Raw genomic sequence first — 68,053 nt, forward strand, 5'->3', positions numbered from 1 at the left:
GAGGTCACCAGCTCCCTTGTGCCCTCTACTCTGAAATGAGCTATTTTCTATTCCTGTGTGCCTCTGAGCATGTGTCCAGTGCTCCTGTGGGTGGGGGTGCACACATGTGTGCATGCATCGGTTGTGTATGCACCTGGGTGCCTTTGCATGTGAGGCTGGGGCATGGCTCAGTGGTGGAACACCTGCCTAGAAACCTCCAGGGAGGGCTGGAGCACGGCTCAGAGGATAGAGCTCTGGCCTAGTATGCACAAATCCCTGGGTTCCTTCCACACACGTAGGAGAGATTTAGAGAGAAAAGGGAGAGCCGAGATTTAGAGAGAGATTGACAGTTTGAAAGGGGGAGGAAGGGGAGGAGAGGAGGAAGGGAGGGGAGGGAGACAGACAGACAAGGGAGAAACTAAAGTACCGAAGAAGATCCTTCCGTTAAATACTCGCGCACAATCTGTGCGGAGACTGAAAAACTCAGTCTTCTGAGTCTCACAGAGACAGCACCTGCCCCTGGGAAGCTGCTTGGGTGGCCTGAAGGGCAAAGGTCCTTTGGTAGATCAAGGCTGTCTTCACCCTGCCGGCTTTTGAATAAAGCAAATTCTGCTAGGAATCAGGAATGGCTCGGGGGTCTCCTCCTCCAGGGAGTTTCGTAATTGCGTCTCTGTTAGGGATTTTTACTCGGTTCCCAGGGCTCAGGGTTTTCTGGCTCCTCTCTGCCTGCATCCCCTTCGAAGACAGATCCTGACTGAAGATGTTGCCCGGGAATGCGGAACCAGAACGGGGGAGCTCCACTAAGCCTGACCTCAGTGAGACGCACTGGACAGCCTCCCCGGCCTCCTACCCTGCATCCTGGCAGCTGCCCTTACAACCTCCTGGGACCCGCCTGGCGCCGCGGGGATCAGACCAGTTGAGGGTTCCGGGCATGGGTGGAGGGTGCTACCCTGGGCAGGGAGCAGCTAAACGTGATGTGGGGATGGAGACCAGTAAAACGCAGGAGGAAGTGAGCCCCACACCCTGCGGGCAGTTTTCCCATCCCAGGCACTTGGAAGGGCTCCTAGGCACGCAGCAGGCAGGGGAGACGGCAAGAGATAAGCACCCTGGGCAAGGGAGAGGGCACGGGCTGGCATGTGGTGGCGTGCGTGCGTGTGAACTTCAACCCTACTAGTTAATGGTACCCAGGGGATCCTCAGCTCAGCCTCGGTCCTCCTAAGAACCCAGGGAAGCTAGGTTTATGGTGTCTAGGTCCTGAGCAGAGTAAATGCTCCCCCAGACACTTTTGCCCAGTGCCTTTATAGGACATTGAAACAGAGCTTCGGTATCTATTTCAGACCGGACTCGAACTCATGATCCTTCTGTTTCCATCCCTCAGAAACTGGGATAAAAGTCATGCACCATCGCTATCGCTTCAGCTGCCACAGTCTTTGACTGACTCCAAGTCTGTTTCCTTCCTTGCACAGCAGGGTAAATGCCCTTTATCCGAGGGTGAGTGGGTGTCGGTCCTGAATCCCTCCCTACCCTCTTGGCTCATTTTCAAGCAGCACTCCAGGTAGAAGCCAAAAGCCTGAGCCAACACCTTTCTTATAAATTAAGAACAACTATCAGAGGCTGGAGAGAGAACTCAGTGGCTAAGGGCCCTGGTTGCTCTTGCAAAGAACCCAGGTTTCCAGCACCCAGCACTCCCAGGCTAGGGATAGAGATCTGAAGTCTGGGGCCAGCCTGAGTTACATAGCAAGACTCCGTTTCAAAATAACAAAATGTCAGGGAGTTGGACGTGTTGGTGCGTACCTGTGATTCCAGCACGTCAGGGGCTGAGGCAGGAGGATATCAACTTGGAGGCCAGCCTGAACTGCACTGTGAGACTCAGTATCAAAATAAAGGGCAGCAGGGGGTAGTAGAAGGGTTGAGCGTGTGAGGTGTTTGCACCCATATAAGAACGCCAGGCAAGGCGGCGTGTGTTTTACTTTGTCTCTCAGAGCTGGCGATGTGGTGACAAAAGGATGCCTAGGTCTTGTTAGCCAGCCAACTTAGCCCAATTCATGAGCTCCGGGCTTGGTGATTAAGATGCTGATGTCTGGCTTCCACATGCATAGCCTACATGTGCACACACACTTACAGGTACATATGTGCACATACAAACACATAACACACACAACATAACATAAGCGCGCGCGCACACACACACACACACACACACACACACACACACACACACACACGAGCATCCCAAAGGGACATCAAGAACTAAAGTCACATGTCCTGGGGCTAAAATCATTCCATTCTCTTAGGAGTGTCCCCAGAGGTAATGCAGACTTAAGCGACCTAACTTCATCAAGACTCCGGTGCAGGCTTAGTCTCAACGGAAGCATACAGGCTCCAAAAGCACAAGAGAGGTCAGAAGACTTGGGTGTGGACCAGTTGGTAGAGAGTTTGCTTAGCATGCACAACACCCTGGTTTCTATCTCCAGAACGGGGTGTGGCGGTGCACACCTGGGAGACCAGCACTCGGGAGGCGGAGGCGGGAGGAACAGACGCTCAAGGTCATCCGCCACTACTTAGCAAGTTCTATACCAGCCTGGGCTACATGAGACTCTGTCTCAAAATAAATAGACACGGGACAAGGCGGGAGCTGACAAGGCAGGAGATCATTGTCCTCAGGGGATGCCTAGATTTGGGGCTCGGGTAGAGGGTGGGAGAGTAACTGTAATGGAATTTGTTGTGAGCCTCTCTCCACATGACAGGGGCTTAAAGTTAAATAGATCTAAGGAGCTGGGGAACTGAGCTTTCTCTCTGTGGGTGTGTAGACAAGCCTCCTAACCCCTCTGTTTATAAACTGGGATAATAATATCCCCGATCAAAACTAGAGATGTGTTCTCTGTAAACTGTTAAGTGTCAAACACATGAAAGACGTGTTCTGGACTCCTCCGTGCTGTGTCCCTTGGGGAGGGGGTGCACAGAGCCCAGCTTGGTATGTTCTGCTCCCCCAGACAGCAGCAGACAGACAGCTCGTGAGACGATATGAAAACAGCCAGTCCAGGACACCCACCCCCTGGGCTCAGGGCTCACACCAGCCAGCGACCCAGACTGACAAATGATTCAGACACACAAACAGCCGGGTCTGAGAAAGTGCTGGGATGCTAGGTCAGAAACAGGGCCGTGCAGGAGTCAGGGCATCCCAGGGCAGCAGTGGAGGGGAGGGGGGAGGACAAACATGTTTGTGGAAAGGGATTCCTTTCCACACCTGCCCTTCAGCAGCTGCCATCCTCTACCTCAGTTTGCCAAACGGTGTCATATCCCATAGATATGACACTGTGTTTGATTCTTGATGTTTTCCTTTTGTTTTCAGTGACACCAGGGATAGGACCCAGGGACCGGCATATACTACTAGCCAAGATGCTCTACTACTATAGCATATAACCAGCCCCTCAGCAAGCATTCTGTCCCTTAGCACCTCACTGGGAAATTCTAGGCAAGGGCTCTACCATTGAACTGTACTCACTAGGGGAGTCTAGGCAAAGATCTACCACTGAGCCACGCCCCCAGCCCCTCACTGGGGGATTCTAGGCAGGTGCTCTACCACTGAGCCACGCCCCCAGCCCCTTACTGGGGGAATCAAGCCTGGGCTTTACCACTGAGCCACGCCCTCAGCCCCTCATTGGGGGATTCTAGGCAGGGGCTCTACCACTGAGCCACACCCCCAGCCCCTCACTGGGGAATTCTAGGCAGGGGCTCTACCAGTGAGCTAGACTCCCAGGCCTCTATTATTAAACTTTTAAGTCAGGATCTCACTATGTAGCTCAGGCTGGCCTGGAGCTCATAGTCCTCCATGCTGGGGCTAAAGCTGCCTCAGCTTCATGTTGCCATAAGTCCTCACAGAGTGGAATCTGCATTCATACCTTTGCGTGTTTCCACCCCATCTGTCATAGTTTGTCCCATCCTCACTGGTCCCATCTTAGTCTAAACCGTTGCTTTCTTCTGCCAGAGCCACTGGCCACCGAGGGTTATTGAACCATTAAACGTAGCCAATCCAAAAGAAGATAAATTCTAAATGTGAAATCACAGAGGCTTCAAGAGTTAGGACAAAAAAGGCAGAATGTAAAATGTCTTATGACTTTGTATGAATCACCTGCAAAATGATGTTTCAGTGTATTGGTTCGATTATTAAAAATTAATGTTTACTTTAGCTTTCTTTTTATTATGTTAATTTATTTATTCTGTGTTTGTGTGTGCACACCACATCCTGCACTTGAAGGACAGGGGACAACTTCTGGGAGTGAATCTCACTTTCCCTCTTATGAATTACAGGAATCGAACTCAGATCCTCAGGTTTAACAGCAAACCCCTTTACCCACTAAGCCATATTACCTGGCTCTGGGTTGGTTGGTTGGTTGGTTTGTTTGTTTGTTCTTAATTTTATTGCGCTACTAGGATACTTAAAAATCGGAGAGAAGAGCTGGACTAAGTGGCACACACACCTATATTCCCTGTACTCAAAGAGGCTGGGAGAAGAGAATGTCGCATTCAAGGCCAGTCCAGGCTATGTAGTTTAAATGGGTGTCAGGGAATTGAGGACATAGCTCACCTTGGTAGTATTTGCATGATGCATCTCATCCCTATCACCACAAAAAATTTTTAAAAAATAATTATTCACTAGTAATTAAAACCAAAGGGAACTAAGTTTCTTGTGTGACTTCCGGTCATGGGGAAAAACATGTTCTGTCCTTAGATCTCTGTTCCAACTCCTTCTTATTTCCTTTCCAAACCTCGGTATGAAAATTCGTGTTCTTCTACTAACGTAACCCATTAAGTCCGTTTCCTCTGGGATTAGCTAAGGTGAGGCTCTTGCTCATACTAAAGTATGCATGACTGCCAGCAGGAATTCAGTTTCCAGAAGACAGAACAGAACCAGCGTCCTTACTGATCTCATTCAGCGCTGCCTAGGCTAGTCTCAAAACTGGGTCTGTTCCTCTCACCAGACCAGGATCCCACAGAGCAGCGTCGTCCTAACAATGCACTCTATGGACAAGAAAGAAAACCCAAGGCATAACCCCCGGATTCCGAAGGTCCGGTTCCGCGATCCCGACACTGTCATACAGACAGACACGCTAAACAGCAAGGCTCATAAAACAAAGATAAGTTTGGTTGTTGTTTGTTTGTTTTTAAGAAATTGTGGAAAAGAGGCTGGAGTATAGCTCTCCACAGTCGGTGGCTTCTGGCAGTGATACTGTGGCATTCTCCACCTGCATTTCCTGAGTTCTCATTGGTACTCTGTTCAACACAGCGAAACTGGTGGGTCCTTCCATCTGCCAGCCATGGTAGCGACTCACTATGGAGGAAATAAGAGGAAATATCCGAACTGAGCCCAAAGGAATCTGTTCTATGGCTCAAAGAACGAGGTGAACAACATGCCTGGAGCTGGAGACTCAACAACAAATGCTCAGTATCCCAACCTCCGTAGCAGCCTAGGGGCTGGGGAGCCCGGGCCAGTCAGGGAAGGAAGGTTAGAGAGTGGGTTGAGCCGGTCATACAGGGATTGAGGAACAGAGAGTGGTAGTGCATGCCTATCATCCTAACCACTCAAGAGACTGAGGTGGGAGAATCAGGTCTCAAGGCCAAACCTAGTAAGCAAGTTCAAACTGTCTTGGGCCACTTTAGCAAGACTCTGTCTTGAAATAAAATGTTTTTAAAAAGGCTAAGGATGTAGGTCAATCGTGAAGGATCAGCCTAGAATCATCCAGTGAGGGGCTGCCTAGAATCCCCCAGTGAGGGGCTGGGGGCGTGGCTCAGTGGTAGAGCCCCTGCCTAGAATCCCCCAGTGAGGGGCTGGGGGCGTGGCTCAGTGGTAGAGCCCCTGCCTAGAATCTCCCAGTGAGGGGCTGGGGGCGTGGCTCAGTGGTAGAGCCCCTGTCCAGAATCCCCCAGTGAGGGGCTGGGGGCGTGGCTCAGTGGTAGAGCCCCTGCCTAGAATCCCCAGTGAGGGGCTGGGGGCGTGGCTCAGTGGTAGAGCCCCTGCCTAGAATCCCCCAGTAAGGGGCTGGAGGCATGGCTCAGTGATACAATGTCTGCCTCACCAATGTTATGCCCAGTAGAAGAAAAAAACAAAACAAAACGGCTAAAAGTTACCTGAAAGGCTACTGAGGGTCTCTGCACCAGTCACTGATGTTCTTTGAGCCACATAGAACCTGTACGCTCTGTCCCTCCAGCTAGAGCATCAGAGAAGCAGGAGCCCATCATAGACTTTGCCCAAATGACTCTCCTGGGTGCCTTTCCGCCTACAGCGAGCTGGGTACCCAGCGGGCATCAGAGTTTGTCAGTGATCTTGGTCATGAGCACCCAGGCATGCTGGGAGAATAGTTTTTGTAAATGACCTCATTTCCTCATTCACTATCCAGAGAGGTGGCACCAAGCTGAGGATGGCTGAATTTTTGGAATGTTCAAGCAACTGGCTAATGGATGGATGTCAGCCGTGAGTGGCATTCCTCACCTTTGCCTTCTCAGTGCAGGTGCTGCGTTAACGTGCATGGGTGAGCAGTGCAGAGAATCTGGAGCCATGCACCCTTCGCAGGTCCACGGAGCCTCTGTAGCACATGTGGGGCAAGTTAACGCACTGCATTCAAGACACCAAAAACTGGGGCACGGAGCAGGGCCCTGCCCAGCAGCCTGAAGCAAGTCCTCTCTCTATACCTCTCCTGGATCCCCACAGTAAACCTCTCCTGCTGGCTCCAGCTTCTTTCCCAGTCCTGGAATTAATAAAGCTCCAAGCAGACTGTGGTTTGCAAGTCTGCGAGCCAGTTCCTGCCCGCGTCACTACTCCAAGAGGAGTGGGGCCCAGTTCCCCAACAGCACCCCTGCTCTCCTCCACCCAGGACCTGGAGCTCCAACATGGCATAGTCTCTGTCCCCATCAAGGGCTGGGCTGGGGACTTGAGGATCTTGTAATCTGCACACCCAGGGCATCTCCCAAATTAATACACTACGTAAAAGCTATGCACATGCTGTGTATCTAGATGGTTTGTGTTCTCTCTCTCTCTCTCTCTCTCTCTCTCTCTCTCTCTCTCTCTCTCTCTCTCTCTCACACACACACACACACACACACACACACACACACACACACATTTTAGTTTCTCATGTTTTGGTTGTTTTTTATTTTTAGGGTTTTTTTAAGGGTCTCATGTAGCCCAGACTGGCCTTAGATTCACTATGTAACATGGATGACTTTGGACTTCTGGTCCTCCTGCCTCTGCCTCTCAAGCGCTGAGATTTCAAGAATGAACCACTATACCCATCTCTTTTGCTTTTTAAGATCAGGTATTGCAAGGGAGCCCAGGCTAACCTGGAGCTTGCTATATCTCTCAGGCTAGTACCAAACACTCTATCCTCCAGCCATTAAGATGGCTCAGGATGGAAAGGAAGCTTCCTGAATAGCCTGACATTCTGAGTTCAAGTCCCAAGACCTGCTTGGGACCTGCAAGTTGTCCTCTGGTCCCCGCATGTATGCCATGGCACGTGCACACACAATGAGACTAAACACTGTGCCCTCCTGCTCCAGTTGCGCGCGTGATGTGGCCAGCTTTGAGATGATCCTCCTATGGTGTCTCCCTTTTCCAAAATTCTGGTGATGTCTTGGGTGGTAGATCATGGGATGGGGAGAGATTGCCTAAGATCTCAGACTGACACAGTAGAGACTCAGTTGAGCCAGCTACACCACAAACAGGAGCAGAGATTGTAGAACCAGCTTCAGCCATGGTACTGTTGGTACCAAGTGGATACAGAGCACTGCTGGGCCTGGGGCAGAAATGTGTGCCCAAGCTTTCTTTGTCTTTGTGCTCATCTTTCTGGTTAAGGTATGGTTGGCATCAGCTGACGGATGAGACAAGCCTATCCTACAGAGAAGTTGTCCCAGACAACAGAAAGTGCTGGAACTAGCTAGGCGCAGAGGTACACGATCATCCCAATATTCAGGAGGCTGAAGCAGGAGAATCTGGAGTCCAAGGCAAGCCTGGGTTATATGGTAAGACTGTGACCATGTTGGAAGAAAGGGAGGAGGGAAGAAGGGACAGGAGGGGAGGGAAGAAGAAAGAAAGAGAGGAAAGGAGGGGAAAGGAGACAGAAGGGGAAAGGAAGGAAGAAAAGGGGGAAGGAATGAAGAGAAAGACAGGAAGGGGAGAAAGGAAAGAATAGAAGGAATTATGAGGGAAGAAATAAATGGAAGGAGAGAGGAAATGAAAGAGGATGGGAAGGAGAGAGAAGGGGGAGAAGGAGGATAACAAGGAGGAGGAGGAAGAGGAAGAGGAGAAGGAAGAAGAGGAGGAGGAAGAGGGGGAGGAGGAGGAGGAAGAGGATGAGAAGAGGATGAGGAGGAGGAGGAAGAAGAGGAGGAGGAAAAGACACAGGGTATCCAAAAATTAGCCAGGCTCTACCTAAGCCACCAGCCTTTGCTCTCCCACCCCATCCCCAACCCGGCCAACACTGTCAACTTTATAGACTCCTCTACGCCCTGTACTGGACAAGACATCTTTAACTCACCCCTCTGTATCACCTCCTGCAGGAGAAAGGCTCCAGGACCTATGGCCTCGACTTTTTCCTCTAACCAACTATGACCTGTATACAGCAAACAACCATCTCCCTCTCCTGTCCTCCAGTACCCCACATTTCTTGCATACATGCAGGAGTCTGAGAATGACATAATCTTCCCACCCTATCACATTCCCTAGAGCCTCCCAGGGTCCCCATATGCTCAGGGACAGGGTGGCCAGGGCACTGATTGCAAGCTTTCCTGGAGGGCTGTCTCTGCTGGTTCAGCAAAGGCTGCCCCCTGCTGGCCAGCAGAGGAATAGCATCCTCAAGCCTTCCCAGAGCCGCCGGGAAAATCGGTTTCCAGATGTGAGAGCATTGGACAGGTGGTGAACTAGAATACTGAGTTAATAGACAGGGATCCCACCTCCGTGTTCCCTACCAGGCACCTAGGACCCAGTATGACCTCCGTTGGACACCGTGGTTTGCTCAGGGGTGGTGCAAAGCTGTGCCCGTTGGCCCGTACAGAATCAACCAACACCTTATGCAAGGATCATCTTTGAGCCCTAGGGAGACACTAAATACATGGCTTTCACTCCCAAGCCACTCGCTTGACCTCAGCCCCTTGGTCTCTGCAACCATAGACCCTAGACTTATCCAACACCCTTTCCCTGGCTTCAAACAGATGGCTAAGACCTGGTCTCAACCGCAATGAACTAGATCGTATGTCAAGGTCCTTAGTCTGTCCCTAAAATGCCCCATGATGCTATGCCCATCCGATTTTTTTCTCCCAGACAATTTTGCCTGCAGATCTTGAACTCTATAGGCAGGCTCCCTTAGCTCCATCAACCTACCCAACCCAGTTTTGGTTAGTCTGTCTCTAGCCAGGCTTGGGGGTGTCGGGGTGTCTGCAGGCCAGGGTGGGAGCTGAGGCGCGGGACAGCTGGCCTGTGTCCCCACACTGGGCCTGGGGCCCAGGCTGAGGGGCGGGGACCTGGCTACTCCAGCCTTGGCTAGGGCTGGGATTTTTTGGCTGGACTGCCTGGGCCCTCCCTCCTGCTTCCTCTCCAGAGGGCTGTCCTGGCAAAGGCCCCCTCGCACTTTCTGGCGGGAACAGGGCCAGGAGCAAGCAAACAGCTACAGAGGGAAAGCGGGAAAGCAATGGGGGGGAAAGCAGTGCACGCGCGCCCGTCAGTGTGTGTGTGTGTGGGGGGGGTGTGCAGGAAAATAGACCCATGGTCCAGGCAGATTCAGGCTAGGAGGCTTGCGAGCCTGGCCTTTCGTAATTGCCCCCTCCCTCGCGGCCCCCTCCCCCAGCTCCCCCTCCTCCCGCCCTCCTCCCACCCGCCCTCTCTCCCTCCCTCCTTCCCTCACAGCAGCCTACCAGGCAGCAATTACGCTTTGGGGATAAAACGAGGCGCAGAGAGCAGGCTGGGGCAGTCCTCCCCGAGATGGCGGGTCTGACAGCGGCAGTCCCGCAGCCTGGCGTCTTGCTGATCCTCTTGCTCAACCTCCTCCATCCCGCGCAGCCTGGAGGTAAGGGGCCCCTCGCCGGTCCCATGCTGCCCCTCGCTGGTCCCACGCTATCCACAACCTTCGGGACCCTGCCGACCAGGTGGCAAGACTGATGGGGAATCCCAGAGATCGATGAGCCCTTCGCCTCCAGATTCCCCCCACCCGCCGCCCTCTTCAAGGCAGGGAGGGTCCTGGGAACTGTCTCCTCTTGGGAGCCAGCTCCGTGTTAGGGGTCCTGTCAAAGCTACACTCCGCCAGTCAGGCTGGTCGTCTGAGTCACCTGAGTGCTTTCCCAGTGGTGGTGGCAGTTTGCACACCTGTGCACACCTGTGTACCTACCAGCCTGTGGAGAGACAATCTTGGTTTGTCTTTGCTTGGAGATGGTGGGATTCCGTGTGTGTGTGTGTGTGTGTGTGTGTGTGTGTGTGTGTGTGTGTGTGTGTGTTTCAGATCATGTTGCAAGGTGTCAATGTGAGCTTCTGGCCAAGGATGTTCCTGAAAGAAGAGTGTCTGGAAAGGTTTGAAGGTCTGTTCACAAGTCCATTCCTAGACAGATGGTGGTGGAGGGAGGCAACTGTGAAGTTGTCTGATGGGATCACACCTGTGAGCCCCAGCATGTAAGTTTAAAGCCAACCAGACCCCATCTCAAGAACAACTAAGAGAGTTGAGGGAGGATGTCTCCGTTGATGGAGGGCATGCTAAACATTCTCGAGCCTCTGAGCAAACTAGGTGGGCGTGGTGACGCATACCTGTGTAATGGTCATCGGATGATCAGGAATTCAAGGCATCGTTGGCTGCGTAGTGAGTTCGAGGCCATTTGGGCTACATCAGGCTATCTCAAAAAAAAAAAAAAAATCCTGAAGAAATCTGGGGCCCAGGTGTAGGATGTCACTGTGTGTGTTGGTGCCCAGGTGTGTGTGAGCATGTGCGAGTCCATGCCTGTACGAGGGATTGCCAAGGTGGAATACAGGCCAGGGAGTGAGCTGGGGAAAGTGCCCATCTCCTGACAAACAGGGTATGGCGGGTATCAGAGGCTACACTGAGCCTCAAGTTATCGTTTTGGCCATCTGATATGTGTCCTGACCAGGCACATTAGGTTATGGGGGAGGAAGGAGACTGCTCCCAGACGGAAGGTGCATCCGGCTGTGGGGAAAGATGTGTGAGCCTGTGAACCATCTGCTGGGGTCTGGTTTCCGTAAGAGACCTCATTGTCGTGGGAACCTGAACTTGAACTGGGGACTGGAGCTGCAGGGCGGGCGGCGGGACAGGGCTGTGGTCCGAGGCTGAATGGGAGGGAAGAGCCTCTGCTGGGGCTCGAAGCCCACTGTAGGACAGGAGTTCCTGGGCTCAGACAAGACTGAGGGTTGTGGGTAGCAGCAGAAGGACCCTGCAGTGGCCGCAAGCCAGTAGTTAAGAGCAGTGTCACCTGACCCTCCCGCCCCAGATGTGTCTCCTGACATCTGTGCACCCTCCTCCCCAGATGGTTACACTCCTTCAACATAAAGAAACTGTTCGTCTTTACAAATAGGCTGAAGCCAGGCATGAAAAGCCACACCTGACGGACCATGCTATCAAGTTGGAGGGGCAGCCTAAGCTATAGAGTGAGATCTACAAGAAGATTTGGCTTGGCTAATACAGTACTCCTCTAGCGTGCTCGGAGTTCCGTATTCCATCCCTAGCACCACATAAACCAGAGGCAGTGGCTCACACCTGTGGTCCCGGCTCTCAGGAGATGGGAGCAAAGAAGTCAGGAATTTGAGGTCATGCTTAGCTGTATAGGGAGTTCCGAGGCTAGCCTGGGCTTCACGAGCCCCTTTCTTAAAAGGTACAGAAATAGAGCCTGAGATAGGCTAAGGCCATCCGTGGAGGTTGATATCAGCTGGCTTTCTACCCTGGGTCCAAAAAAAAAAAAAAAATGGAGTAGGGGAGATGCCAGGGAATATTGGGGAGAGACAGCCCTGGGGCGGAGTCTTTCTTAAAAGATGGAACAAACCCTCCCCGTGTAGCCTGGGTGATATCACTCCATATTCAACTGCCATCATTCCCTGTGAAGAGAAATCTCAGCTCTGTCCCAGGTGGCCAGAGTCACCGGGTTCAAGTAGGAGGCAAGCGAATTGATGTCTTTCAAGATCTGTTCAGAGTCTGCTGAAGTCAAAGAGGTCAGAGTTTTGGGAGGAGTTGGCCACTGGTCATGTATACCTAGTCCCCCACCTGTCTGGTCCTAGGGGAGCCTAGTCTTCCCCAAGAGGAACATGTCACAGGTAACCGTTTCTTGACTCTGATGAGGGTAATAATAGCATTTCCTTTGAATTCGGGCTTGCTTCAGCCCCTATGTTAAAAGGGTTATATGAGCTAGGTAGGCATGACGGCTCAGGAATTATGCTACAGAGTGAGTTCCAAGGCAGCCTCTGCTATGTAATGGGACTCTATGCCCACCCACCCACCCACCCTCAAACCAAAATAAAGTAAAAGGTCACCAGAAGAAAAAAAAATCAGGCATGACAGCATGCCTGTCTTTTGCCTATCTTAGCATTTTGGAGGTGTAGAGACAGGAGGATCAGGAGTTTAAGGTATCATCTATGTAGTGAATTATAGGCTAGCCTGGGCTACATGAACCCCCTTCTTCGAAAATAGCGTTAAGGGAGGGGCACATTAGACATAAAAGTTCAGTGCTCTCCCTGACACCAGAAATGTTTTCAATATCCCTCCCCTGGTTCATTCCCTGAAGGTTTATCTCAGGAGATTTCCACCCTGATGGGCATGACGGTTGCCCGGGTCAGTGTGTGACCCACGAGGTTTTCCTTTATTTGATCTGTGGAGGATCTCGATTGAGGGAGTTGGGCTCTAACAGCTCCCCAGGTGCCTCTGATGCACAGCCAAGGATTTAGTCCCTTGATCCTGCTCTGTGTGTCTTGCTGGAGCAAGGGACAGTTCACCCACACACAGGAGCGCGGTGGCTTTTGAAAAGCGCCTGGCGGTCTGCTCTGTGCACGCAACAAACAGCTCGGTGAGGTTTTATCTGCTCAATCCAGGCTGCCCCTCTGAGCTCTGGCTTGGCAGAGCCCCCTGCCAGGGCCCGTTGGCCCCGCTCCCTGTGGTCTTTGAACCTCCTGGCAGCAAATCCAAGGTCAAATGTAGATACCAGGCTAAGGCGCCTCATCCGGCTGACTCTGGTTTCCCTGGCTGAAAAAAAAAAAGAAGAAATATTCCTACATTTTAGGGCCCAGCCCCTAAGAATCAGCGGGCTTTGGGGGCAAGGGGAACAGTAGCCACTTGATAGCTGCTGCTGAGATGATAATATGATAATATAATATAAAAATATATCCACTGAGATGACCAGGAGATGGGGAAATTGTAAATTTTCTCTTACAGTGTGGTAAGGGGCTGATAGTCTTTGTAATTTGTTCCTGTCTTTGATTTGTCTGAGGTTTTTTTCATTATTTATTATTGTTTATTTGTGGTGCTGGGGACTGAACCCATGGCCTTGGTGCTCTAGGCAACCCTTCTACCTCTGAGCTGTATGCCCAATCCCTAAGGTAGATTTTTTTTCTTTTTCTTTCTTTTTGTATTTTGTTTGTGTGTTTGTTTTGTCTTGTTGACACAGGGTTTCATATAGCCCTAGATGGTCTCGAAATCACTAAGTAGCTGAGAGAGACCTTGAACTTCCTGAATGCTGGGATCACAGCTGTGAGCCACTGAACATGGCTCTAATTTTCTAAGGTTAAAACACACCTTTGTTTTAGGGTCTCAAATATATAGCTCTGGCTGGCCTAGAACATGATATGTAGGACATATTGGCCTCTCATACTTGCAGCAATCCCCCTGCCTCTGCCTCCCAAGTGCTGGGATTATCAGTGCTCATCGCCACTTCTGACCTCTCAGCCCAGTTTCTAAGGCTTGATTCGCTCTGTCAGAGGCGGATGGTGCATAAACAGGTGACAGAAGGGGAGAGGTCTCAGGGAGGGTACCCCAGAGAATCTGAACATATCTGAGGTTCCCCCTAAGAGAGAAGTTAAGTTCAACTGGACATGGGGATACAGGCCTGTAATTAGCAGGACAAATCCAGCCTGAGCTACATAGAGAGTTCAAGGGGCTAGCCTGGGCTACAAAGAAAGACCCTGTGTTGGAAAGGAAAAAGAAGACAAGAGGAGGGGAGGGTAGGAGTTAGGAGAGGGGAGGAGAGTTAGAGGAGAAGAGGGGAAAGGAGGGGAGAGGAGAGACAGGGAGGAGAGTTGGGGGAGAGGAAAGGAGGGGAGGGGAAGGGAAGGGAAAGGAAGTGAGGAAGGCAAAACAGAGAAAACAATCCAAGAGACTGAGAAGAAATAGGCTGCCAACCAGGAGGAAGCAAGCCCTGTGGAGACCACACAGACGAAATGAGGGCTGATGAGTCTCCCATTCCAGAGGGCTTACAGGCAGGGAATTAAAGGATGTTTTCAGGGGTTCTAGCCCCAGCCAGAGGACTGTTCTGATCCCTACAAGTCTAAGGTCATGATCCTCACATGTGAGAGACAAGATCCGCCCCAGGCTAGCCAGAGGAATGAGCCAGACCCACATAAAACAAGACACAAGTGTGTTCCAAGCCAGCTGCTTGTGGCCGGCTGAGCACTGACGGCAGGAGGAGCCGTGGCGGGTGGGGAGAAGGCAGGACGGAAGTCTGCAGCACAGCCTTGGAGAAAGGAAGGATTTGGAGGGAGGTGAGGGTGTTCTCGGTAGGAGACCCTGCTGGTACCCAGAGAGAGGGTGGGAAGGGGGACCCTGGGGAGGAGGCCTCCATGAGCAGTGTATGGTTTTGAGACAAGGGGCTTGCTGTATTACACAGGCTAGCCTGAGCCTCCCTATGTAGCCCAGGAAAGCCTTGAACTCCCTATATGTAGCCCAGGCTGGCCTTGAACTGCCTATGAAGTGCAGCATAATCTCAAACTCACAATCCCCCTGTCTCACCTCTGAGCACTGGGATTACAGTCATGTGTCATCACGTCCTAGCCATAGAGTCTGCTCTTCTTTGTACATCCGTTGTGTATGTAGCACGGTGGGGCGGGGTCAGAGGACAGCTATGGGGAGTGAGCTCTTCCGCTCCACCATGTGGGTTCTGGGGGATTGAACTCAAGAGGTCAGGCTTGGCGTCCAAGATAATGGCAGGTACTCAGCCTTCCCCAGTTCTCAGTGGAAAGCAGGAATCAAAAACTCAAGCTGGCACCCATGCCGTGCCAGCACCCTTAGTGGCTGAGACTAAAGAATCTCATGTTCAAAACCAGCTTGGGCTACACAGTGAGATTTTGTCTCAAAACAACATTCCAGTATCTGTCGCATCCTGGGTTGGGTGTGGAGGTGGACCACTGTTACTAGGCTAGGAAGCATGGCCGCCGACAGCAGTGGGGAGGTAACAGCTTCCTCAGGACTGAGCCTAGTTACTGGAAGCTTCCTCAGGAAGGAGCCTAGCCACGTGGTATATTGAAGAGCAGGACTCCAAGAGAGAGGAAGTGGGGTTCAGCAAGCTGTCCCCTGAGGCCTTGAGAGGGACACGATCCCTCTGTCTCCCTCACTCATCATTTATTAAGTACCTATTGTATACATGGCCCTAGCCAAGCACTGAGAGAAAACAGGACCCAAGTCACCAGCACTTTCTTTTGACAATTACTCTCTGTGCCAGGTGTGACTAGATCTGTCCTCTTCTGTTTGAATGCGTGCGGCCCATACAAGAGGCAGTGAGCATCACCCCTACATTGTGAAGCGGGGGAAAGGTGGGGCTTGGCTGGGGTTGCGACTCCTTTGGCAGGGTGCGTGCCTAGCAAGCACAAAGCCCTGGGTTTTATTCCCAGCACAGGAATAAACCTGGTGGGGTGGCGGAGGCCTGTAATCCCGGCACTGAGGAGGAGATTGAGTTTCTTGCCTGAGATCACGTAGCTGGTGAGGAGCAAGGACAGAAGCCAGAGGGCTCTGTCCTGGGTGCCCTCACTCTTCAGAGCCACCATGTCACTCCCAGCAGACAGCTCTTGGGCTGGAGGACAGAGAGAGCAGGAAAGGATGTGGAGAAAGGGCGGAAGGGAGAAAGCACGGGTTCTCTGTGTAAGCATGAAGCTCAGAGCTGGAGGCCAGAGCCAGGCAGAGCATCAAAGGCGTGGGGGACCATGTGTGTTTAGCAGCTCAGGATAACACTAGAAGGCTTATTTCCTGCAGACTCACCCCTCCCTGAGTCCCCCAATCCCTGAACAGATTGCTCAGACCATGCAGGCCTGACACGCAATCTCTAGAAGGTCAGGCCGGGATGGGGCACAGACCCCAGGAGGTGGTGGCGCCGGGACTTTAGTACAATCTGCCCATGGCAGCCAGACGTTCCCAACCCTGCTGGGCTGACGAGGCCCAGTGACCAGGCAGGCCCAGCTGTGTATTGTCACTGAGTCTCTGAGGCCAGACACACAGACATCTGGCTAAGAGGTCTCCTCGGTATCACTGCAAAGCTACGTGACTGCCTCACGCCCACCTTATGTCCCTCCACCATGTGACTCTCAGGCTTCCTTCAGCAAGGCAGAGCTGGGCCATGGCGACAAGGTGACTTGTAGAGGTTAGAGGTCACGATTCAATATAGGATTCTCTATTCGTTGCCATGACAACAGCTTGGGGCCAGCATCTGTAATATTCTCCAATGAGAGCTTTGACTGATCCCTAGGGACTGAACTCGTGACCTTGGCTTGGAGTGAACCGTTACTTAGGGAAACTATTTGATTTTTTTCATTCCTGGTGTTCCCACCCCCTCCAGTCCCTGGCACCTCCCAAAACAGCCCTAAGTCAGATGAGCGGAACCCCACCCAAAGAAAACTGCCCAGGGGCCTAGGACACAAATCTCCTCACACTACCCTATCACAGTGAGAATGGCTGACGCCAGGGAGAAGCTGTATCTGCTAACTGTGTCACTGATGACCCAGCCTGCCCTCTTAGAACTGGCTCCAGCCAGGCTGCCCAGCTCTGAGAGAAATCAGTGGGCAAAACAGGTAAGTAGAGGCCCTTGGCCAGAGACCAGCCACAGCCACAAGCAGGGGCCCCTCTCTGCAACAGTGTTAAACCTCCTGCCCAGAGAAGTAGCCTGGGTTCATTCCAGGCTTCCTGTTTATCCAGCTGTGTGGCCCCAGCCACTTCCCTTAACCTCTCTGGGCCTGATTTCAAGCGTGCTGGGCCTGCATTCAGAATTTGTGCCCTTCTGACTTCATTGAGACGCTTTGAGAAGAGCAAAAAAATGCAAAGACAGGTTCATGCCCATGATCCCAGCTACTCGGGAGTCTGGTGTGTGCAGTGGGGAGTGGGGGATGTTCACAAGGTCATGACCAGTCTGAACTACATAGTGAGACCTTGTTTCAGTAAACCAAGAACTGGGGCATGATTCACTGATAGAAAGTCTTTCTAGAATCCCCCAGAGGTAGGGCACCTGCCTAGAATCCCCCAGTGAGGGGCTGGGGGCATGGCTCAGTAGTAGAGCCCCTTGCTTAGAATCCCCCAGTGAGGGTCCAGGGGCATGGCTCAGTGGTAGAGCCCCTGCCTAGAATCCCCCAGTGAGGGGCTGGGGGTGTAGCTCAGTGGTAGAGCCCCTGCCTAGAATCCCCCAGTGAGGGGCTGGGGGCGTGGCTCAGTGGTAGAGACCTGCCTAGAATCCCCCAGTGAGGGTCCAGGGGCATGGCTCCGTAGTAGAGCCCCTTGCTTAGAATCCCCCAGTGAGGGTCCAGGGGCATGGCTCAGTGGTAGAGCCCCTGCCTAGAATCCCCCAGTGAGGGGCTGGGGGCATGGCTCAGTGGTAGAGCACCTGCCTAGAATCCCCCAGTGAGGGGCTGGGGGCATGGCTCAGTGGTAGAGCACCTGCCTAGAATCCCCCAGTGAGGGGCTGGGGGCATGGCTCAGTGGTGGAGTGCTTGCTAACACAGAAGGAACAAAAAAATGTAAATGACAGTTGTTTGGCCAAAGACATTATAGACAAATAATACCACAATCATTATCAATACCTTCATTAAAGCATGTTTGGTAAGCCTGACTAACCAAAGAATCTACTTTCCTCCTTTTAGGGGTTCCAGGAGCTGTGCCTGGTGGAGTTCCTGGCGGACTTCCTGGTGGAGTTCCCAGTGGAGTCTATTATCCAGGTAATATACATAAACTTTCCATGCACCTATATATAACAGATGGACCGTTCATGAGATAGACTATTTTTAAACATTCCTATTACATGTATTTTTAAGGCTTGTATGTGGAGGTCAGAGGACAACATTTTTATTTGGTTCTTTCTTTTTTTTTTTTTTTTTTTTTTTTTTTGGTTCTTTTTTTTCTGGAGCTGGGGACCGAACCCAGGGCCTTGCGCTTCCTAGGCAAGCGCTCTGCCACTGAGCTAAATCCCCAGCCCCTGGTTCTTTCTTTTTAATTCGTTTTGTTTGCTGAGACAGTCTTACTATATATCTATCCCTGGCTGGCTAGGAACTCATAGAGATCCACCTGCCTCTGCCTCTGCCTCTAGAATGCTGGAATTAAAACATGCACCATCGTGCCCAGCTCCAGAGGACAAGCTCTGGGAATCAGATCCTTCCTTCCGCCATGTGGGTCCTGGAAAGGACCTCAAACTGTCAGACTTGGCAGCAAGTGTCTTTGCCCACTGAGCTATTTCATGGGCCAGAGAAGTTATAACACTTAAATTTCTGCCAGCAAAGACCTGCAAGTCAGGCCCACTCTCTGAAGCAGTTAACCAGTCTGAGAATATGGCTCAATTACTAAAGTGTTTGCCTAGCATGTGTGAAACCCTGGGTCCCATCCCCAACACTGCATAAATCAGGTACAGTGGTGCAGGCTTGCAATCCCAGCACACAGGAGGTATGGGCAAAGGGAGAGATATTCAAGGTCCATCCTTGGCTATAGAGAGAGCTCAGGCCAGCCTGGGCTGTGTGAGACCCTGCCTGAAAAACAAGCAAACACAAAAAAAATTATGCAAATTACAGAGCTAGATGTGAAGGCAGGCATAGAAAGTCAAGAGTTCAAAGCCAGCTTGAGCTGCATAGCAAGACCCAGTCTCCATTCTAAGGAGAGCTGTTGATAGAACAGCTCTTAAAAGCATAAATATCATACAAGATGGAGCATAGTCTCTGCTGTCAGGAGCCTGGCGCCTTCACACATTCCTGTCACCAGAAGGTTCACAGTCCTCGGAGCATTAATCCCACTCCTGGCAATCCACTAGAGGCAAATAACTGAGAAAAGAGAAACGGAGCAACTAGGTTCAGCTGGGGGAGTGTTTGCATAGCATGTATGAAGCCCTGAGTTCCATCCCCAGCATCACATAAACTGGGCACTGTGGTGAATGCCTATCACACTGAGCGAGCTAGCCAGCAAGACTAGCCACATCAGTGAGCTCTGGGTTTGATTGAGACATCCTCTCTCAATGAATAAGGTGGAAGAACGATGGGGGATGATTCTAGACATCAGCTTTGGGCCTCCACGTGCACATGTATGTGTATATGTGTGGGTGCGCACGCACACATGCACTTATACGCGCATGCATACCAGACACACACACATGAAAAATGGGGAGAAAAATAAGTAACGTGAAGTCTGAAGATTCTCAAGCTCCACCCTAGGACAAACAGACACAAGACTGTTGAGCCAGTAAGACAGAAAAGGAGACTGAGGGTCACAGACGTTGACTTGGCCAAAGTCAACTAGAATTTGGCAATGGGGAGAGGGGTGTGGCTTGTATGGAAGGATGCTGATCTTTGATCTCTCTCTCTCTCTCTCTCTCTCTCTCTCTCTCTCTCTCTCTCCCCCTCTCTCTCTCCCCCCTTCCTTCCTTCCTTTCCCTCTCCCTCTCTCCCTCCCTCCTTCCCTTTCAACACATACAACAGGAGCTGGTATCGGAGGAGGCCTGGGAGGAGGAGGTAAGCTAAAAAACTAACCTTAGATTCCTCAACGGAAGGATCTGGGTACCACCATGACCTCTCCCCCAACACATCATTAAACATGTTGAGATCTCAGCAACCAAAGGGTTCTTCTTTATACGGGTTTCTCCCCTGGTAAAGAGACACTGGAAGCCCTTTTAGGACCCTCTACCCTTGTTGGTTTTCCTCCTGGCCCCTTCCTACTTTTATATTTCTACAATCTCCTCCCCAACATTCCTTCTGGATGGAGATTAACTCCTTCTGGAGGGGAAAAAAAAAAAAAAACCTTGAGAAATAGCTGGAGACGTTGGTGTATATCTATATCCCAGCATGTAGACAGTAGAAGCTTGGAGACCAAGAGTTCAAAGTTATCCTTGACTACGTAGCAAGTTCAAGACCAGCCTGAGCTACGTGAGACATAGGCTTAGAACAAAACAAACAGAGAGGGTTGGGGATTTAGCTCAGTGGTAGAGTGCTTGCCTAGCAAGCGCAAGGCCCTGGGTTTGGTCCCTAGCTCCAAAAAAAAGAAGAAAAAAAAAAAAAAAACAAAAAACAAAGAAACAGAGAACTGCCATTCCACCAAAAATCCAGTGGGAGAGCTGGGCTCCCAGAGGCTCCATGCCTAAGCAGGAGGACAACTGGACAAATTTAGCCCTTAGGAAAGAGGCTCACGTGCAGCCCTCGCCTTCTACTGGGGGAGGGGGCAGGGTTAAGAGATGGATAAGTACTAAGAGATAGAATTGGGTATGTGCCTATGATACTGAAACTTGGGAGGTCAAAGCAAGAAGCTTAGGAGTTCAAAGTCATTCTTAGCAATATCGTGAATTGGAGGCCAGCCTGAACTATGCTGAGACCCTGATACCAAAGAAAAACAGGGCTGCAGTGGGGAGAAATGTGGCTCACCTCCTCCCTGCCCTTCACCATCTCTTCCCTCTGCAGCTCTGGGACCTGGAGGAAAACCGCCTAAGCCAGGTAAGATCCATCGAGTGAAGGCTCTGAGATGGGGAGGGCAAGAATTCCAGAGCCACGCCTGGCAAGGGAGCCAAAAGAAGGGAGCTAATGGCGGCAAAAGCCCCTGGGTATCACAAGCTAGAGTCGAGTCCCCGAGGTGTCCAACAACAGGAGATTGATGGTAATGCAATAGCCTGTGTCTGTGCCTGTGCCAGCTTCCTGCTCACTGCCCTCGGTTCACAGCCCCAGGAACACTCCTGATGCTTCAGGCATAGCAAAGCCTGAGTCCTCAGGGCTCCTGAAAAGCAGCACTTAGAATGGAAGGCCCCAACCGGTATATCTAGACGTTTGACTTCTGACTCAGATGTGAACTTGACTCTAAGATAGACCTAACAGTGGCCCCAGATGCTCTCCCTGCCTGTTCCCAGAATTCTTCCAATTGGGTCCAGACCATGCCATGGAGTTTTCTAGTTTAAAAAAAAAAAAAAAAAAAAATCATGGCTCTGTTTTACCAATAGTACTGGAATCTGCCAGCAGGAGTCACTCTCAGCTTTGAGTGGTAGCAAGGGCGTCTGTCAAGGGAATGCTATTGGTTAAGAAGCAGGTAGAGGCCATGGGCTGGTGGTGCGTACCTGTAATCTTAGCCACTGAAAAGGCTGAGACAGGAGGGTTCTGAGTGAGAAAGGTCAGCCTCAGATGGTTAGGAAGACCCTGTCACAGAATAAAAAGTAGAAAGAATACTGAGGGTACAGTTCAAGGGTAGAACTCCTACCTAGAATACCCCAGTGAAGAGTTAGGGCGTGGCTCCGTGGTAGAGCTCCCCACCCCTGCAATGAGGGGTTGGAGCATGGCTCAGTGGTCCAGCCCCTGCCTCAAATCCCCCAGTGAGGGGCTGGGGTGTGGCTCAGTGGTAGAGCACCTGCCTAGACTCCCCCAGTGAGGGGCTGGGGGCGTGGCTCAGTGGGAGAGCCCCTACAATCCCTTAGTGAGTGGCCAGGAGCATGCATAGCTCAGTAGTAGAGCATTTGAGTAGCATGTTGGAAACCCTGTGTTCTATCATCCCTAACACACACACACACACACACACACCTTCATTATAGTTCTATTGATGCCCCTCCCTGATGTGTGATGCTCTCTATGTGGCACATGCATCCCCACCCAGTGCCTGCCACCCTGGCTGCAAAGTCACATGCTCCTGGACAGTTTAGATGTCTAACTGCTCTTACAAAATCCTGATGACAGATGATCCAACTACTAATGAATGTGTGAGGAGCAGATTCCCCTTCATTGAAGCCTATGAGAGTTGTGAAACTTCAGAACCAGGGCCAGCAAGGGAGGAAGAGGACAGGGCATGTGGGCAAGCTAGGTCCTAGGGGTTGGGAGTTTTGTAAAGCCTGGAGACTCCATGGCTTGCTGTTAATTCTCCTTGTGGTGCCAAGGATGGAACTCAGGCTTCTGTATTAGGCAAGCACTCTATCACTGAACCATTGTTTATACATTTATTTGTTATGGGTCTGGTATGCATGCACCACAGTGTGCCTGTAGAGGTCAGAGGACAACTTTTGAGCATTGATTCTCTATAATTAACATTTTCTTTTTTTTTTTTTTCGGAGCTGGGGACCGAACCCAGGGCCTTGTGCTTGCTAGGCAAGCACTCTACCACTGAGCTAAATCCCCAACCCCCTGAGCATTGATTCTCTTCCTTCACCATATAGGTCCCAACAACCGGACTCATGTTGCTGGGCTTAGTGGCAAGTGCCTTCGCCCACTGAGCCATCCTATTTCGTACTTTGAATGAGGGTCTCACTAACTTTCCCAGGCTGACCTTGAACTACACAGCCCAGACAAGCCTTGACATTTTGATCCTCCTGCCTCAACTTGAGTAGTTAAAATGATAGGCATATTCTACTAGGTACAGCTCCTAAGGTTATCTTTTAGCCTCGGGATAGACTGAAGGGTCTAACAGGCTTGGCTAGGCCACCATGAATAACCCAATGAAGGTCCCCACATCCTGACTAGTGGGACATCCGGGCCTGCCCAGGCAGGATGGGATGGGGTGCAGGCAGTATACAGATCGTGTTTGGGAACAATTAATCCCCAGGGGGAGGGGGTGGGTGGCTTGGCAGCTATTCCTCCATGTGGGTGCTGCAGGCTGGCTGGCCCCTCCCTGCCTGAGCTCTCAGTGGGGGACCAGGCAGCTGGGAGCCAGCACTGCCCACACCCAGAGCACCAGCTGGAGGCCAGCAGGCCAGCCAGCCACTGCAGACAAGGAGTATGGGCAAGCACAGGAAGGAGCTGGGATGAGTAGTCATGGGATACCCTGGCAGGTTGCACACAGTAGGTGCTACCTGCTCGCAAGCTCAGTGGCCCCAGGAAGGTAGGGATCATGGAAGCTATAAATAAATGGGTGTATTAGCCAAGCACAGTGGCACAAGCCTGTTACCCTAGCATTCAAGAGACCAGCAGATAAGTTTAAAATTAACCTGGGCTAGAAAGTGAATTAAATATTGTGGAAACTGAGGCAGGAAAACCACCAGTCTGTTCAAGGCCAGCCTGGTCTGCTTAGCGAGTTACAGTCCAGCCAGGGTTACATAATTAGACCTTTTCTCAAAAATTAAAAAAAAAAAAAAGAAGAAGTAAAATTTAAAGGCTGGGTTTGTGGCTTGGTTGGTAGAACATGTTCCTAGCACGTACAAATTCCATCCCCAGAACCACATAAGACGGCATGGAGGCACGTGCCTGTGATCTTAGCAATCAGGAGAGAAAGACCAGAGGACCAGGAGTTCAAGGCCATACCGAGCTTCACACTGAATTTAAAGCCAGTGAGAGCTACATGAAACCCTGTCTCAAAAAGCAATGTAGGGGGCAGGAGAGATGGCTCAGCAATTAAGAACACTTGATCTTGGGGTTGGGGATTTAGCTCAGTGGCAGAGCGCTTGCCTAGCAAGCGCAAGGCCCTGGGTTCGGTCCCCAGCTCCGAAAAAAAGAAAAAAGAAAAAGAAAAAAGAAAAAGAAAAAAGAAAAAGAAAAAAAAAGTAGAAATAGCCATGCATGATGACACATGCCTTTAATCTCATCACTTGGAAGGCGAAGGCAGGTGGATATCTGAGTTCAAGTCTAGCCTGGTCTACAGAGCAAGTTCCAGGCTGGCCAGGGCTACACAGAGAAACCCTATCTCAAAAAGTGAGAGAGAGAGAGAGAGAAAGAGAGAGAGAGAGAGAGAGAGAGAGAGAGAGAGAGAGAGAGAGAGAGTTTTTAAAGGATGATCTTTTTTAAAGAATAATAAAAATGGGGAAACTGAGGCTCAAAGAAAGGAAGATGACCAAGGGAACAAAACCTGACTCTAGAACTTTCTGACTCCAAAAGGAAGCAGATAGACTAGTAAGGGCCTGGGGCTCCCAGCTGTGATCCAACTCTTAATCCCCTCTCCCTCCTCCAGGTGCCGGACTTCTGGGAGCGTTTGGAGCAGGTGAGTCCAAAAGACTTCATAAAAAGCAAACAACAGCAGAGACCAGGCTGGCCCTCAAACTCTACCCCATCTCTTTACTTCCTGTCCAGTCTGGGTCTCTCAGCCTCTCCATTGGACGGGGAAGAGCTGAGCTTGTCCCTTGTCCTCTATAAGCACAGGAAACAGGACTGGCTCTAAAGGAGCTATTGACAGAACTGGGGAGGGACAGGGAGGTGAGACCAGGAACTTATTAATTCAAGCAGCCTCAGTCCCCTCAGTCTTGAATACATATACACTACGGTACTGGGGATTGAACCCAAGACTTTGGTGCACTCTTGGCGACTGATGTCCCGGGCTATATGCTCTGCCCTCACACAGAGGATGAGTCGGGAAAGTTGGTCAGAAGGAAGATGATATCCAGGGAGAGCCAGGGAGAACCCCTCCTCAGGGTCTATGCTTGGGGGATCCCTGAGAGGACTTTGCCCTACAACTCTAGACCCCACAGCCAGCGCTGGTGCTGGCAAGATACTTTTCCCATAATTGGAAACAAGCCTGCCAAGGCAAACCTCCAAAACTCCAACCTAACTGGGCCCATCGGTCAAGGCCGAGGACATGGAATGTCTCCTGGAGGAGGAGAAGGGATGATCCGCCCCAGATGTGGAAAGAAGAGAGCCAGAGGGACCCATTTGGCTCCCCATGGGTCTTAGCAAGGATTCCCGACAGAAGGGAAGGTAGACGTTGTACAGAAAGGAGGTTCAGGGCGGTAGAGGTGGCGCAGTTCATAGATCCCTTACCAGCCCCAGTCCCATGTAAACGAGACTTTCTGGTAATGTTGGAATCCCAGCATTTGGGAAGCAGAGGCTGGAGGATCAGAAGGTCAAGATCACCCTCATACACACAGTGGGTTTGAGTCAAGCCTGGGCTACATGAGACGCTGTCTCAGAAAACAAAAAGCAGGACCAGTGGAGCAGGGGTGGACACTTACAAAGGGAGGGGGAGGGGAGGGGTTTGCATCAGGACAGAGAAGATGCCTAGGGTGATAGCTACTGATGAGCAAGGCTGGCCTGGGAGGAATGAGGGTTCCCTGCAGATAACGTCTGCCATTACAGAAAGCCAACTGGGTGCTGGCAGCTGCCAGGCCTCCTGGGAGACACAGGCTAAGCGTTCTTGTTAGAGGCAACTATGTCAGCTCTGCCTAGAGTATTTATCTGGTGGCTGCAGATTTACCAGGGTCATATGCTCTCCACCGCAGTACCGAAGACATAGTGGGGCAGCCTAGGCTCCCACTTCGGATGACACCCTTCTCAGAAGGAGCCCAGACAGGAAACCCACACACCTCTTTCTCTTTGTCTCTCTCTCTCTTTCACAGGTCCTGGAGGACTTGGAGGTGCTGGCCCCGGGGCAGGTTAGTGTGAACCCCTGAGCACGGTGTCAGCTGCTAAGCCCAGCCTAGGGTATCTGCCTGGGTAAACAGCAGGCAGGGCCCAGCGTTTAAGCCAAGTATTGGTGACAACATGAGTGAAGGATGACACCACTGTCAGCTGTCCCTAAGAAGCTACCCAGGGGACAGTTGTAAAAGAGAGATGAGTCGAGATAAAACCATCTCTCGGGGGCACCCAGGAGTGGATCTGACCACCAGAAAAAGGCACAGGTGCCATTTGGGAACCATAAGTGGTGGTGGTCCGTGCCTGGAATACCAGTGTCTGGGTGTAAGGCATAAAAATATGAGGTTCGAGGCCAACCTGGGCTACATAGGAAGTTCCAGACCAACCTGGCCATATAGACTTTGTCTCAAAAGACAAAATGTTGAAGCTGGGCATGGGAGCAGATACCATTATCTTAGCACTCAGGAGACAGAGGCAGAGAGAGCTCTGTGAGTTCAAGGTCCACCTGGTCTGCATAGCAAGTTTCAGTTCAGCTAAAGTTTTATAGTGAGAGGGTGTCTCAAATGCATGCATGCATATATACATACATACGCAGATATAGATATAGGTATAGATGGTATAGATATAGGTATAGGTGTAGGTGTAGGTATAGATACAGATATAAAAACCTGCCTCTTCTGGCTTCCATCCCCAGCACTGAAGTGCCTGGGAACCCACTACTCGGGAGGTAGAAGAACAAGGGGTTCAAGGTTAGCCTCAGCTCCATAGTGATTTCCAGCCCAGCCTGTATAGATCCAGACTTTGTCTCAAAAACTAAAAGATTCAGGTAGTTCTGTCAGGCTGAATAGTTTTGTTAGGCATACATAAACGCAGTGGTTCTCAACCTTCCTTTTTTTTTTTTTTTTTTTTTTTTGGTTCTTTTTTTCCGGAGCTGGGGACCGAACCCAGGGCCTTGCGCTTCCTAGGCAAGCGCTCTACCACTGAGCTAAATCCCCAACCTGGTTCTCAACCTTCCTAATGCTGTGAGCCTTTAATACAGTTCCTCATGGTGTGGTGACCCGCCCCCCCAACCATAAGATCATTTCCATCGCTACTTCAGAACTGTAATTTTGCTGCTGTTGTGAATCGTAAAGTAACGATCCAGGTTTTCCGATGTCTTTGGTAACCCCTATTGAAAGGGTTGTTCAACCCCCTTCCCCCTCCCCCGGAAAGGGGCCGAGACCCACAAGTTGAGAGCCACTGCTCTAACCCATACTCCCATCCTGGTGAGCAGGGACCAGCATGTGACAATAAACACCTTCAGAGGACACAGAATCTCGACTGCCCTTCCTGAGTGAAGGGGTCCAGGCTGGGCTAAGGCTCAGCAAATCCCACCGAGCATGGCAGCTCAGCACTACACATACACTCTCCTCCTCAGGTCTCTCCTATGCTTCAAGGCCAGGTGGTGTTCTGGTGCCTGGGGGAGGAGCAGGGGCTGCAGCAGCTTATAAAGCCGCGGCCAAAGCTGGTGAGTGGCCCTCTGGCTTTCCAAGACATCCAGACCCCGGAGATAAAGTAGGAGGTGGGGTAGAGAATCCTCCTCCCTGGGGAGATAATGAGGGAGGCTAATTATGCCCAATCTTGAAGTGAGTTAGTGACTGGACCAGACCAGACCGTAACACCTACCTGTCCCTCAATACACAGTTCTTGTCTGACCCTGAACCTTCCTGCTTCTGGCTATGCAGGGGCTGGGCTTGGAGGCATTGGCGGAGTTCCAGGGGGTGTTGGAGTTGGTGGAGTTCCTGGGGCTGTTGGAGTTGGCGGAGTTCCTGGGGCTGTCGGTGGTATTGGTGGCATCGGTGGCTTAGGAGTCTCAACAGGTATGGTGGCTGGCCATGAGTGAGTGAAGGTGGTGCCAGGGGGGCTGGGTAAGCTCAACTCTAGGATCCCGTCTATTCAGGTGCTGTGGTGCCTCAACTTGGAGCTGGAGTCGGAGCCGGAGGAAAGCCTGGGAAAGTTCCTGGTCAGTGCAGAATCTGGGGAGGGTTAGAGGTTAGAAGTCAGGGAGAGGTCAGAAGTCAAGGAGTCAGTGGAGGTCAGAACCCTCCCCTTTCCAACACACTGGAGGATGAAAGGACTGCATGCCGGGTCTGAAGCAACAGACCTGTGATTGGGCAAGGGGCTAAGTGACTTGACCTGACATCTAGAAATTTCTATGCTCTTGGAGCAAAAAAGAGAGACCTCACAGACAGGCTCTGGATCACAGATGGGGAAACTGAGGTTTTTAAATGTTGAGTCAGAACAGGACGGCCCACAGCTGTTCCCGGTAGAGCTGGAGGTGAGCCCAACATCCTGAGGCTCCCCCATCTGGTGCTCATTTGGCCCCGCACTCTTTAGGAAGTGACCTCAGGTTAAAGAAAAGACAAGCATCTGGAACCCTTTAGACTTGAGGTGGGCTGACTAGGCTGTGTAAACAGGCTCTGGGCTCCAGAAGACAGTTAAACCAGTGCTCTGAAGGAGCTGCAGGCTCTCTAACACAGAACAGAGAGTGCTGCGGGCATGCTCTGTCTTTCCCTAGCCATCCCAGTGGGGACAGTGGCTTCCAGGCCTAGGATAGCTGTTGCCGAGGTCTGGTGCCGTGACAGAACCTCTGCTAAGGTTGCTTGTTCTTTTGCCTGCAGGTGTCGGTCTTCCAGGTGTATACCCAGGTGGAGTGCTCCCAGGAACAGGTGAGGACAAGAAGGACCGGCTGGGACATAACTCAGTTGGTAGAGTGCCTGCCTAGCGTGGGTTCCATCTCCAACATCACATAAACCCGATATGGTGGTACATGCCTTTAACCCCAGCACTTTGAAGACTGAGGCATAAAGAGCTTAAGCTCGAGGCCAGCCTGAGATACAAAATGAGCCCTTATTTCAAAAAACAAGAACGAAAACACAGAGTGGGGCTAAAAAGATGGCTCAGTGGTTAAGAGCACAGACTGTTCTTCCAGAGGACCTGGGTTCAATTCCTAGTACCCACATGGAGGCTCACAACCATCTAGAATTCGTCTATCCTCCAAGAGCACCGGGCGTACATGCAGTGGACAGACAGACAGACATGCAAGCGAAACACCCATACACACAAAATTAAAATAATTTTTTAAAGAGTAGGTTGGGGGTGTATTTCAGTTGACAGAGCACTTATTTAACATACGTGAAGCCCTGGGCTCCATCCCCAGCACCTCATAAGCCAGACTTAGGGATACACTTGTGTAACCTAGCACTTGGGAGGTAAAGACAGAAGGATCCGGAGTTCAGGGTCATCCTTGGCTATCTAACAAGTTTTAGGCCAGCCTGAACTACATGAGAGCTCTGTCTTAGAAAGAAAGAGTGAGAAAGAAAGACAGAAAGAAAGAAACAAAGAAAGAAACAAAGGAGAATGAAAGAGAGAGAGGGAGTGAATGAGGACAGAGACAGAGACAGAGAGAGACACAGAGAGAGACAGAGACAGACAGAGGACAGAGAGAGAGAGAGAGAGAGAGAGAGAGAGAGAGAGAGAGAGAGAGAGAGGAGTTGGGGATATACCCTCTCACTGGTACCCTCTCCTCTCCCTCCTCCTAAAGCTGAGGCCAGCTGAGGCCAGTGGCTGTTTCCCTAAGTGTCCAAGTTCAACTTAATGGACATTGGGTCCTTGGCAACAAAGGTCAGCTTTCCCCAGCCTCGCCCAGTCCCTCACCCCAGGCCAGCACTCTCCTCATAGCCTAAAGCCAATCCTCCGAGGACAGATGGAGTCCCTAGTGTAGCCAGCTTTTTCCCAAAAGCCCTGAGTCACCAGGAGTAGGCACGCCCAGAAAGTCTGCCCTACAGAAGACCCCCTAAGAACTGACCCTTACTTCTTTCCCTGCCAGAACCTTCCTCCCCACCCAACAAGGTTCCTGAAATCCCCCAAAAGCCCAGATTCGGGGATTTGCTGACAGAGCACCCCCTTCCTTCCTGGTTGAGGCAGCCAAGCCCCAGGGGAGGCAAGAGAGGAGGGAGAGTCTGCAGAGAGTCATAGGGTAGCCACTATGAAACACATCACACTGAGCTGTGCCTCTCTATGCTTCCTCCCATCCAAGTATTAACTAGACCTGATCCTGCTTCTGCAATCAGACACATCCAAGGTGCCTTTTCTCCTAAGTGTGGCCACAATGGATCTATAACTTAACTTACAGTTAAGGTCCACCAAGGCTAAGCTCATACTCAGTTGAGTTAGGATTAAAGCTCAGATTTTCCAGCCAGGCCTAATGGCACAAGCACTTGGAAGGCTGAGATAGATGAATCAAGGGTTCAAGTCTAGCCTGGGTAGCTTAGTCAGATTCTGTCTCAAAAATAAGAAAAGCATTGTGGGCATGGGTCAGTGGTAGAGCCCCTGCCTAGAATCCCCCAGTGAGGGGCTGTGGGCGTGGCTCAGTGGTAGAGCCCCTGCCTAGAATCCCCCAGTGAGGGGTTGGGGGTGTGGCTCAGTGAGGGGCTGGGGATGTGGCTCAGTGGTAGAGCCCCTGCCTAGAATCCCCCAGTGAGGGGCTGGGGGTGTGGCTCAGTGAGGGGCTGGGGGCGTGGCTCAGTGGTAGAGTCCCTGCCTAGAATCCCCCAGTGAGGGGCTAGGGGTGTGGCTCAGTGGTAGAGCCCCTGCCTAGAATCCCCCAATGGTGAGTTGATGCATATTTGGGACTCTAGAGTCAATTCACAGCAGCACCATTAATTAATTAATAATTCAAATTCTCTGAGCTTGAGTCACATAAAAAAAGAAAATCCCACAAACTGGTCCTTATTTTACTTGCCCTGTGAGTCATGCCTGTGATTGGCCATCAGCACTGAAATAGATTGGTCAATAGGCCTGATGTTGGTAGCGGGTGCCAAGTAGAGTTTCCCTTCCCTTACTTGTCACCCATGTCTTTGCCACTCAGGAGCTCGGTTCCCTGGTGTGGGAGTGCTCCCTGGAGTTCCCACTGGCACAGGAGTCAAGGCCAAGGTTCCGGGTATGTATAACCAACTGTGCTGGGGGTCAGGGTAGGATCCTCTGCCTGCCTGCAGGACCCTCTGACCTGGAGTGTAAGGGATACCATAGGATTCTAAGCTCTTTAGGGAACCTCTGTAGGTTTAGGAAGGTACTTCTTATGTCCCAGCCCTGCTTCTGCTGGCTAGGAAAGTCAGCACCGTATTCAAAAAGCCCATAGAGTAACCCTGACCTAGTGACATAGGCCTATAATCCCAAGCTATTCAGAAGACTGAGGCAGGAGGCTTGAAAGTTCAAGGTCAACCTGGGCAATTTATCGGGCTACTGTTTCAAATTAAAAGTAAATAAAAAACTGAGGGGCGTGGGTCAGTAGTAGAGTGCTTGCTTAGAAGCCCTTAAGTGAATGAATGGGGGCAGGGTGAGCCTTAGTGGTAGAGCCCCTGCCTAGAATCCCCCAGTGAGGGGTTGGGGGTGTGGCTCAGTGAGGGGCTGGGGGCGTGGCTCAGTGGTAGAGCACCTGCCTAGAATCCCCCAGTGAGGGGCTGGGGGCGTGGCTCAGTGGTAGAGCACCTGCCTAGAATCCTCCAGTGAGGGGCTGGGGGCGTGGCACTATGGTAGATCTCTTAAACATCATAAACAACGGAAGCCTGGAGCCTGTGATCTGTGACCCTCCACTCAGTGCTGGGCTACAGCAATAGCTCTTTGTATTTGCAGGTGGAGGAGGTGGTGCTTTTTCTGGAATCCCAGGTAAGTTAAAGCTGCTCTCCCAAAGTTGAGAGGACACTCTGGGGCTAGATACTCAAAAACCTGTCCATACCTGCCCAATCTCCCTCATGTCTCTCCTTGCAAGGCTTGTTAAAGAGTTTAATCACGCAAGCATGAGGACCTAAGATCAATCCCCAGAACTCACATTCCAAAAATTAAAAAACAAACAAACAAAACCCAGGCCTCTACCCAAAGACCACGACCATGAACGCTGTGGTTCTCAACCTGTGGGTCGCGACCTCTTTGGTAGTCAAGTGATTCTATATCTGTTATTCTGTATATCAGCTATTTATATTATAATTCATAACCGTGGCATGATTACAGCTATAAAGTAACAACAAAATAATTTTATGGTAAGGGTGTTACACAACATGAGGAACTCTTATTAAAGGGTCACAGCACTTGAAAGGTTAAGAACCACTGTTCTAACCCAAACTCCATCATTGTGAATCCAAAATGAACCCAGATATACCCAGTGGTGCACTAAGGTCTGCACAGATGAGTGTAGGAGTATGTCCCTTACCTCCTATGTTGACTATCACTGGGGAGTATGTACTGACCCATGACAAAGAGATATGGAGGTTCCCCAAGGCTGGCAGGGAGTTGAGAAGATGCTGCCACCCCAAAGCCTGGGACTTTGATTTACTGTCTTTGTTCTTGCAGGGGTCGGGCCCTTTGGGGGTCAGCAGCCTGGTGTCCCACTGGGTTATCCCATCAAAGCGCCAAAGCTGCCAGGTAAGCTAGAGATAGGGTTCAAGATGCTTGACCGGGGTGGAGGGAGATGGTTCAGGGGGTAAAGCACTTGCTGCACAAGTTCAAATCCCCAGAACTCACATAAAGCTGAGTGCAGTAGCGTGTACCTGTGATCCTAGTACTCCTATGCTGAGATGGGGCGGGGGGACAGAGACAGGAGAGTCTCTGAGAGCTCATGGGCCAGGTAGCCTGGTGCACACAGCAACAAATAACAAAGAGAGTCTTCCTCAGGTGAGTGGAAAATGCAGACTGACCTGAGGTTGTCTTCTGAATTCCACCTGTACACAGCGGTATCCATACGTACGCACACGCATTAAAACATGTACACATTTACGTACATACACACATATGCACAAACATACACACATGTGCACACACACTGGTATCCATGCAAACACACACATACACACACACACACACACACACACACACGAGTGCTCCATCCATCTGTCCATCACCCATTCATCCAACCATCCATTCATCACTCCTTCCTTCTATCCACTTTCCACCTATCCATCTGCCTGTCCATCCATCTGTCCATCACTCCTTCCTTCTATTCACTTTCCACCTATCCATCTGCCTGCCCATCCATCTGTCCATCTGTCTATCACTCCTTCCTTCTATTCACTTTCCACCTATCCATCTGCCTGCCCACCCATCTGTCCATCCATCCATCCATCCATCACTCCTTCTCTCCACCCATTCCTCTGTATCCATCACTTCTCCCTTGTACCCACTTATCTCTCCTCTATCCTGACTTCCTCCAACCTATTCTTTTCCATTCATCTATCATTTCCCTTCTACTAATCCATCTGTCCATCCATCCCCTTCTCTCCCTCCATTACACGATTCATCCCTCCGTGATCCATATACCCTGCATACCTCGTCCTCTCACCCATCTCTCCCCTAACTATCCATCCATGCTCTAACCCTTCATCCATCCATCCTTTATCCTCTCCATAGGTGGCTATGGACTGCCCTATACCAATGGGAAACTGCCCTATGGTAAGTGATGCCCTCATGGGTTTGTAGGGCTCGGATCCTTTCTAGGTAGGGCTGGTAAGGGTGCTGAGGTCCCAGTCATGGGCTAACAAAGCACCTAGCAAGGCACTAGAATAAAAAATCCCCCAAAGACAAAGACTAACTCAGGGAATTTGACCTAGCATTCAGTTGTGGCCCTCTTTCTTATCACAACACCTTGAGCAAGCCATTGTTTCCTTCTCTAAGCCTCAGTTTCTTCATCTGTAAATTGGGATGGCGTCCCCTATGCATGCTTGTACCTGTGTACAGTTTTGTTGGAGGTGACAGGGGAGACTTGGGACAAGTGGGACAGGGGCAGCAAAGTGGCAAGATCTATGTGAGTGACAACCAAAGTGTCTTTACAGGAGTGGCTGGTGCAGGGGGCAAAGCTGGCTACCCAACAGGGACAGGTAAGGGGAAAGAAAATCTCACCTGCTCTCAGCCTAAGGGACACCAGTGTCCCCCATCCCCAGGGACTGTCCAAACCCCCAGCTAACCACCCTGCATGAAGATCTTGGTCCAAGCCTAAACTCTGAGCTGGGTTGGGGCAGCTCTTTGGCCTTTACTAGCCATGAAGCCCCCAGCTACATCTGAGTGTCTGTGAGGCTGGGAGCACAGCACTCTGGGGATACCTGAACACCAGCACCATCTTTAGTGTCCCCTCATCTCCCCTCTTCCAGGGGTCGGGTCCCAGGCAGCAGTGGCAGCAGCTAAAGCAGCGAAGTATGGTGAGTGCCCTGAAAACCCTTGCTGTCCTGTGATGGTTAGAAAAACAAGCCAGGTAGTTCCGGCGTCCCCTTATCCCCTTTTCAACAGGACCCATAAATGTAGCTCTCCCTCCCCCTTTCCTCTATCCACCTACCTATCCCTCCATATCTCCCTTCCTCACTCTATCTATCTATAGCCTACCCAGCCATCAACCCCTCTGTCCCTCCATCTTCTCTATCCAGTCACCTCTCCTCCTCTCTATCTGTCCCTCTACACTTCCCTCCTTCCCCCATCCCACCCTCCATTGATCCACGCATCCGTTCCTCCACCTCTCCCTTCCAGCATCCATCCCTTATCCATACGTCCATCACACACACTTCTCTGTATCCGTCCCTTCACATGTTCCTCCCTCCCTCCTTCCTTCCCTCCCTCCCCTATTCTTCCCTCACTACCTCTGTCAACCTCCTTCCTTTAATCCATCCATCCACTCGTCTTTCTATCCCTTCCTTCTTCCCCACATCCATCTCCTATCCATCCACCCGCCCTACCCCCTTCCTCCCACACATATTCCTCCCTGATCTGCACATAAACACATGTGCCCATCTCTCCATTCAGACCTCTCCCCCAGCCAGTTTCCATCTTGCCTCCTTCTATCCCGATCTATGCCTCCTTCTATCCCTCCCCCATCCTTCCTCTCTCACATCCCTACATCCTTCCTCCCCTCCATCCAGCGCCCCTTTCTCCACCCACTTATCTCAGGGGATGTGGACAAGGGAGAGTCATTACCTCTCCGAGGGGAAAACTAGAAAAGCTAACTGGAGAGTGTGACCTGTCATTCAAGACCTTAGCATACAAGAGGGTTGTCGTCCTGTGGGCCAGGCACAAAGAGCACTGGCTGTGAGGACGCAGCATTTAGGAAGTGGTGACAGGCAGGTTGGAATTTTTGAAGACTCCCTCTGCTACATAGCAGATGTGAGGCTACCCTGGGCTACATGAGACCCTGTCTCAAAACAAAAACAAAACAGGAAGGAGGCATCCATTCATAAAGGGTACTGTAGCCATTAGAGAAAGAAATATAGACAACACCTATATAAGCATTTTAAGTGTGCATCCATTTCACATATAACTACAAAAAATGTAACCCCTCCCCAAGCCCACGGTGCCTTGGAGAGCATAGCTGTGGCTGTAGTGTGCTGGAGGTCAGCTTGCTAGGCTAAAGTTTCTCCACCCAGAAGGCCTTCCTATTTCCAAGTCAGGAGGGGACAGAAGACCCTACTAGCTAAGGGGCAGAAGTTAGAGGAGAAGCTGACCCTGCCCTGTGGAGGCCCCCGGGCTTTTCTCCAGGCCCAGAGGCCCCTTGGCAGACCGGGATTGGTGGGAATAGCTGGGATATGGGAGAGCCTGAAGACAGGGCTGCCAGAACCGGGCAGCCAGACACTTGGATTATGAACTTGGCTGAGCCTTCGGAACACAGGGAAAGGAAGCCTTCAGCATTCCTTTGGGGGCCCCTCTGGCCCAAGGAATGGAGCTTGTGGTTTGTCAGTATGTAGCGGTGATTAGAAAGGGATTTGTCTGCGAACATCGGACTCCCTTAATGAGCAAGTTGAAATGGACACTTTGGGGACAAACCCAAGACTTCGGGGGCAGGAACCATCCCCAAACAAGCCCAGCTGGAGAGACTGAGGCTTGTTCCTGGGTAAGAGGATAGTGGGTAAAAAGCCAGCATCCCACCAGGAAGCTGAGGTAGCAGGATTGATAGATGGTTCAAGGCCAGCCTGAACCACCTAACTGAGACCCTGTCTCACAAAACAGCAGATGGTAAGGGGCCTAGGGAGACAACTCAGTATGGTGCTTGCTACACAGGCAGGAGAACCTGAGTCCCAAGCCCCATAATCCACATTAAAAAGGGAAGCAAGTTAACACATTGATAATCACAGGGCTTGGTTGGTAGAGACAGGTAGATACCCACGACTCACTGGCCAGCCAGGCTAGCTGGCACACACCGTCCAAGTAAAAGTGAGAGATCTAGTCTCAGAAATCAAGATTGAGGGCTGGAGAGATGGCTCAGTGGTTAAGAGCACTGACTGCTCTTCCTGAGGTCCTGAGTTCAATTCCCAGTAACCACATGGTGGCTCACAGCCATCTGTAATGGCATCAGATGCCCTCTTCTGTCTGAAGACAGCTACAGTGTACTCATATACATAAAATAAATAAATCTTAAAAGAAATCAAGATTGAGTCTGGGGAGTGGCTCAGTGGATAAAGTGCTTGCTTAGCGACCAGGAGGATCAGAGTTCGGGTTCCCCTTGGAAGGCAGAGACGGAGGGAATTCCTCAGATTCAAGCTGGCTAGAAAGAGAAGCCGTATTGATTGAGAGACCCTGCCTCAGTAAATAAAGTAAGAGTGCATCAAGGACAGCTCCACGACATCAACCTTGGCCCTCCGCATGCATGTCCATACAGATGCACAAACACATACATGTGCTCCCACTTGCATGGGAAAGCATGCATGCACACATACATGTACACGCTTGTAAGAAGGGGAAAGGGGGAAAAAGTTCCTGAGGAAAGATTAACATCTGGCCTTAGCACACATATACATGCACAAGTATACTCACACACAGACACACAGACACACACACAGACACACACACACACAGACACACAGACACACACAGACACACACAGACACACACACACACAGACACACACACACAGACACACACACAGACACACACACGTATGCACACACACACAGACACACACACACACACACAGACACACACACACGTATGCACACACACACACACACACACACACACACACACACACACACACACACACACAGAGCGTACTGGCCCCTCTGCAGCTTTTCTGTCTAGTCTCAGAAGCCGCTCTGAAGAGTCACATGGTGCCTTGTCTCAGCAGGTGCTGGAGGAGCTGGAGTCCTCCCTGGTGTTGGAGGGGGTGGCATTCCTGGTGGTGCTGGCGCAATTCCTGGGATTGGAGGCATTACAGGTAATGTTTCTCCCAGCTGGAGGGTGGAGGTGTCCTTGAGGGGCCACAGCGGCAGCACCTCACCCTCTGCGCCTGTCTTTCCAGGCGCTGGAACTCCCGCAGCAGCTGCTGCTGCAAAGGCTGCCGCTAAGGCTGCTAAGTATGGTGAGTGCCCCCCCTCCCACCAAGAAACGGAAGGCTTGGGGCTCTGCATGAACACTGGAGATCCACCCACAAGGACGGTCTCTGCTCCTCTAGGGGCATCTCTGACCTCCCCCAGAAGGAGGCTTTTGTCCATACTGGTCACCCTATCTCAAAGGCATCTCCCACTCTGCATGGAGTTTGCAGGGGAAGGGATGCTGGGGGCGTGGCTCAGTGGTAGAGCACCTGCCTAGAATCCCCCAATGAGAGACTGGGGGAGTGGCTCAGTGGTAGAGCCCCTGCCTAGAATCCCCCAGTGAGGGGCTGGGGGCGTGGCTCAGTGGTAGAGCCCCTGCCTAGAATCCCCCAGTGAGGGGCTGGGGGCGTGGCTCAGTGGTAGAGCCCCTGCCTAGAATCCCCCAGTGAGGGGCTGGGGGCGTGGCTCAGTGGTAGAGCCTCTGCCTAGAATCCCCCAGTGAGGGGCTGGTGACATGGCTCAGGGAAGAGCACCTGCCTAGAATCCCCCAGTGAGGGGCTGGGGGCATGGCTCAGGGAAGAGCACCTGCCTAGAATCCCCTAGTTGGGGACTAGGGTATGACTCAGGGGTAGAGTGGTAGTGTATGCAAAGTCCTGGTTTCAATTCCCAGTACTCAAAGTTAAAATATGATAACAAAAGAACAAAACAAAAACAAACAACCCCCCACACACACACACACAGATACAACCTAGGATCCTATAGCAGACATTTTGATTTTGCTTTAGAATCGGTCATGTTATTCCAGCTACATATCCAAACTAGAGGTCCCTTTGAGCTCCGTCTTAGTCCATCCCTTGCTCCCTGATGAGTTGGATCCTTATAGAGGGATCACCAACCCATCTGCATGGAATCCTTCACGCAATACAGACTGTGAGCCCCAAAGCTGACCCATATACCCTGCCCTGGAAGGCCTACAGAGGTCCCCAGAAGGCTCAGTCTGGGACAATCCTCTTTCTATCTACAGGAGCTGCTGGAGGCTTAGTGCCTGGTGGACCAGGAGTTAGGGTCCCAGGTGCTGGAATCCCAGGTGTTGGGATCCCAGGTGTCGGTGGCATTCCAGGTGTTGGTGGCATTCCAGGTGTTGGTGGCATCCCAGGTGTTGGGGGCCCTGGTATCGGAGGTCCAGGCATTGTGGGTGGACCAGGTAAGTGGCACTTGTGTGTGTGTGTGTGTGTGTGTGTGTGTGTGTGTGTGTGTGTGTGTGGTTTTCTGGTGTGGGGTTTTTATTTCCTCGGCTTTCTTGCACACACCCATCCAGCCATTTAACTAACCATCCATCAATCAGCAAATGGACAGAGAGCTGGTGGCTGGGTAGGTGGATTGACACCTAAGGACAGAGAGCAAATTGATAGACAGACGTGACAGAGGGTGAATGAATAGATGAGCAGATATCACTGCTCTACAGATAATATTTTTTTAAAAAACACAGTAACAGACAGGTAGACAGGGAGATATACATTGACCATCTCTCCTCCATTCTCTCCTGAGCATTATGTCCCCTTGATCTCTCCAGGGGCTGTGTCACCAGCTGCAGCTGCCAAAGCTGCTGCCAAAGCTGCCAAGTATGGTAAGTACCCGGCCATCCCTGCTCTGACTTCTACTGGCCAGGGTGAGAAGCCCTCCATCCTCTTGCTTGGAGGAGAGCAGTTCACCCAGGGAAAGCTCCAGGCAGAGCTACTTAGAACCATTAGATCCCAGGATAGTGTCTCTCCAATTGTCTCCCACCAAGAAGCCATGTTGCTAAGTGACAGGACCACCCCAGGAAGTCATCCCCAATCTAGAGAGTGTCCCTACTCGTCCATGCTTTGGCCAAAGTCCTTTCAAAGGACAGAAGGCCTGGTTGGAGTAAACCCATTCACTTCACCATAACAAAAGGGCACTTCCCCCCAAATACCCAGGGAAGGCAATCAGGAAAGACTAGGGTTCACGGAGGAGACTGGTCAGGGTCCCCAGGAATCCCAGTTTCCTGTTCTCAGGAACTGACTTAAAGGAAGCATGCATCCTTTCTCCCAGCCAGTGAGTATCCTTCCAGACCGTGTCCAACATCACTAGAGACTCTCTACATGATTCTCCCTCTTCCACAGGAGCCAGAGGTGGAGTTGGCATCCCGACATACGGGGTTGGTGCTGGTGGCTTTCCTGGCTATGGTGTTGGAGCTGGAGCTGGACTTGGAGGTATCTTATCCCCGTGAACTTTAGTTTCATCTCTGGGAAGTTGGGGGAAGAGAAATGGGTTTTTCAAGTCATGCAGGGAGTTGGAGAGTAGATGTAGGCTTTGATGTGCTAGGGAAAGAGAGGCAATCTTCATAGCATTTAGGAGCTGAGAAAGCTATGATCCTTGCTTAGCAGTACCCTGGGCAAACGAACACCCACCCATCCATTTTTCTGTCTATCTATTAATCTATTCATATATTTGTGTGTGTGTGTATATATATATACATATATATATATATTGTTCATCCAGTCATACATTCATCTATTTAATCCATTCACCTGCCCTTTAATCTATTGCCTAATCATCCACTTATCCATCCACCCCGGCATCTCATTTGTCTGTACATCCATACACCATCTATCTCCCATTCATCCATATATCTACCCATACTTGTATACACACATCTCTCCAGCCATTTGTGTATCCGTCCATTTATCTATCCGTCTGTATACTTATCCTTCAATCTATGCATCCATTCATCCACCATTTACCTATCTGTCCACTGATCCATTCACTCACCCATCTAACCAGCCTTCTAACCACCTACCTACTCCCCTACCTGCCTGACCACTGCCTTCCACCTCCCGGACCTCTTCACTTACGTATCCATGTTACCACCTGCTCTTCCCTTTTTCCTGCAGGTGCAAGCCAAGCTGCTGCTGCCGCTGCCGCTGCCAAAGCTGCCAAGTATGGTAAGTGACTTTGTCTTGTCTGATGCCCTTCTCTCAGTGGAATCCAGGCTCTGAGTGGGCAAAGATACAAATCCACAACCCCCATCTTCCTTCTAAACCATACTCAACTCTCGCCATTTCAATTTGCTGTTAAGACTACTGGTACTTTGTTTGCCAGCTCACTCCAAAAAAGTGAGTTGAAGGTGCCAGACAAGTCTGCCTCCTACCTCCCTCTCCATTTATACATACATACATACATACATACATACATACATACATACATACATACATACATGTGGGTGAGTGGATGGTGATGGATGGATGGATGGTTGGATGGATGGATGGATGGATGGATGAGGTGAATGCAGGGGTTCATTCTTCTCTCTTCCAGGTGCCGGAGGAGCTGGAACCCTGGGAGGCCTGGTGCCAGGTGCAGTACCAGGTGCACTGCCAGGTGCAGTACCAGGTGCACTGCCAGGTGCAGTACCAGGTGCACTGCCAGGTGCAGTGCCAGGTGTGCCGGGCACTGGTGGAGTGCCAGGTGAGCCATGTTTCCCATCCAGAGATGGGTTTGTATTGTCTTATAGAAGAGGCATGGGGCTTGACATTTTACAGATAGAAAAACTGATACCAGAGATGAGTGGGGTAACAGGGAGAGCTTCCCCTAAAGCAGTTGAATGGGGAGGGGCCCTCTGTAGGGGCCTGGTTGCTGATCCCTGACAAGCTTCTCACTCCCTGGGGAGACTCAGCCAGCTCTAGAGAGCCTCCTGATGACCAGAATTCAGTGATCTGCCTTTTATTCCGGGGTATTTCTAGTTCCTTACAAACAGATGACCCTTTACTCAGGTGGCCTTAGGTACTTTGTTATCCACCAATCAGAGGTCAAAGGGAGATGATTGAAAGTCCTTGGTATTCGAGGACCCCCTTCTTACTTAGGTTAGGTGTGGCTTTTCCAATCTCTCTTCTGCATGCTTTTCCCCGTCTAGGATAAAACCACCCTTCTGCACTTTTTGTTTATAAAGGAACTAGGACTAAGAGTGTAGCTAAGTGGTAATATGCTTGCTGAACATGCAAAAAGACATCAGGTTCATTTCTGATATTGCAAAGAAAGAAGGGGTACTGCGAGGGTAAAGGTATTTGCAGCCAAGCCTGAGGACCCGAGACTGAATCCTGAAAATCCACATGTTTAAATGAGAGGAATGACTTGCACAAGTTGTGTTCTAACACCGATATATGTGCTGGGGCATACGCAAGCATGCACACACACAAATACATACATAAATTGGTTCATTAATTAATGTATATTTTAGAAGGAGAGAGAGGGCACTGGGAAATGGTACAGGGAGATGACTAACATTTGCATTACAGTAAGTTTAGTGGCCAGAGGTTGAATCCCCAGGATCTACATAAAAGCCAGTGGACATGGTAGCCTGCCTGTACTGTTAAGATATGGGTGGTAGAGACAGGGACTCCTCAGACCTAACTGGCTAGCTAGAATAGATAAAATAGCAAGCTCTGGATTCAGTGAGAGAACCTGCCTCAAAGTACTTTGTGGGATCAGAAACATGGAGGACGTCTATGAATGTTGTGATTCCTGTTCTCGTATGTGGGAAGAAACCTCTCAGAATTCCCCAAAACAGATCTATATATTCAATACTTTCTTAGTTAAATCTCTGACAAAACTTTTGCAAACATGTGTGTGAAGGCATGCACTTTAAAAAAAAAAACAAAGGTCAGGAAGGAGTCATTTCCTATGACAGCTTGGGCTAAAGGTGCTACTAGGAAATTTTTAATTAAGAGCATCTAAGACAGGACTGAAATCCCCATAGACCCAGAGTCACCTCTCATCCCAAGCCAGGCAGGGACATGCCCAAGTGCCCTGCAGGAGGCAGCAACAGCATCAAGCCTAGACCCAGGCCACCCTCATCGCTCTTCATGGTGCCCAGAGAGGGATAATCATGGTGGGCTCTGGAAGGGATAGGTAATAATAAAGGAGGGTTGAGGGTCATCTTCTGCTCTCTTTATCCAAATAGGAGCAGGTACCCCTGCGGCTGCAGCTGCTGCCGCCGCTGCCAAGGCAGCCGCCAAGGCAGGCCAGTATGGTAAGTTGTCCCTATCCATTGACCCCAGACCATAGGCTTCTCATAGCTTCTGCTGAGGAGCTAAGGGTGGCCTTGAACCCTCCATGTGCTGGGATTCCAGGCATGTGGTGCAAGCTTTGTTTATGCAGTACTAGGGGACAGAACCCAGGGCTTTCTGCATGCCACGTGCGTGCTCTACTTATCTAAGCCACATCCCCAGCCCTAAGTATGAGCTGTTCTCATAGCCTTTAATTTATCTGCTCTCCTCTAGCAGGATAGAACTGCCAAGGTCTCCATGACCTGCCCCCACCTACTTCTGAAAACTCCTGGTTCCCCAAATCCAACTAGGATGAATTCTCTTCTGAATCTTACGCTAGAGTCCAGCCTTATCCCCTTGAGGGGCTGCATTTCTTGATAGATGTCTAGGTCACCCTCAATAGCCCTAAGAATGTATGTATTTCCTAAATGTGATTAATCCTGAATATTATTAATGGTAGGTGCTCTACTTCTAGGAGCTCAGTTGGGGTCTCATCATAGGCTGGGGGTGGGGGGCAGGTGGAGACTTGGCCTTATTAAATTTGGGAGCCAGGCCTAGTGGTCCTGGCATGTAATCCCAGCTATTCAAGGAGCTAAGGCCAAGGGCATTGAAAGTTCAAGGCCAGGCTGAGAAATTTAGTGAGACCCTGTCTCAAAGTAAAATAAATAAATAAATAAATAATAACAATGACAATAATAATAATAATAATAATAATAATGGACCTTTTCAGTAGCAGCAGCATAACGCCTGCTTAGAATCCCCCTGTGAGGGGACTGAAAGTGTGGCTCAGAGGTAGAGCACCTGCCTAGAATCCTCCAATGACAGGCTGGGGGTGTGGCTCAGTGGTAGAGCCCCTGCCTAGAATCCCCAGTGAGGGGCTGGGGGCGTGGCTCAGTGGTAGAGCCCCTGCCTAGAATCCCCAGTGAGGGGCTGGGGGCGTGGCTCAGTGGTAGAGCCCCTGCCTAGAATCCCCAGTGAGGGGCTGGGGGCGTGGCTCAGTGGTAGAGCCCCTGCCTAGAATCCCCCAGTGAGGGGCTGGGGGCGTGGCTCAGTGGTAGAGCCCCTGCCTAGAATCCCCAGTGAGGGGCTGGGGGCGTGGCTCAGTGGTAGAGCCCCTGCCTAGAATCCCCAGTGAGGGGCTGGGGGCGTGGCTCAGTGGTAGAGCCCCTGCCTAGAATCCCCAGTGAGGGGCTGGGGGCGTGGCTCAGTGGTAGAGCCCCTGCCTAGAATCCCCCAATGAGGGGGCTGGGGGCGTGGCTCAGTGGTAGAGCACCTGCCTAGAATCCCCCAGTGAAGGGCTGGGGGCGTGGCTCAGTGGTAGAGCACTTAGCTAGTATGTTCAAGGCCTCCCATTTATTCGCTAATACTAAAAGGGAAAACAGTAAAACAAACAACAAAGAACAAAACTGCCTGTTATCCATCATCCTCAAGCAAGCCTCCAACGTGTCCCTGTCCCTCGAAAGGTTACAAATTACTGGATTTACACCTGACTCTTATTAAATAGGAGCAAAAAGAGGCCCAGCAAGGGGAAGTATCTGCCCCAAGATCACACAGCAAGTCTTTACCAGGACTGGGAAGAGAACCCACAGTTCCTGACCCAGCTGAAGACTCTTTTCAACAGCTCCTGCCCTCTTTGTTTGGGCCTTGATTATAGATGAACTATTCCTTCTCTTTTAGGTTTGGGCCCTGGTGTTGGTGGCGTTCCCGGTGGAGTTGGTGTTGGTGGGCTTCCCGGTGGAGTTGGCCCTGGTGGTGTTACTGGTATTGGAACTGGTCCTGGCACCGGCCTTGTACCTGGTGATCTTGGAGGTGAGCTATGGTGGGTGGGTGGGTCTGGGGTTCCCCGGAGCCCTCATGGGTGCCATTTTGAATGTTCTTCCTCTATCTTCAGGAGCAGGGACACCAGCTGCTGCCAAATCTGCTGCTAAGGCGGCTGCCAAAGCCCAGTACAGTGAGTGCACTGTGATTTCTCTCTGCTGTCCCCATCCACCCAGTCAGGGCACACAACCCCAGCGCAGCCACAGGAAACAACCTCTCGAATCCATCCTTACCGTCTTTAGGTCCCCCGTGGCACCTAGCAGAGGGCTCAGAAGTACAGACTCAGCAAGAGGGAGGCCTGGCTTCACCTCTTGGTTCCCAAGATAGCTGAGTGACTTCCGACTTCCTTTAACTTATATATGAAGTGTAGGGTCAACGGCATGGCTACACACAGAAGGTCACTAGGAGAATGTAAGAGGTTCAGGGTGAGGACATGGTTCAGGTGGTAGAGTGCTGACCTAGCATGCATGACTCCCTGGCTTCCATCCCCAGTACTGCCCAAACCAGGCATGGTGGTGCACGCCTCCAATCCCATCCCAAGGCTTATAAGATAGATACAACAGAACCAGAAATCCAAGAGCACCTTCAGTTCAAGTCCAACCTTGGTACATGAGACCTAGGCAGGAGTGGGAATTAAATAGATTTTCTCCAAAAGTGGGAGTGGTAGTGCACCCCTCTAATTCCAGCACTTGAGAGGCAGAGGTAGGCAGATCTCTGTGAGTTCAATGCCAGCCTGGTCTATATATAATTTCAGGCCAGCCAAGGCAACATAATGAGACCTTTTCTCAAAAATAAAATAAACGGGTTGGGGATTTAGCTCAGTGGTAGAGCGCTTGCCTAGGAAGCGCTAAGGCCCTGGGTTCAGTCCCCAGCTCCGAAAAAGAGAACCAAAAAAAAAAAAAAACCAAAAACAAAAAAACAAAAACAAAAAAAAAAAAAAAAAAAACAGCTGAGGCTGGAGACATGACTCAAGGGTTAAAAGCACTGACTGCTCTTCCAGAAGACCTGGGTTCAATTCCCAGAACCTACATAGCAGCTCTCAACTGTCTATAACTCCAAGATCTGACACTCAAACAGACAAGCATACAAGCAAAACACAAAGGCACATAAAATAAAAATAATTTAGAAACACAATAATAAAAACATGTACTCTGGTATAAGTCTGCAGATGAGGACTAAGCTGGGGAGAAGCCTGCTACTCCCTTGGAGGCCTGACTCATCTCCTGAGTTAGGGCACCTCCCCAGGGGCCACATTGCATATAATATATATATATATATATATATATATATATATATATATATATATACATTTACCATTTACTACTGTCCTCTCTCTACAGGAGCTGCTGCTGGGCTTGGGGCCGGTGTCCCTGGACTTGGGGTTGGTGCTGGTGTCCCCGGATTTGGGGCTGGTGCTGGTGGATTTGGGGCTGGTGCTGGTGTCCCTGGATTTGGAGCTGGAGCAGGTAAGGAAAAATTCTAGAATTCAGTAGAAAGTGCCCTTGAACTCAAAGAAAGAGGATCCACCTCCTCCCAGGACACCATCCCTACTCAGCATCCTCCGGGCCAGTCTGTCACCATTCTATAATTGCTCTAGGACAAGGACGCCAATAGGAACCCCAGTTCTTCATCATGTGACTGCCGAGCCTTACTCTGCAGTCACAGGCAGGTTACACTGGGCCTAGAGGATATAAGAAGGGACAAGCCGGCTGGAGAGATGGCTCAGTGGTTAGGAGCACTGACTGCTCTTCCAGAGGTCCTGAGTTCAAATTCCAGCAACCACATGGTGGCTCACAACCATCTGTAATGGGATCTGATGCCCTCTTACCAAATAAATAAATCATTCTTTATAAAAAGGGACAAGCACAGGTCAGCCCTCAGGGAGTTCCAGGTGAACAATGTCAGGGTTAAATACCAAAGAACACAAGTAGAACCCCCGTGTCTGGAGTGCCATAGAGTTTCAAGGCTTTAAAACTCATGATCTAGGCAGAAGAAGTTAGGGTGGGCTTCCTGGAAGAGGCAGCAGCATGCCAGGTCCTGAGCTCAGCAGCTGGACCTCTCTTCCCCTTTTTCTACAGTTCCTGGATCCCTGGCTGCATCCAAAGCTGCTAAATACGGTGAGTGCCGCACACCAACTGGTCCCCTGGTCACCCCACCAGCCTTGGCAGTGTAGGTAGGGCTGAGCGGTCATTCTGAAGGACATCTGAATGGCCGCCATAGTCCTACCACCTGCCTACTAACCACCGTGGCAGCCAAACACACCTGCCGTGCCAGACGCAGTAGAACACACTTATCATCCCAGCTCTTGGAAAGTGAAGGGAGGAGGTTATCCTCGGCTACAGGGAGAGTCCAAAGCCAACCCTGTCTCACCCATGACAACTCATGTCTCCAAGGTTCACTCCGACCCTGACAGTGTCCGTGGAACACAGGGATGTTGGGCCTACGAGGCTGGGCACCTTCAGCCTCCACTCCGCTCCGCCTGTTGGCCAAGGAGCTTGTGGGGCTGTGGATATTCTTCGTGGAGGCCTCCCCGGGGCCTCCTCCCTCCTGTCCTGTCAGCATGACTTTGCCCAATCCACCCCCGCCTGGAGGACGTGGCAGACCCGCCTGCCTTGCCACTTGGCACTCTGGCCAGACCCACACTGTCTGTGACCCCCACATTCCTGGCCTCCTAAAGAGCCAGGCAGGGGGGCCTCTGCCAGGGATGCGCCAACTGGCCACAGTTTGTCTACTTGAGGCCAGTTTCCACCTCGGAAAATCCCATTCCTCAGCTATGCGCGCGCGCGCGCACACACACACACACACACACACACACACACACACACACACACACCCGCAGCCCCTGGTCACCCATAGCTTCCTCTCAGGTTCCTTGCCAGCTGCTCTTGGCCCTAGACAACAGACTTTACCAGGGAAACACACTAAGGATCTCCTGAAAGAGCTGCCACTGGGTCCTTTCCTGGCCTTAGGACCTTGAGCACTGCATTCTGTTTAACCCCTCCTTTGCCCCAACCTCCTCACCTGCAAAACTGGTGTGACTGCCTGGCATGACAGACCACACCTATGAGGCCAGCTTTTCCAAGGCTGAGGCAGGAGAATCTCAGGTTCAAAGATAGCATGTCCTAAACATCGAGAGCCTGTCTCAGAAAAAAAACAAAAAACAAAAAAAACCAAACAATAAAAAGAGAGATGAGTGCCTGACGGGAATCCCCAGTGAGGGGCTGGGGGCGTGGCTCAGTGGTAGAGCACCTGCCTAGAATTCCCCCAGTGAGGGGCTGGTGGCGTGGCTCAGTGGTAGAGCACCTGCCTAGAATCCCCCAGTGAGGGGCTGGGGGCGTGGCTCAGTGGTAGAGACCTGCCTAGAATCCCCCAGTGATGGGCTGGGCATGTGATTCACTGGTAGAGGACTTCCCTAGAATCCCACAGGCCTAGGTTGCATTTCTGCCTTATACTCCCAGGGTACGAACACATCATTGAAAATAGGGGTCTGAAGGTCATTCTAGCAGTCAGGAAGCTGAAATGGAACCAATAGGTCATGAGTTCTAGGTCAGTCTCAGCAACTTAGTGAGACTATCTCACTAGAATAAAAGGAAAAGAAAAGAAAAAAGTAGGGGCTGGAGAGATGGCCTGGTAGTTTAGAGCACTGACTGCTCTAAAGTCCAGCTCTGACTCCAGAAGTCCTGAGTTCAAATCCCAGCAACTGCATGGTGGCTCACAACCATCTGTAATGGGATTCGATGCCCTCTTCTGGTGTGTCTGAAGACAGCTACAGTGTACTCATATACATTAAAAAAATAAATTTTAGAGAAAGGAAAAAGTAGCTGGTGGTGATGGTGCATGCCTTTAATCCCAACATTGAGGAGGCAGAAGTAGGTAGATCTCAGAGTTCAAGGCCACCCTGGTCTATAGATTGAGTTCTAGGATAGCCAGGGCTACACAGAGAAACTCTGTCTTGGAGAAAGAAACACAAAACAAAAAAAAAAAAAAACCAAGAGCCAAAAGAACGAAGTTCCAGACATAGATATAGCATACGCCTATAAATCTCAGCACTTGGGGGGTAGAAGCAGGAAGGTCAAGAGTTCAAAGCCATCCTCACCCATGTAGAAAACCCAAAGCCAACGGGAGCTATAAGTGATCTGGTCTTCAAACAGCTAACGTATGTCCCTTGGTCCTCTCTCCACAGGAGCAGCAGGTGGCCTTGGAGGGCCTGGAGGACTTGGTGGGCCTGGAGGACTTGGTGGGCCTGGAGGATTCGGTGGGCCTGGAGGTCTCGGTGGTGTTCCTGGTGGAGTAGCAGGTATATTTTTGCTATCCCAACAATGGGTTGTCTGGGAATGGAGACTAAGACTCCAATACAGTCCCTCCTTGAGCCCCTTGTGTTCCCAGGAGGTGCACCTGCTGCTGCTGCTGCTGCCAAAGCTGCCGCTAAGGCTGCCCAGTACGGTAAGCAAGAGTTCAGCTTCCCTGGTCCATCCCTGAACCCCCGGGGCCCAGCTACTTCCTAGTCATTGGGTATCCCAGAAATGATGTGGGAGCTCAGGGTCTTAATGAGAGTCTTCTAACACTGTGTGTAATGCAGGGGTCTCCCTCCCCTCAGGTCTTGGTGGAGCTGGAGGACTCGGGGCCGGTGGACTGGGAGCCGGAGGACTGGGGGCCGGTGGACTGGGAGCCGGAGGACTGGGAGCTGGTGGACTGGGGGCTGGGGGAGTGATCCCTGGTGCTGTAGGCCTTGGAGGTAAGGAGTGAGTGAGGTCTATAAGAAGGAGAAAGAGGGGCTGGAGAGATGGCTCAGCGGTTAAGAGCACCCGACTACTCTGCCAGAGGTCCTGAGTTCAATTCCCAGCAACCACATGGTGGCTCACAACCACCTGTAAAGAGATCCGATGCCTTCTTCTGGTGTATCTGAAGACAGCTACAGTGTACTTATATATAATAAATGAATAAATCTTTAAAAAAAAAAGGAGAAAGAGGCATACCAAAGCCAGATATGAAGGCAAGCACACTATCATCCCAGCACTCAGGAAGCTAAGGCAAGAGGACCATGAGTTGAAGGCTAACCTGAGCTACATGGTGAGTGTAAGGTCAGCCTAGGACACATTAGACCATGTCTGAAAGCTTAAGCAAGCAGCAACCGGACTGTCCACTGACATAGAGGTAGCAAAAGCTATCTTCCCCTCTCTCCTTCAACCAATACAGCAGATGAGGGCCCACTAGCATACTACAGTCAGACCCATTTCTCAGACAAGAAAACTCAAAGACTGGAGAGAAATTACTTCCCTAAAGTCTCTACCATCATGGTGGATGTGCGTTTCTCTTTCTCTTCTCTCTGCCATTGTGTCCTCCTACCTAAACCAGCCTGTATGCTGTGCTCCTCAAGACCAGACATATAATAGCAACTTAATGTCTGGGGAGATAGCTCACTGGTAGAGCCCCTGCCTAGAATCCCCCAGTGAGGGACTGGGGGCGTGGCTCAGTGGTAGAGCCCCTGCCTAGAATCCCCCAGTGAGGGGCTGGGGACGTGGCTCAGTGGTAGAGCCCCTGCCTAGAATCCCCCAGTGAGGGACTGGGGGCGTGGCTCAGTGGTAGAGCCCCTGCCTAGAAGCATTACTGAATAGTAATGAGTAGTCTCATTGCATAGTATGCATTAGATCCTGGAGTCCGTCTCTAGCAACACAGGAAGTAGGGGCTGTTATAAATATGGATGTGTGAAGGGATAATGGATGTGGGTGGACAAGTCAGGAGCAGATACTGATCAACCAAGCGGGCTGGAGTGGGGAAGAGAGGTGGCTTTCCTGAGCTCTCCTGTGTCTGCTTCCTCCAGGTGTGTCCCCTGCTGCAGCTGCTAAGGCTGCCAAATATGGTGAGTTTCCCCTCTGGCCTCCCCCTCTCCAAAAGGCTTGTGCCTCCATCACCATGACCCACATCTTCCCAGCTCATGGTGCCCCTGAAGGTCTTGTCCAGAATGTGAGCAGCACCGCCATGTCCATTCTGATACCCCTCTGTCCTCTCCCCAGGTGCTGCTGGCCTTGGAGGTGTCCTAGGAGCCAGGCCATTCCCAGGCGGAGGTACGGCCAACTCTGATGTTGCTCTCTGATGTGCCTGGCTCTAGGAGACAAACAATGGGGGTCTGGGAACTGAATTCACATGAGGTCTATAGATGGAAAAACCACTCCAGGAAAGAAGACAACTATGGGAGGAATACCGCCTCCCAAGTTAAGGATAGTGCCAGCCAAGCTTAGAGCATAAACCACAAGACATATGAGACAGAGACATGTTTAATTAAGAGCGGGACTTCAAGGCTTGGGGACATGGCTCAGTTAGTGAAGCATTTATCATGCAAGTATAAAGACCTGAGTTCAAAGCCCCAGCACGTATGTAAAATTGGCAAACTGGAGAGGAGACTCGAGGATCCCTGGGGTTTGCGGGCCCAGCTCATTTTGCCAAATTAGTAAACAAAAGATTTAGTGAGAGACCTCGCCTCAAAATAAAAGGTAGAGCATGTGCTCTACCCACAAACACCCCGCAAAGAACGTGGCTTCAGTAGGCTACAGCAGTGGGAAGGCGCTGGTACCAGACGTCAAGACCAGGTGATAAGGCCACAGCATGGCCTGCCACCGGTCATCACCAACCCAAAGTCTCACTTGCAGGAGTGGCAGCAAGACCTGGGTTTGGACTTTCTCCTATCTACCCAGGTATGCCCAAGTGTCCTACTCTGGGGCCCTGTTCTGGGCTCTACCAGACCCCAAGATGAGCCCAGACATCAGTCTAACATCAGGACAGGGACACCCTTCATATCTCTCAGGGTCCCCATGGGTTGAAGAGCTTCCCTATCATACTTTTCCTGAAGTCAACGGAGGCTCGGGAAACCACTAAGCACTATTCAAAGGTCACACAGTGAGCAGAGACAAAGCCAAGGATTCCTGCTATCCAAGTCTAGGACTTGACCCTATCCTATGTCACATGTCCTGTTCTAGTTGGGTAGGAACATGGTGGGCTCCCAGAGTGAGCCCAGTCATGACACCTCTTCTTCTAACCCCATAGGTGGTGGTGCTGGGGGCCTGGGAGTTGGTGGTGAGTCTTCCGTTAAAAGACTAAACTAACCTTGTTGATAGAGGGAATCTTAGCGGGGAGGGGGGACGGCGCTGGGGGGGGAACGGGTGGATAGGGAGGCTGAAACAGAAGGATCAAAGTTCAAGACTAGCCTGGGCTATGGAGAGCGTTCCAAACAACTCAGTCAATTTAGTAAAACTCTGTCTCAAAGTCTTTTATAAACATTTTTTGGAAGGGCTGATGATGTTCCTCAGTAGCAAAGCAATTACTTAGAAACCAATCCCCCAGTGAGGGGCTGGGAGCACGAATCCGTGGTAGGTCACCTGTCTAGAGTCCTCCAATCAGTGGCTGGGAGCGTGGCTCAACAATAAATTTCTTGCTTAGAATCTTTCAGTGACAGGTTACGGGCATGGCTCAGTGGTAGAGCACCTGCCTAGAATCCCCCAATGAGGGGCTGGGGTGTGGCTCAGTGGTAGAGCCCCTGCCTAAAATCCTCCAATGAGGAGCTGTGGGCGTGGCTCAGTGGTAGAGCCCCTGCCTAGAATCCCCCAGTGAGGGGCTGGGGGCGTGGCTCAGTGGTAGAGCACCTGCCTAGAATCCCCCAGGGAGGGGCTGGGGCGTGGCTCAGTGGTAGAGCCCTTGCCTACAATCCCCTAGTGAGGAGCTGTGGGTGTAGCTCAGTGGTAGAGCTCTTCTTGCCTAGATCCCCCACACACATCCCGTGAGGAGCTGGGAGGAGCTGTGGACATTGTTTAGTGGTAGCGCTCTTGTCTAGAATGCAGTAGTTCCAGGTTCCATCCCAGTACTACAGAGCTTGACTCTGGGGAGAAGGGTGTAGCAAGACCAGAGGTAGATGGGCTGATTGGCAGAGAGGTCTTGGGAGCATAAAATACAGGGCAGAGTTGGCGCAAGGTGAGGATGCCAATAGAGGTAGGGGAACCCAGGATCTTCCCCACCTCATCCTCTGCCAACACTGCCTCCCCACTTACAGGAAAACCCCCGAAGCCCTATGGAGGAGCCCTTGGAGCCCTGGGATATCAAGGTAAATATTCTGTCCCTAGGGAAGAAAGAGACAGAGTCAGAGGTCAAGGTCTAGGTCCACCAGCCTGAGCTAGAGGCACCTCCAATAATATTCAGAGATACGAGCTGATCTAGAACCCTCCATGCTCACCCTCGGTGGAGCCTGGACATTCTTACCCATATCCCTCACCTGCAAAGAGGAGTCTGAGACTTGAAGAGACAGGGAAAAAGTGGGAAGTACTTCCAGGACATACCACCAGGTGGCGCCAACAGGCCACATCGAGGAGAAACTGTATGAGGGCTAGAAAGCAGCCTGTGCTACCTACCTTCCTACTCCAGCCTACCCTAGGCTGTCTACCCACCAGGATTGCTAAACAGGTCTTCCCAGCATTCAGGCTGAGGCGGAAGGACTCCATACAATGTCAGCAACCCCAACCAGAGGGGGAGTTGGGGAGCAATGAGAATAGAATATAGTTCTAGGTTTCATCCCTAATCCTAGTATAAAACCAAGCAAGGTGTTGCATGTCTAGACTGAAGGAAGGAAGGAAGGACGGACGGACGGACGGACGGACGGACGGACAGACAGACTAGCTGCTTTTAGTTTGTCTAAGCCTGGGGTGGAAGCAGACAGAAGGACCAAGCTGACCATCACTGTTTGTGCCCCGTTCCAACCCAGGTGGGGGCTGCTTTGGGAAATCTTGTGGCCGGAAGAGAAAGTGATCTTCTGGGGACCCCTGACTCGCGACCTCATCAACGTTGGTGCTACTGCTTGGTGGAGAATGTAAACCTTCTATGACCACCCCCCCTACTCCATCCCCCCGACCCCCACCTGGGAGGGGACAACAGGCCAGTGGCCTTGGAAAACCCACAGGACAAGGAAATCAGACAGCAGCAGCCACGTACCCCTAACTAGAAACCCCCCCACATATCAGAGGCCAGGGCGGGTGTCCCATCTCTTCCCACCCAGGAGCTCCCCCACACAGTATCCATCTCCAAGAGAAATTGGTGCTACATGTTGGTGCTTCTTCTTTGTGGGGGGAGGGAGGAGGGAAGGGTATCCCAGGAGGGACTCCCCCTTCCCTGAAGCCCCTCTATTAAGATGGTGCACACCTTCGCTGGGCAGTCCTGCCTCCCCCTGCCCACCAGGAGCCATTCCTGGCTGCATCCCATTGGTACCCAAGTACCAGAAGCCTCGACATTAGATTTGGTAACACGATCCCTCTCTCTCTTTGGGTCCCCTGTCCCTGACTCCCATTAACAATAGCTACTTCCCACACCTGGGACACCTTGAAGTCCGACGACTTCTCACACTGGGAATAGCTCCCTTGTTCTTGTGGAATCCACCTGCCAACCACCCATCCACGGACTCATCCATCCTTCCATCCGTCATCCATCCATCCGTCCGTCCGTCCGTCCTGACTGCCTAGTGCCACTGTCTGGCTAGGCACACCCACTATCAACCTGGTTCACCTGTCATGGCAGCCTGTACCCACCCCCGCCACACACCCCGACGCTGGCCTATGGTGCAAAGGGTTGTGCGGGCTGGTCCTTCCCACATGCAGTACTGTAATCCCCGTCCCTCCTGGAGCCACTCTATTACAGAGCATGTCTCACCAACCCCACCTCTTTGTGTTTCGCTGTGATAGATCAATAAAATATTTTATTTTTTGTCCTGGATATTTGGGGATGTTGTTCGATTGTTGGTGTGCTCTTTGGGTTTTATTTTTGCAGCTAACTGGGGAGAGAGAGAAAAAAAATCTCTAATCTGGGAAGCTATATCCTCAAGAGAAAATTCATTTTTAATCGCTTTAATATAACTCTGGATGAAGCAAACATTTAAAAAAAAAACAACGAAGACAAAAAGGAAAAGTAACTGCTCTAGCAAAGACTAATAAATACAAACCTTTTGAAGGATATTGTCCTGGGTTTCTCTGAGGTTGTGTGTGTATGTGTTGGTGCATGTTCAAGTACACACACATGTATGCAGGAGCTGTGTGCAGAAGTTAGAGAACATCTTTGAGTGTTACCTCTCGGATGCTGTCTATCTCTCCTTTGAGGTCTAGTCTAGTCTCCCCATAACCTTTCTGCCCCTCCCCACAGTGCTAAGATTATATGCACTCACCAGAAAGCCCTGGTGTTTTGCTTTGTACATGGGTTCTGGGACTCAAACTCAAAACATCATGCTTACACGCACAGCAAGCATTCTGTCAACTGAGCCATCTCCTCAGACACCTTTGTGGGGTTTTGTTTTTGTTTCTTTAGCCCGCTTTCAACTCCTGCCCTCGTGGCAAATTGGTTCTGATGTGAAGAACATCCACTGCCTACAATATATTGAGAAGGCCATTGCCCAACTCAGCTGTTGTCACCTGAGGATATAGCTAAGCAGTCGAGCCCCTGCCTAGAATCCCCCAGTGAGGAGCTGAGGGTGTGGCTTAGTGGTAGAGCACCTGCCTAGAATCCCCCAGTGAGGGGCTGGGGGCATGGCTCAGTGGTAGAGCCCCTGCCTAGAATCCCCAGTGAGGGGCTGGGGGCGTGGCTCAGTGGTAGAGCCTCTGCCTAGAATCCCCCAGTGAGGGGCTGGGGGCGTGGCTCAGTGGTAGAGCCCCTGCCTAGAATCCCCAGTGAGGGGCTGGGGGCGTGGCTCAGTGGTAGAGCCCCTGCCTAGAATCCCCAGTGAGGGGCTGGGGGTGTGGCTCAGTGGTAGAGCCCCTGCCTAGAATCCCCAGTGAGGGGCTGGGGGCGTGGCTCAGTGGTAGAACCCCTGCCTAGAAACCCCAGTGAGAGCTCTGACCTTGGTTTAGTGTTAAAGTGTTTGCCTGCAGTTCTCCAGTAAGGAGGCTAATAATGAGGTGAACACTCATTCTCAACATTGGGATTAGCTAACTTAAAGGCTCTCAAAAGGCCATTGAGATCATGGATTAATTATTTATAAGGAGGCTGCTTATAAGGCAACCCAGCTTTCCCAAGAAAGTAGCAAAGGAGACCCCCCATCCATTTCTTCAATCAGAAGGGGAAAAAATTATTTACTGCTTTGACACCCTTTGTCCCTCGAATTGGCCAGCCAGTTCAAAGACCTAGGAGTACCGCCCTTGTTTCTCACTGCTTGGTTGGAGGTTTGTTTCACAGAACTGGGGATTAAACCTTGGACATCCTCCACTGAGCTAGCTACATCCACAGCCCAGCTCATGACTTTAAATACCACATAGGGGCCAGCAAGAAGGCTCATCAGTTTAAGGAATTTGCTGTCAGGCCTGACAACGTGAGTTCAAATCCCCAAAGCCACACAATGGAAGGAGAAAACTGACTCTCACAAGTTATTCTCTGTCCTCCACACACGTGTGTGTTACCCAACTCTTGGTACATAAATAAATGTGGTAAGAAATCATGTATCCTAATGATTAATTGCCAAGCTGGTATAATTTGCATGATCCCGGGACTTGCATAACCAAGGTCCCCCTCTCTAACCCAGACTGGTCTCAAGCTCACAGTCCTATTGTCTCAACTCCAGGGATTGATTATAAAGATGCGCGACCATTGCTGGTCTCAAGGGCAATTCTAACACGTCCATCTGAAGTCTCAGACATGACCCACTCTGTAGCTATTTTCTCCAATTTGAAACATTCCCTCCTAGGAGGAGAAGGGGGTGTTGGGAAAGTTCCTCCCCTTCCCCCAGGAGATTTAAATGTCAGCTCCCTCCTCACAAAATCCCAATCACAAACCAAAGTACAATTTCACCAAAAGTAACCATGGGGAACCAAGGGGTTTATGGGGCTTTACTCACAGAGCTTGAGTGAGGGGTTCGCCACAGGAGCACGACTGATCCCAAAGCAGCCATGCTGGGAACTCTTCATCCAAAAATGAAGAACGGCTTCTACATGGATGGAACCCTCTCAATTCATTTCCCCCAGCCTGTACACCCTAGCACTTCTAGAGTCCCCCAAAGCCTTGGGCAATTAGAGCAGAACTGCATCCAGGTAGCTGGGAGGAGTCACTGGAATATCAGGTGAGGATCCATTCCTATGGTGATGGATGTCCGCAAGCAGGAATAGCTGATCTAATGGAGGTGATGGCTGTTTTTCTAGGAGAGCCATCTGTGATGGAGCCACCCGTAAGTTGTCTAGGAATTCCAGTCACGTAGCCTTCATGACTTGTCACCCGGGCAGGGTTTGACAAATCAGTGGTACAGCTACCTGAGTCACCCAGGGTCCCAGAAGTGACCCCTGTTATTTCAATGGTTCAAGCCAGAACTGGGTGGGAATCGTTTAATTTGATCGATCATAAGCATCCCCGCCTCAGGAGTAAAAGGATATTTGGGCAGGTCTATCAGGAAGAAAGCACACAACACAGTTAGCGCCCCAATAGGGATGGGCCCACAGGCCCAAAGATGTGTTGGCTGTACGGTCCCTGCTATGGGTGGGTGATAAGATGGGCAACCGAGGTAGAGCTAGCAGTGAGTGAGGCATCCATGTATGGGAGACAACCACAGTATGGCTAGTTTTTCCTGTGTTGGGGTACACGTCCTTGCCACGGTGTCTGATGCCTGCACCCTGAAATGGTAAGAAGACTGCAGTCAAGACTAAGTTGTTGAAAATGAGAGCCCCAGTGGGGACATCTTCCTCGACAGGACACGGGATGAGACGCTCCCTTGGTGGCTGCATCTGCCTTGTGGTAATGTATATCATCACATCAGTGAATTGCCACGTGATGTTTGGAGTTTGACAATAAACTGGTCCTGAAAGTGAGAACCCAACACCACCCCCCAACCCTGTGAGAGAAAGGGGAGAGAACTAGAAAACAAAAACAAAAACAAAAAATGAGTATAATCACTGTGTGCTCTCAGAGAGCTGAAAGGTGACCAAAAGAGGTCCCTAGTGTCCACCCCATGGTATAAAAGTGCCTTCAGTGGGAGAGAGAAGCTGGAAGTTCAGCTATGAGAAACTCTGCTTTCAGGAGAGGAAAGACCTCAACGGTTCCTGCAGGACACTGTGACTCATGATTTGATGACTTTTAGCTTTAGTTGTTGTTTGTTCTTTCACTTGGAACCATTGCCCAAGAGGACACTCTTGCTCTGCCTAGAACTCTATTGGGAACTCTAGCTGGCTGCGCCCTGTGACTTCTCTAGTTGATTCCTGCTGGATATTTTGAGTACTCAGTCCAATTGTCTTGCTATCTATCTATTCATCTACCTGTCTGTCTGTCTATCTATGTATCCATCCATCTATGTATGTATGTATGTATGTATGTATCTATCTATCTATCTATCTATCTACGTATCTATGTATCTATCTATGTACTATCTATGTTTGTATGTATCTATCTATGTATCTATGTATCTGTCTATGTATGTATCAATCTATGTATCTATGTATCTATCTACCTATCTATGTATCTATGTATCTATGTATCTATGTATGTATATGTATGTATGTATCTATCTATCTATCTATCATCTATTCATCTCTCCATCTATCCTTTCTATCTACTTAATGAACATATTCAAAACTGAAATCATGGCTGTCTGAGGTCGCTCTCCACCCCATAACCCAGATTAGTGCAGGCATACCCTCAGAAGATCTAGGGAGCAGGAGAGTGCATTGCAGTTTTGAGCAGTGGCACATATGGGATGGGACGGAAGGCATCCATAGTGTGGCCATTGCTGTGGGAGATGAGACACGAGACTGGGTCTCAGCTGTTCTTTCCGAAAGAAGGCACCCATATAAGGGAGGAATTACAACAGGAGAGAGGCAGGTGGGTGTCGTCCTCTGCATTAGCCTCGGGTTTGGCAAGAAATGTGAGGAAAGGGGGAAGCGTGAGATGGAGGTGTCGCCTTGCTGTTTCTTACAGCTGAGGGGATTGAAAGGAAGGAGAATTAGTTCAGTCTGTGCTGAAGAGCTCTTATCAGAATCTAAAAACTTGGAACCTGTCAGAGGAATCAGTGCACAGTAAGAGAAAGCAAGTTAGAAGTGATAAAAGATACCCATCAGGTCTGACTTTAACACATGAGAAGGGAAAATCCTTGAGTCCGCTGGTAGATGATGGTGTCAACGATAGCCAATACAGGAAACTATGGTAAGACGTACTCTGCATTATAGTTTTAATTATCATCTTGGCACAGTGTAGAATCACCAGGAGAAGGAGCCTTAACGAAGAATTCATCTAGATCAGGTGGTCTATAGGCATATAGATTGTCTAGACTGAATTGATATGAAAAGACCTAGCCCACTGTGGGCAGCACCATTCTCTAGGCAAGGGGATCCTGGACTATAAAAATAGAGAGCGCAAACTGAGCACTAATAAGCAGCTAGTCACTCATTTCTCTCTGCTCTTTAACTGTGGATGTGGTGTGACCAGCTGCTTCAAGTCACTGCTGCCTTGACTTCCCCACAATAAGGGACTATAACCTGTGAGCTAAAAATAAACCTTTTGTTCCCTAGATTGCTTTTTGTCACAGAAATGAAGTTAGGATACCCTGCATCTGAACGTCTGAACTGCTTGAGTTGGGTAAGATTTCTAAAAAGTAATTTAATTTAGGGGTGTATGTGTGAGAGAAGGGGTCCAGAATTAATTATCCTTGGTTACTCTTCAACCTTACTCACTGAAGCAGGGTCTCTCGATCAAGCTCAGGGATTGCCAATGCCAGTTTTAAGAGCCAACTTGCTCTGGCATAATGGCTCAAAGGGTAAAAGCACTTACCACCAAGCCTGGTGACCTGGTGACCCACATTGTGGAAGGAGAGGATTGACTCCCACAAGTTGTCCTCTGACCTTCATACACATGCCCACTGTGGGCAACATCATGTCATGTGCCACACACACACACACACACACACACTCTCTCTCTCTCTCTCTCTCTCTCTCTCTCTGTCTCTCTCTCTCTCTAAATATATGCAATAAAATGTTTAAAGCAAAGGACAAGTACTCCCTGAGGGTTATGATCCCAGTGGGAAATGTCTCCATAGCTCATATGTTTGAACACGCGTGATGTTATTCAGAGGGCTGTAGAACCTTCTACAGGGAGCATATTGCTGGCGGAATTGGGTCACTGGGGAGCTGGTTATATAGCCTGGCCCCACACCCTGTTTCCTGGTCCACCAAAGGATGAGAAGTTTCAGCCATACATTCCCTCTGCGATCCTTTTGCTGACTCTCACACACCCTCTCCTACTGTGATCCAAAGGAAACCCTTCTTCCTTAAGTCACCTCGTGTCAGGAATTTGGTCACTACAGCCACTAGTCATTTGTAAGTACACTAATAATTACTAGTTAGTACTAGTAACTAACGATGGGTTACTTCCCTACAAGTTATAGCCAATGAGTCCCCTAGAGGCCCCACAAACCATAAAGACTACCGCTACTGCTATTGGTTACTGAAGCCATTACATACTTTGGCTCATAGAAAGTCAGCCTGAAACGGGCTAGAATCTCCCTGCTGGCTGACTTTCCTAGTGCTAGACATGTTGTATGGGTTCCCAGGATGAACTGTTAGTAACAGACCCCCTTGGTTAGAGACCTCCTATGCTATACTGCGAAGAGGCCAGGCGAGGTATGACTACTGGTGTAGCAGTGGCATAACTGTTACGGGTACAACCAACCGCTTAATTTGAATGTAAAGCCCACTATGCGGGAAGCAGTTTATGCTTGATACTATCTATAAGCCGACTTAAAAACTGTTTGGTAAATAGATATATGATACTCCTATCAAATCACCTAAACATCTATGTTCCTATCCCTAGATTACTGCCACTGTCAACCCTTGGCCATAGAGGTAAGCTTCTGGTTTTTACCATGAGGCGTAGTCTCTCCAGCCTCCCCCTCGCCCCCCATAACTTTATAAGCCTTTAACCATCCTAAGTAAAGTCGGTCTGATTCCTGACAAGCAGTCCCAGTGTGGTCATTCACCTCACGTACTCACAGGGCTTCTGAACCCTCTGTTCACCATCTCTGCTCCCACTACCCTCCTGGACTGTACTGGCCAACGCTCCACAAGTGTGGGGAGAACCACAAGGATCCAGCGTGGTCTCCACCACACAGAAAGTGCAAAGGTCACCAGGCTATCAACCAGCCTCGTGGCTGAGTAACAGATGATGCATTCCTTCCTTTGAACAAACAACCTGGTGCATTTAACATTCCTGGTTCTCCAGGGCTTGTCTGGGAGCACAAGGACCTCCGTGATTCCCGCAGGCTTTCAGTGGTGCAGCTGCCAGAGTCACCTCTGCTTTTGCAAGCGACCTCCTTATCCATGCTTCTATAAGCCACCCGGATAGACACATTGCTTCACTAACTGGATCTGGGAGAGTTCGTCTCTAGGGGCTGTCACCAGTGCCCTCTCTCGGTTAAAGAGATATGTGCTCTCATCTCCAGAGGAAATTTTACATTACACCTAAGTAGCATGTTAACATGAATTCCCCTGTCCTGCCAAGCCACTCCCCCTCCCCACCTTTTCCATTTGGGGTCCTGACAGCCCCTCTCTTTCAGAAGCTTCGACTTGCAACCCTGAGGCCGTCTCTGACTCAGTCCTCTCATTCTCCACAGCTAGATCACCAGAAGTTCCGCAGCACGCGAACCAGGCTCTATCCAGGGTGCACAGTTTGCAACACCTACAGGGCTGTGCCCTGATCCACCAGCATCATCTTGCCTAAGCTGCCGGAATAACGCACTACTTCTGCCCAGGCTCTTCCTCGACTTGCATTCCACCCACAGGCCAAAAGAATCCTTCCAAAATAGAAGCCAAGGGTGGTAGTGCATGTCTGTGATCCCAGAACTCAGAAGGATAAAACAGGAGGATCGCAAGGAGGGGCTGGAGAGATGTCTCCGTGCTTAAAAGCAATGACTGTGGGGTTGGGGGTTTAGCTCAGTGGTAGAGCGCTTGCGTAGCAAGTGCAAGGCCCTGGGTTCGGTCCCCAGCTCCGGAAAAAAAAAAATAGCAATGACTGTTCTTCCAAAGGAACCAGGTTCAATTCCTGGCATCCACATGGCAGCTTGCAACTGTCTATAACTCCAGGTCCAAGTGATCCTATACAGTCACACAGATTTACATACAAGCAAAATATCAATGAGAGATAGGTAGGTAGATAGATGGATGGATGGATGGATGGATGGATGGATGGAGAGAGAATCATAACTTCAAGGCCAACATACATTGTTAAGGTCCTGTTTCAAGATACAAAGAGCTAAGCTAGCGCTCACTGGTAGAATGCTTGCCTAGACTCCCCAGTGAGGAATTAGAAGCTTGGCTCAACAGTAGAACACCAGGCTAGAATCCCTCCATGAGGGGCTGGAGATGTAGTCCAGTGGTAGAGCATTTGCTTACGGTCATGGTTTGAATGTGAACACAGGTTCACGTGTTTGAATACCTGGTCCCAGCTGGTAGCATTGCTTTAGGAAGTTATGGAACCTTTGAGAAGTTGGGTCTTACCTAGTAGGCGTACGGCGTTAGAGGATGGCCTTGGGGGCTCTACCCTGGGCCTGTTTCCGGTCTCATGTTTGCTTTCTGTCCATTGCCATCATGTGACCAGCTTCCCGATTTTCCAGCCACCATGAATGAGGCTGCACCAGCCACCATGCCTTCCCCATCATGACGAACTGTATCCCCACCAGCCATGAGCCAAAGGAAATCCTCCTCTACTTATGCTCCCGGAAGGTATCCTGCCATGGTGACTAAAAACTAACCAATACACTGAGCATCTCTAAGGCCCTTAATTACATCCCCGTCACGGTCAGCAGAGGAAAATGAAGAACATTGTTGTAAGGAAGAAGAAAAACTGTAGGCCAACAAATGGGGGTAAACTAGATAACATAAGTACATTTCTACAAACACCCAACCTACTAAGGATCACAGACAATCTGAACAGATCAAAGATGAGTAAGGATTTGAATCAGCCTTAGAAAAAAATCCAACAAAGAAAAGACCAGGAGCAGATGGCTTCAGTGGAGAACTCTGCCAAACGTCTAAAGCCTTAACACCCATACTCCTGAGCCTCCTCCAAAAAGGAAAAAAAATTAAAATAGAATGTCTCTAAACCCATTTGAAAAAGCTACCGCTGCCCTAATAACCAAATCAGACAGGGACGGGCAAAGATTTACAGGTGGCCCATACCTGTAATTGTGGTGCTCAGAAGGTAGAGAAAGGCCAGGGGTTGGGGATTTAGCTCAGTGGTAGAGCGCTTGCCTAGGAAGCGCAAGGCCCTGGTTTCGGTCCCCAACTCCAAAAAAAAGAACCAAAAAAAAAAAAAAAAAAAAAAAAAAAAAAAAAAGGTAGAGAAAGGCCAATCAGAAGATCAATATGGGGCTGGAGAGATGGCTCAGTGGTTAAGAGCACCGACTGCTCTTCCAGAGGTCCTGAGTTCAAATCCCAGCAACCACATGGTGGCTCACAACCATCTGTAACGATATCTGATGCCCTCTTCTGGTGTGTCTGAAGGCAGCTACAGTGTACTCATATATAATAAATAAAAAAAAAAAAAAACCCAAAAAAAAAAAAAAAGAAGATCAATATGATCTTCAGTTATGTATCAAGTTTGAGGCCAGCCTGGGCTACATGAGACCCTGCCTGTCTCAATCAAATCAACTTTATGGTCAGAGGTGAGAGGGCTGAGGGAGTGATCTATGATCCCAGAAGGAGGATCGTGGGGACTGGAGAGATAAGAATTCAGTGGTTAAGAGCCCTGACCGCTCTTCCAGAGGCCCCAGGTTCAATTCCCAGCACCCACCTGGCAGCTTACAACTGTCTGTAACTCCAGTTCCAGGGGATCCTGCACTCTCACACAGATTTAAGTAAAACAAAACAAAACAAAAACAAAACAAAAAACAGGAGGATTATAACTCCAAAGCCAACTTGAGCTACTTGGCTAATGCCCCGTCTCGAGATACAAAGAGTCATAGAGTGCTTGCCTGGACTCCCCTGTGAGGAATTAGAAGCTTGGCTCAGTGTCTATGATTGATTGTGGGTCCGACAACCTCAGTTCAGTTCGAGAACCCCTGTAAAGATGGAAGGCAGGATCTGACCATAAAGTTCTCCTTCGACCTCCACAGGCACGCTGTGGAGGACCTCCACTGAAACGCGCTGTGCATACATATATACAAGAGTCGATAAATATCTTATAGCAAATAATATTTTTTAATTACACAAGTTGCTACCAAACCAAAAGTGCACCTCTTGTTTACTGCTAGGACACTGTGGCGGTTTGAATGAAAATGGCCCCCATAGGTGCCAAGAGGGAGTGGCATGATTAGGAGGTGTGGCCTTGAGGAGTGGGCGTGGCTTTGTTGAAGGAAGTCACTAGGGATTGGGCTTTGAGGCCTCAGAAGCTGAAGCCAGGCCTAGCGGCTCACCTACTACTCTTCCTACTGCTTGCCAGTTCTGATGTAGAGCTCTCAGCTGCCTCTCCAGCACCATGTCTGCCTGCATGCCACCATGCTTCCTGCCATGATGGTAATGGACTGAACCTCTGAATGTAAGCCAGCCCCAACGAAATGTTTGCCTTTCTAAGAGTTGCTGTGGTCATGGTGTCTTTTCACAGCAACAAAACCCTAACCGGGGTTGGGGATTTAGCTCAGTGGTAGAGCGCTTGCCTAGCAACCGCAAGGCCCTGGGTTCAGTCCCCAGCTCCGAAAAAAAGAAAAAAGAAAAAAAAAAAAAAAAAAAACCCTAACCAAGACAGACATGATTTTGTTGTTGTTGTTGTTATATGTATTTCTGTGTGTCTGTACATATGGGTATGTCCATGAAAGTGCCCACGGAGACCAAAAGAAGATGTCAGATCCCCTGAGACTGGAGTTACAGGATGTTGGGAGTCACACAAATTGGGTGCTGGGAACCGAACTCTAGCCCTAATAGCAAGTCACTAAGCTATCACTCCTGACTGTGGGATCTAATACCAAATCAAAGGCCTCTGTGTGTGTGTGTGTGTGTGTGTGTGTGTGTGTGCGTGCGTATGAGCGTGTTGTGTATGTATGTGTGTGAGTGTGTGTCTGTGTATGTGTGTGTGCATGTGTGTATGTGTGAGTATGTGTTTGTGAGTGTATGAGTATGGTGTGTGTGTGTATGTGTGTGTGCATGTGTGTATGTGTGAGTGTGTTTGTGAATGTGTGAGTGTGTTATATATGTGTGAGTGTATGAGTGTGTTATATGTGTGTATGTTTGTGTATGAATGTGTGTATGTGTTTGAGTGTATGTGTGTACATGTGTATGAGTGTGTGTATGTGTGAATATGTTTGTGTGTGTGTATACACATGTGTGAACACGCTTGCACACACACAGAGGTAAGAGGTTGATATCAGGTGTCTTTTTCAACTACTCTCCACCTTGTTTGTTTGCTTGTTTGTTTTTGAGGTAGAGCTTCTCACTGAACCTGGAGTTCACCAATTCAGCTAAACTGGCTGGCCAGCAAGCCTCAGGTACAAAAAAAAAGCCCAACCTTGGGGGCTGGGGATTTAGCTCAATGGTAGAGTGCTTGCCTAGCAAGCGCAAGGCCCTGGGTTCGATCCTCAGCACCAAAATAAAAAAAAAAAAAAAAAAGCCCAACCAAATCTGGTCCTTGTGCTAGTTCAGCAAACACTTTACTGACAGAGCCATTTCTGTACCAGCCCCTGTCTAAGGTTGCTGTACAGCCTCTTAGACCCTCAGTGCCTCCTTAGGACACGTCACTAGGCGATAGGGTTGTCCCTGCCTAAGTCCAGCAGTCTAAAATTTCCACACCTATGCAGGATGCTCTCTGACTTTCCAGTACTGGTTCAAATAGTCTAATATCTTTGGTCACTTGATTCAGCAAAACTCTCTTCAGGTGTTTTCCCCTGAACTGTGGCTAACTTGGGGCTGGCTCTCAGCACCCTGTGACAGCTTAGGAGAGGTTGCCCCTCTCCCAGCTCCTGAATATTCAAACCTGCATAGCTTGGGAGGGTCAGTGTTATATGGGTGCCACTTTCAGGGTGGTGAGGCAAAAACACAGCTCTACACTCACAGGTGGAGGACAGAGACATCCTTTTCAGAGATCTCCAGTCAGACAAAACTGGGATCTGTGGCTTTGGTGCATAAAAAAAAAATTCAGTTCAAAGCAGTGTGAAACATTGTCGGAGTTTAACAAAATCAAAATAAAGGGCCAACGAGTTGACAAAGTGGGTAAAGAGGCTTGCCTCCAAGACTGACAACCTAAGTTCGATCCCCAAGACCTGTAGTAGTTATCCTCCGACCTCCAGGTGCATACACTGGCATGTGTGTGTGCTCACACACTCGCGCACACCCACACACACCAGAAGAAAGGAAAAAAAAAAGGGGTTGATGAAAAATGGTTCAGGAGGCAAAGGTGTCCACTTAATGCCAGGCCTGAAAACCTGAGTTCAATCCCCAGGACTCATGTAGAAAAAGGACAGAGTAACTCTGCAAGTTGTCCTCTAATCTCCATGACTGTGACACACACACACACACACACACACGTGCACACACACACGTGCACACACACACGTGCACACACACGCTAAATAAAAATGCATCTAATAGTTTTTTAAATTTTATATTTATTAATTTTTATGTATATGAGTGATCCGTCTTCAGACACACCAGAAGAGGGCATCAGATCCCATTACAGATGGTTGTGAGCCACCATGTGGTCGCTGGGAATTGAACTCAAGACCTCTGAGAGCAGCCAGTGTTCTTAACTGCTTAGCCATCTCTCCAGACTCACAACAAATAACATAAGACTTAAAGTTTAAAATAAAATTTAAAAACTTAGAAAGATGCTCAGGGAAGGAAGAAAGCACACCCAAGTACACAATTATGAGCTCCTCAGGGAAGAACCACAGTTCATTAAGAGATAGTTTTAGCCTGTTTTAACCATGAGTTATACTAGCTAGTTTTACTCAGTTTGACACAGGCTAGAGTCATCTGAGAGGAAGGAACCCCAATTGAGAAAATGCCTCCATTAAGTTGGCCTGTAGGCAAGCCTGTAGGACATTTTCTTTTTTTTTTTTTTTATTTTTAAGATTTTATTTATTGTATATGAGTACACTGTAGCTGTCTTCAGACACCAGGAGAGGGCATCAGATCTCATTACAGATGGCTGTGAACCACCATGTGGTTGCTGGGATTTGAACTCAGGACCTCAGGAAGAGCAGTCGGTGCTTTTAACCCCTGAGCCATCTCTCCAGCCCAGGACATTTTCTTAATTAGTGATTGTTGGGGGAGGGCCCAGCCCATTGTAGGTGGTGCCTTCCCTGGGTTGGCAATCCTGGCTTCTATAAGAAAGCAGACTCAGTATGCCAGTAAGCAGCAGTCATTGGCTTCTGCATCAGCTCCTGTCTCCAGGTTCCTACCCTGCTTGAGTTCCTACCCTGACTTCTTCCAATATGAACAGTGATGTGGATGTGTAAACCGAATAAACCCTTCCTAATTTGTTTTTGGTCATGGTGCTTCACTTCAGCAAAAATAATACCAACTAAGACAAGGGTTGAGGGAAAGAGAGAGGCTCAGGTGAAGTAAGACTTACAAGGGCTTTCTTCAGATGGTTTTTTTTTTTTTTGGTTCTTTTTTTCGGAGCTGGGGACCGAACCCAGGGCCTTGTGCTTCCTAGGCAAGCGCTCTACCACTGAGCTAAATCCCCAACCCCTTACAAGGGCTTTCTTGAGGGGCGTTGGCAATAGGCATATGTAATAGTTGGATGGCTCTCATGACATATCAAAAAGTTGCTAAGAAAAATATCATTTTCTCCCATTTATTTGTATTTCATAAGACATAGTTTCATATAGGCCAGGTTGACCTCAAACTTGCTGTGTAGCTGACGTTACCCTGGAAATGTTGATCCTCTAAGTCTGAAATGTTGGGGATACCTCATTCACCACACTGCTTCTGATTCGTCTGTTGTTTTGTTTCGAGATAGGTCTCTATGTAGCCCTGGGCTTTCCTGGAACTCCCTAGGCTGGCCTCCAATTCATATTTACCTGCCTCTGCCTCTCCAGTACTAGAATCAAAAAGACCTGAGCCACTGAGTCCTTCCAGACTTCTCTTTTTAATACGTGAAATTATAGGCTGGTTCTGGGGGTGCCTTGGATGCAATTTTAATCTGACAAAGTAATATCAGGTCGTATTAAGACTGTACAAGGGGCTTAGAACGTGTTCTTTTATTGTAAAGAGGAGAGGAGCCTATGAAATTGCCGATTACAATCGGGAGAGAAAGCCTTTTTTTTTTTTTTGGTTCTTTTTTTGGGGGCTGGGGACCGAACCCAGGGCCTTGTGCTTCCTAGGCAAGTGCTCTACCACTGAGCTAAATCCCCAACCCCGGGAGAGAAAGCCCTTAAGCAAATGGTCTTGATTGTGTTGGAATTCTTGATTCTCGGCTGATGAAAGAATTTCAATTAGAATCTGGGATAAGGGGCCCTTTTGTCCTCAAGTCCATAGTTTCCTTGTTCTGTGTTTTAATTTTTGGTTTTGGACTTCTGTTCTTTCCACCTCCACATCCAGAGTGCTAGGATGAATGCTGGGATTTATGTGCACCCTGTGCTGTTTTTATGTGGGGCTGAAGATAGAAGCCCAGGCTTCTAGCATGCTAGGCAAGCACTCTTAAAGACTAAGCTGTATAATACATTTCTATCCTTTTTGTATCCTGCTTCCTACCCAGCTGACTCCCCACTCTCCCCTCACGCCCACCCTGACCACCAGCGACCTCAAGGTCTGCATTGAACCAGAGAGGCTCCGGGAGGATTGTGGTCGTCTTCTTCAGAGATGACCGCTGGGCAGCTCCTTTGGAGCTCACAAACCAGCCGCCCGGCGCCTAAGTAGAGCTGATGATGAATGAAAGGTAGAGGAGGGGAGGAAGGGGCGGAGTTAGGGGCGGGTTTTCTGTGGGCGTGGCCTGGCAGGCTCCGCCGGCCCAGCTGTGCGACCGCGGGCGAAACTGCCTTCGTAGACCCGCATGGCTTCCGCCGAAGAGGAGGAGCCACGCAGAGGCAGCTTCGGCCTTCAGCGCCACGCAAGACCCACCCTTTCCGCTGTTCGCAGACCCAGCCGAATACCCCCCCGAGGGCGTGGCTGTTATTAAGGGGGCGTGGCTTCTTTCGCGGCGGTGCGGTTCCAAGCGGGGACAATTCTGTCAATGCCGCAGCT

The 68,053-nt window shown here is 50.2% G+C and overlaps 1 protein-coding gene and 1 long non-coding RNA gene across 3 annotated transcripts; one reads left to right on the top strand and one right to left on the bottom strand.

Annotated features, from left to right (window-relative positions):
* Positions 1-5,118: 5,118 nt before the first annotated feature.
* LOC102553484 (uncharacterized) lies at positions 5,119-10,705 on the bottom strand. Of its 2 annotated transcripts, none has more exons than XR_015634762.1 (3): positions 10,353-10,705; positions 9,883-10,102; positions 5,119-5,311 (listed from the first exon to the last, which is right to left on the bottom strand). It is a non-coding gene; the product is annotated as an uncharacterized LOC102553484 (long non-coding RNA). The 2 variants fall into 2 exon arrangements; XR_015634763.1 differs by lacking the exon at positions 10,353-10,705 and adding an exon at positions 6,470-6,563 and having other exon boundaries at positions 9,883-10,089.
* Positions 9,945-53,639, top strand: Eln (elastin). The gene is given in 37 exon segments (NM_012722.1): positions 9,945-10,034; positions 18,062-18,136; positions 19,877-19,909; positions 20,849-20,881; positions 24,300-24,329; positions 25,678-25,713; positions 27,111-27,200; positions 27,418-27,552; positions 27,633-27,695; positions 28,354-28,401; positions 30,603-30,674; positions 31,367-31,399; positions 32,081-32,152; positions 33,134-33,175; positions 33,556-33,600; positions 33,871-33,918; positions 36,825-36,914; positions 36,999-37,058; positions 38,036-38,215; positions 38,585-38,638; positions 39,156-39,245; positions 39,927-39,977; positions 40,348-40,497; positions 41,990-42,058; positions 43,752-43,883; positions 43,966-44,025; positions 45,233-45,358; positions 45,971-46,009; positions 48,076-48,189; positions 48,279-48,335; positions 48,490-48,627; positions 49,714-49,752; positions 49,907-49,957; positions 50,540-50,584; positions 50,934-50,963; positions 51,934-51,984; positions 52,639-53,639. Coding segments are annotated over 37 exon segments (2,610 nt in total). The 5' UTR covers positions 9,945-9,949; the 3' UTR covers positions 52,683-53,639.
* The last annotated feature ends 14,414 nt before the right edge of the window (positions 53,640-68,053 follow it).

The sequence above is a fragment of the Rattus norvegicus genome, chromosome 12 (genome assembly GCF_021556685.1).
Source record: "Rattus norvegicus strain SHRSP/BbbUtx chromosome 12, alternate assembly SHRSP_T2T, whole genome shotgun sequence".
In the NCBI taxonomy this organism is placed as follows: Eukaryota; Metazoa; Chordata; class Mammalia; order Rodentia; family Muridae; genus Rattus; species Rattus norvegicus.